Source organism: Tachypleus tridentatus, chromosome 6, assembly GCF_004210375.1.
Source record: "Tachypleus tridentatus isolate NWPU-2018 chromosome 6, ASM421037v1, whole genome shotgun sequence".
NCBI lineage: Eukaryota > Metazoa > Arthropoda > Merostomata > Xiphosura > Limulidae > Tachypleus > Tachypleus tridentatus.
In genome coordinates, this window is record NC_134830.1 from 15,663,906 (window position 1) to 15,734,512 (window position 70,607).

General features: G+C 31.9%; 1 protein-coding gene across 1 annotated transcript; it reads left to right on the forward strand.

Moving 5' to 3' along the window:
- Nucleotides 1–8,572: 8,572 nt before the first annotated feature.
- LOC143251980 (sodium- and chloride-dependent glycine transporter 1-like) lies at nt 8,573–57,948 on the forward strand. Its single transcript, XM_076503428.1, has 14 exons — nt 8,573–8,747; nt 17,429–17,732; nt 20,510–20,641; nt 24,729–24,993; nt 25,738–25,870; nt 30,557–30,691; nt 31,793–31,896; nt 32,948–33,072; nt 34,815–34,927; nt 51,833–51,964; nt 52,855–52,954; nt 54,084–54,184; nt 54,929–55,096; nt 56,208–57,948. Exons 1-14 carry the CDS (start codon nt 8,712–8,714, stop codon nt 56,436–56,438), a joined length of 2,079 nt encoding a protein of 692 aa, XP_076359543.1. The 5' UTR covers nt 8,573–8,711; the 3' UTR covers nt 56,439–57,948.
- The last annotated feature ends 12,659 nt before the right edge of the window (nt 57,949–70,607 follow it).

Below are 70,607 nucleotides of genomic sequence, written 5' to 3' on the forward strand. Positions count from 1 at the left end.
ATTTATAACGTTTTTTTTTAATTTAGTGCAAAGCTACTCAAGGGCTATCTGCGCTAGCCGTCTCTAATTTAGCAGTGTGAAACAGCTAGTCATCACCACCTCTTGGGCTACTCTTTTATCAACGAATAGAGGGATTAACCGTCACATTATAACGCCCCCATGGCTGAAAGTGCAAGCATTTTTGGTGCGACCGGGATTCGAACCTGTCACACTCCGATTATGACTCAAACGCCTTAACACGCTAGGCCATGCCGGACACAATTTGTAATGAATTTTTAATCTGTTTAAAGTTCTCACAAACGTTTTTTTTTTTTTTAACCATAATCACAATAACATCTTAAAAGCCCACCCCCACTAGTGGCACAATGGTATATCTGCGGACTTACAACGTTAGAAACCGTGTTTCGATACCCGTGGTGGGCAAAGTACAGATAGCCCATTGTGTAGCTTTGAGCTTAACTATAAGCAACCAAACAGTCACACAACAGGACGTTTAGGGTGCCCTTAAATTCATATACTAATCTATCAATACAAATTACTCGCAACTGGTGAGTTTATAGACGATTTCAATGAAAACTAATAAAATACAGCACTGGTGTGTATAAAATCATTTCTATACTGACAATCGAAAAACTTTATCGTAACATGCTAACATGCTGTTTGGACCACCAGTATCTAAGGAAAGATAATGTGTTGGGATCTCGCTATAAAATTTTGGTATGGTTTGAATTTCGCGAAAAGCTACACGAGGGTTATCTGCACTAGCCGTCCCTAATTTAGCAGTGTAAGACTAGAGAGAAAGCAACTAGTCATCACCACTTACCGCCAATTCTCGCTATAACAAGCAAGTCTCAAGGAATCCATATCTCGAAACTGCGTTACAACGAGGTCCCTTCAGCAGTGCACCCAGTGGCGCAGCGGCATGTCGATGAACTCATGCCGTGAGAGACCGGGTTTCAATGCCCGTGGTGAGCAGGGCACAGATAGCCCATTGTGTGGTTTTGTGCTTTATTCCATACAAACAAAAACAAAACAAACCTTTCAACAGCGATAAACCAATAGCCAGAATAATACAAAACTACAAATTACATGCACTTCCGCTTTTGAAGTTCATATATCATGCTATATTGTTGCTTTCAGAGTGCATAATTCTTCTCGTGATTCATGGCATGCACATGTCTTACTGACATTATAACAGTACAAATTGCAACTCTAAGTGTTTCTTATGTGACGCCATTTTAGTGCCTACTGACTGACTGTTGTCTACTGGCGAGTGTTTGAAACAAGTAACCTCTACAAGTGGCTCTCGGGAAATAAACTGTTAAAACCAGCCTCATAAACAAATAAATCATCCGATGTGATGTAAAGAAACAGAATTTCGATATCAAATTAGAGAAAATCAAATATAATAAATTAAATTTTATTTCTTCTGGAAACAAAAATGTGAACCCGTATTTATACTGAGAAAAACTACGTTCAATTATGATGGAGGAATTTCATTGGCTGAGCCTAACTAAGTGTTTCATTATTCAAATTTTATTATTAAAATAACAAAGAAGGCGTAATCGATAACCCAGCAATTAATAAAAGACGCAGTTTTGTCATTTGTGGATAACTTACATTTTAATAGTGTTAGACACATCGCGAAAGAGACTGGAAGTACGTTCTGAAAGTATAAATCATAGAGTTTGTAGACTCTGTATGTATAAATGGCCAAGGTATTCAATAAGCACAATAGAGATATGCACGTTAAGAATTAAATCAACACTGACAGAGTTTTACTTTAAAATGATGATCACTCACTTTCATTTGTTTCTCTACCTAACAATACAAGAAACCATCGCTAATACACTAACCCAGAAAGTGATTAAACCACCAGACTGTCCCGCTTTTCTTCTTGTTTCAGTCGAGTTAACTCTGCACCTATTTTATCATTAACGTCAATTTAAACCAAAATCCACTCTATGTGTTATGTTTCTTTGCATTGCACAATGTCATCGTCTAGCCGTAGTGACAAGTTGCAATTTCAGAAATAAAGTCATCATTCTAGTGTATTGTTTGTTTGTTTGTTTGTTTTGGGAATTTCGCACAAAGCTACTCGAGGGCTATCTGTGCTAGCCGTCCCTAATTTAGCAGTGTAAGACTAGAGGGAAGGCAGCTAGTCATCACCACCCACCGCCAACTCTTGGGCTGCTCTTTTACCAACGAATAGTGGGATTGACCGTCACATTATACGCCCCCACGGCTGGGAGGGCGAGCATATTTAGCGCGACGCGGGCCCGAACCCGCGACCCTCGGATTACGAGTCGCACGCCTTACGCGCTAGGCCATGCCGGGCCCGTTCTAGTGTAAACCAGCTTTCAGTCAAGTGAGAAAACGTCACAAAACAAGTAATAAAATATATTTTGTAAATGTAAAATGACGTAGGGATGGCAGTATCAAAAAGAATACAATAAGAATATTCATTTTTTTTACACTGTTACCCCTACATTATTCTACCTTAACGAAATGTTATTATTATTTGTTGGAATGAAAATTTGGGGTCCGTTACGGATAATTTTGAACTTCTGACCAGAGGGGCGTTAGCCAGTCAGAGTATCTACTGTCACAAGGGTATTTTTTTTTCCAGCTTTGAACCGAAGAAGTGAATTGATGGCCTGGCATGGCCAGGTGGTTAAGACACTCGACTTGTAATCTGAGGGTCGTGAGTTCGAATCTTGGTCACACCAAACATGCTCGCCCTTTCAGCCGTGGGGCCATTATAAAGTTACGGTCAATCCCACTATTCATTAGTAAAAGAGTAGCCCAAGAGTTGGCGGTGAGTGGTGATGACTAGCTGCCTTCCCTCTCGTCTTACAGTGCAAAATTAGGGACGGCTAGCGTAGATAGCCCTCATGTAGCTTTGCGCAAAATTAAAAAAACAAACAAACAAGTGAATTGATTGTCATCGCTGTAACTCACACCTACTGAAAATGCGACGCGTGTTCAACGGCTTCATGGCGCAAAGCTTGCGTATTTAGATATGCAGACGCAGACTGTAGGCCGAAATACTAGGCCACACCCGGCCATTAGAAGTAGAACATGAAATTCTTAAACATGTTTGTGTGTTTGTACCTGCACGTGTTTATGTTTACAAAGTTTGAATGTAGTCACAATCGTAACAATATATATATATATAGTTTTGTAGTCACTTAGAATATTGATACAGACCGTATATAATAATTAAAACATGACATATTTTAAAGGTATGGGCTCTGTTTCGTTTTACGGCAGATAGCAGCTCCGGCTCTTACTATCATGAAACCCCAATCCGACCGAACATCAATAATGAATGAAAAAATGTATTATCGAAATATTAACATAATCAAAGCAGGTATTTCAAATTAATTACTTTTATAAGTTTCGCAATCTCTTTTGTTGTTTTTTACTTCCAAGAATGATAATGAGCAATATTGTCTATTGCCAAATTTTGATTGCGAATGCTTGAACACGACACCATCCATATCTGCAGCGTTACTAATCTTGGAATCGAACAGTTCCACGCTGCAGTTTCAAAGCTGATCAGCAAGAAGCAGACATTTTGTGAGATACGTCGAGAGCGTGACGCAGTCTGATATCGACCGAACTCTGCATTGAGTCATGAAGCAATCAACAGCTTTCGAACAACGACTGTGATAAGAGCCCTGCTGTATGGCGCGTAGCATCTTACTCAGCCATATTGAAATACTTAGCTTCATCGCACTGTATACAAAAGAGTAAAGAACAAAGACATAAACTACGTCAAAGGTGTTTCTTAAATACGCATCTGAAATAATATTAGCCAGTTATGATCTCTGGATTATTTTCGTAGTTATTTCCAAAAGTGTAGACTTTCATTTAGAATATTATGCTTATAACATTATTAACGTAACTTGAAAAAATAAAAAATACAGGTTTTCATACGATGTTTAATAAACTATAATTTTTCTAACATTTTCAACCTATTTCGAATTAGGAGATATTTACTAAAATAATAATCTCTTTAACCCTTGATTCTTTATAAAATATAAATATCTTTATAAGAATACAGTTGTAACTATGTACTGTATTCGATTGTTTTTTAAAATCAACAAGAACTGCACAGAAACAGATAAAAGTTTTGAAACAGCATCGGTAAAACAACATCTGGCCCGGCATGGCCAGATGGTTAAGGCACACGACTCATAATCTGAGGGTCACGGGTTCGAATCCCCATTACACCAAAAATGCTTGGCCTTTCAGCCGTGGGGGCGTTATAAAGTTACGGTCGATCCCACTATTTGTTGGTAAAAGAGTAGCCTAAGAGTTGGCGGTGGGTGGTGATGACTAGCTGCCTTCCCCTCTAGTCTTACACTGCTAAATTAGAGTCGGCTAATGCAAATAGCCCTCGTGCAGCTATGAGCGAAATTCAAAACAACATCTACATTAGCAAGCATTCTGAAAATATAGTTTTATTAAACTGAAACTTTAAAAATCTACAAAGAAACAGTACCAAAATCACAACATTATTCTCGCGTACATGTATAAAAGCACACACTTTTATTGTTGCTGTACTTTCTCAAGTCTCTCAACTCTCCATCTAACCTACAACTGTGCGCGGAAAAAGTTGCTATAGAAACCGCCAGAATTATATAGGTCGAAAGTACAATTTTTCATTTTTCTTGCGTCTACTACGGAATTATTTTCACACCTACCTTAATTAAAGACCTGCTTCTAATATTTTGTACGTTTTATTAAATGTGGAAATCAAACATACAGCTAGAAAACAAAATAAATAAATACAAATTAATATCAAAGTAATATTTAAAAAGTTAAAACTACTATTTATTAATGAGTTGATTTCAAATGAATTACAAATTGTACGAAGAGTGTAAAAATATTACGAAAAACATGAGTTTAAAGTTTATAGTGAACTAGAGAGTTGTATTCATAGCTAGAAAATAAATAAATCCCCACTTAATACTCTAGAAAACATATTGTTTTTATTTAAGCCAAGATTTCAAAATAATTATTTTTATATCGTTCACTTTATTATTTTATAATCATTTGTATAAACCTGAAATCAATCAATAAGTGTCTTATTTGTCCCGATGAAATCAGAATGGAGAAAAGTTGGTTGAAACAAAATTATTTATGTTTTCCGCAGTAACAGAACGTGCTTCCTTTACACGTTTTATCACATAAATAAGATTTTTCGAATTTTGCTGCTTTATAATTATAGATAAATTTAAACTAACATGATTGGGAATTTCGCCAGAAACTACAAGAGACTGTTTTCGCTAACCGTCCATAATTTAGCAATGAAAGACTAGAGGGAAGACAGCTGGTCATCACTACCCACCGTCAACTCTCACGCTACTCTTTTGCAAAAGAATAGTGAAATTAATCGTAAAATTATAACGACCTCACCACTGAAAGGGTGAGCATGTTTTATGTGACGGAGATTAGAGCCCGCGACCCTCGGATTTCGAGTCAAGTGCCTTAACCACCTGGCCATGCCAGACCAGAAGGGTAATTACGTTCAATGATAAAAGTAAATTGTATGAAACTAAAACCTGACAATAAGACACGGGGGTAAAATTAAAATGAAGAATGGTTTACAGTATTTAGTAAATTTTTATTATATTAATTAGGTTGATTGATTGATCGTTTCAGAATGAAGCATGAAGCTACACAATGCTCTGCCCACCACGGGTGTTGAAACTCGGTTTTCTAGCGATGTGAGTCCGCAGACATACCGCTATGCCATTTGAAGCTCTTAATTAAAATAATTAAAATGTGACATTAAAACACTAGTAACCAACTACACCTATCCAGTCATTTATGTGGCAGAAGTAAGGTATATGTACCTACGGAACAGTAGTTTACAGACCTTTCACAAAAAACCGCTTTCAGTAACACGCCGTGACACTTCATTCTTTGTCCTAATATAACCAACAGCACGAGACGATTTCGGCAGTTAGGTGGAGTTACTATACTCATATATTAAACTGCGTGCGTGAATATATATTACTGAATTATATATATATATTATCATTAAGATACCTACTTGTAACTTATTTTATATAATTAAATATTTTAATATATTCTACCACTCGTCACGAACAACATAACGACAGCAACAACAAGAAACAATAGAAAACTTAGAAAAGTAAGTGTTGCACATCCTGAAGAGGACTGGTTGTAAATTTTATTTTGTTTCAATTAGAATTCATTCTAAAAAATTATAAGTTAGGTAAAGACCTGTGAGCTTGATAACATTCTCTTTTATTATCTGTTTTCTAGAAGGTGGAGGCTGTCAACAGTTGTTGCTACTCTACTAGAAGGTGGAGGCTGTCAACAGTTGTTGTTACTCTAGAGAATTCCAGATAGGATGCTTTGCGCCATAAACCTCAAATATATAAATTCTAAAGAAATAATTAAATCATTTCTGATATTCTAAGACCTTTCTGACCCATATGTACATGAATAATTTTATTTAGCAGTAGAAACGAACAAATACCCTTTTCATTTTGTTACTATCGCATTTCTTCGAACAAATAGAAGAAAACGAACTTTCTGGAAACAGGAAACATATTTCATTGGCCCGGCATGGCCAGGTGGTTAAGGATCTAGACTCATAATCGAAGGGTCGCGGGTTCGAATTCCCGTCATACCAAACATGCCCACCCTTTCAGCCGTGGGGGCATTATAATGTACGGTCAGTCCCACTATTCGTTGGTAAAAGAGTAGTTCAAGAGTTGGCGGTGGATGGTGATGACTAGCTGCCTTCCTTCTAGTCTTACGCTGTTAAATTAGGAACGGCCAGCGTGAAAAAAGCCCTCGGGTAGCTTTACAAGAAATTCAAAGCTACACGAGGGCTATTTGCGCTAGCCGTCCCTAATTTAGCAGTGTAAAACTAGAGGGAAGGCAGTTAGTCATCACCACCCACCGCTTACTCTTAGGTTAGTTTATTACTAACGAATAGTGGGATTGACCATCACATTATAACACTCCCAATCTTTAGAAATTTGTGTCCTTTAATTACTCTGTACATAACATAAAAAATTAACACAACCTTGGCTTATTTTAGAATTGAGTGATGTATTTTCATTTGTCTGAGAGGCATCGATATTCAGATCTTTTATATTGCAATAAAATTACAAATGTTTACAAATTGGTTCGCATTTTAATAAAGCGTAAACTAGTTAAACTAACGTAATTGTATTTACCATTTTACAATCTTTTCGAATTTCTTCAGTGGATTCAGTTATTGCTGTTGACCTGCATTCCTCCCACAGAGTAAAAGGTACGTTTTTTTTCTTTATAAATAAATTAATTAAAAATATGTACTTACTTTTTATATTGCTCCAGTGTGAAACCCGTGGACATTCTTTTCTCTTTCTCGGAATCTTCAAACAAAAACACAGTGTGCACATTGTTTCTTGCAAGAATGTACTATTAGTCGTGACGTGCTATTTTGCCACTCTAGTTGTATAACTTCGAAGTATCGTTAAGATTAATTACAGTTTTTGTGTTTTCAAAACGAAATATTTGAGATCGACCCTGGTCAAATAGTATCGAAATAATGTTGCCGTAAAACAAACCTATACTAAGCTTTCTTATACAATTGATAAATATTTTTTTACAGATATAACTCTTCAAATACACTTTTACTATTAATAATCAGCATAATTCTTACGCGCATTCTAAACTAAATTTCTTAAAGTTTAAATTCAATGAGTGCATTAAAGTAAAAAAGAACTCGAGGATTGACTCGTTCGGTATTTTGATGTAAAATAAAATTAGTTTTAGCTTCGCAATGTATTTCTTGTGGCCAATAAATAAAATATGAAAGTGGGCTTAATTGTACAAGAAATAATTAATTAATACTTAACTATATTTGTTTTTGTGTTAAATATTGCCTTATCTGAATTAAACGTTTGTTCCATCATGTTTTCTTTGTACCGATAGATATTCATATATAATCGAAAACAAATGCCGAAATGGTAAAAGAAAGAGAAAAGAAAATTTATAATTCTTAAAATGGAATTGTCTCTAAAATTGTTTCGTCTGCATTTAGCCACCGGCCATCAACTCAGCTGCCGAACAAGATTGAATCCTTGACCCAAATTGTTTCTAATGTGGATGAAAAGGTTGCCCTTTAAAATTGAGAGGATTAATGGTTAGAAGCCGGTATAACTGTACCACAAAAATGTTGATGTTATTATCTTATTTCTTTGTTGAATCAAGTGGTTACCCAGTTATGAAAAATTGCTGAATTTCCTCTCCCACCAAAACTTAATTCGTTCACTGAATTTAATACTGGAAAAAGCCAGACCAACGTTTTGCTTCAAGTTGCTTCACTAATAAAGTCCATCTTTCCATTGTTTAAAGATAGTTTGTTTTTTTCTTTTCTTTTTAATATGCTGATGGCCTAGTTGCTTTGCGCCATAAAACACCAAACCAACCTTAAGCACAGAATTCTAGGAAAAGCCAATGAGCAGTAAGGGTTAATTTTAGGCTTCATGTAAATGGGTGAGTGTGGTATACGTCATTTCAACCTCGTGGCAATATGCGCTGAATGCGCACAACGACGCGCAGCGTGAAAGAGTGATATTGCCAGTTTCCAGTAGTTAGAGTCAGTTCGTTACGTGACTGCTTGATCCTGCGATTCTCTGAAATCCAATTCCAAAGCACTGTACCATTAAACAATGGTGTTGAAAGAATCTTCCTGTACACCTTTTGTCGTAAGTATCTTTTGTTAGAATATCTCCATACCGAATAGTTGTTTGTAACTAATGTTAAGATAAGATATTATTAATATTCTTAGTTTCAAATAAACCTTTCTTTTCACATTAGTTCAATAGGTTATTTGAAAATTAAAGCGTACCTGCAGTTTTGTACTGAATAAACTGCATCACGAAGTGAGTCATTTGTTGGATTCGTGTTTTGTTATTGTTCGAGTTGGCTACCTTTTTGCGACTAAACCTCAAACGTAAATATTACACTATCTGATACATTTTTTACGCATAGCAGACATCTTAAAGTAATATATGAAATCAACCTCTACTAATACTGCAATACGGCACATGCGCAAATTCTTTTTTATCAAAATATACTCGAAATAAAGTGGGAGTGAAGAACGAAGCTGGTCGTACAGAAATGACTGGAGAACATGTAAAAGTTTTAAGGCAATAAAACCATCGCAGGATTATGTAATTAGTAATATTACATTAGTATTTGTTGCTGTGTAATAAAACCATCGCAGGATTATGTAATTAGTAATATTACATTAGTATTTGTTACTGTGTAAATTCTATTTCCAACAATTTTATTCGTAATGAAAATCGGTTGAGTTACGACAATAGAGATTATTGTAAATCACAGTAATGGTTCATAATTGGGATCGCCCATTTGTGTTTGTTATTGTTTAATATTTTTCCGCTACCTTGCATAAAACGTGACTAAGTATTGTACCTAAGCCTTGACAGTATTACTAAACGCATCATTGTTCATTGTGTAGATTAGTTTTAAGATTATTTGATTATCTAGCAAATAACAGTGACTCTATAACGTTCACATCCAACCGTTTAATATAGTCTGTGGTTTATATGGAGTCTCATAATCTAGAACATGCATACATATATCGCTGCGTGCAGCCGTGGATATAATTCAGTGTGTATGTGGCAGACATAACACATGTACTATAGTAATTATTAACTTATTATTGCAACGGTATCAGAGACCAGTTGTTTTTACAACTGCATGACTGATTTCGGCTATGTTACACTGTTTAGTATTTACACTGAATATATATGCATGCATCTATACAACTTGAAATTTTCATATTTGTATATCCATCCGTCTATAACTTATACTATAAAGTTTGTATGTGTGTGTTTGTGTATATATATATATATATATATATATGCTAGCCAAAATACATTGCACGTGCATACATATATAAAACTCGTGCAGTTAAGTAATCTAACCCAGGCACAATTCCAGTATAATCCAACACTCTCTACACTCCAGTGTTTACAGACTCCCTATACAGCTACAGGGTACGAATATATTAGCTGTATATGTTTTACAAGCATATAAATAATATATGGTACGTTGATCGCAATATATCATAATGATCATACATGTAGCACCACTGTCAATGATTATATTGTGGAAATGATATGGGAAACAACAGACATCCAATCTATATAATCGAAAGATTGTCATTGTTTCTCGGGTGAGCATCATAAAAATAAACTACTTCAAACAGGACAGTATTGCTATTGTACAGACTTATGTCCATCATGGACATAAGCTAAAGGAACAAAATTATTACAAACTGTTAATTTAAAAAGGGTGAATGGGGATCTTAAAAAATAAAGATAGGCAGTTTAGTGAAAATGAAATCGCAAAAGTAAAGCTTAAGATTTGGTGTTGAGATTATCTTCTTAAGTTATAAATACAATTAAGTCGAACAATCTTTGTTGGCCTGAGGTTTATAATACTAAACAACTACCCCCCCCCACAGTGGCTCAGCACTATGTCTGCGGACTTACAACGCTAAAAACTGGGTTTCGATACCCGTGGTGGGCAGAGCACAGATAGCCCATTGTGTAGCTTTGTGCTTAATTCAAAACAACAACTAAACAACTACCATTCCTGTTCACTCTTGAGTTACTTTCAGTTTAATTGAATGATTCAATAGTTAATTAAACATCGGCTCTGAACATCGCTTATCACTTGCATAGACTGTCTGTTTTGACTGGTGAAAAATCACGTACTCAGTGACATGTGTATCATATAATTTTGTTTCGTGCTAACTTGTGAGGAAGTACAATATGCTACGTTATATATATAATTTCCATACTTAGTTTCTAAAACAAAGTTCAGTAACAAAAAGTAAAACAAGAAACTTAGGTGTCCCAAAAAAGGGACATATAGTTAATTAAACATCGGCTGTAAACATCGCTTATCACTTGCATAGACTGTCTGTTTTGACTGGTGAAAAATCACGTACTCAGTGACATGTGTATCATATAATTTTGTTTCGTGCTAACTTGTGAGGAAGTACAATATGCTACGTTATATATATAATTTCTATACTTAGTTTCTAAAACAAAGTTCAGTAACAAAAAGTAAAACAAGGAACTTAGGTGTCCCAGAAAAGGATTTATCGGAGTCCGGAAACAGCATTCTAAAATTGGAATTATGAGAACCTCAAACCGTGACATCAGGTCGTCCTATGGCTAGAAACTAGGCGTATGCTATTATCGTGATAGATTCCCCTTACAAGTCGTCACACTTTTTAGTCACTTGAATTCTGATACTTATTATTATTATTTTGTTTATTTCTTATAGTATAATAACAGTGTAAAATGTATGTTTAAGTTTGCAGCATCTGGATGAATAATGCCGGTTTTATTTGGTATTACTGCATTACGAGGAAAGCGAAAACTTATGTATCTAAACAGTGGACATTTTTTAAAAAATACAAAAGTGTATTTGAAACAGCTTACGATTTCTTAGAAGACCGGAATCGGTAAGTTTGTTTACCTATGAAATACGCCTTACATCCAGGTGTCTTCGCGATGAAACTAGTGCAGTTTATCACAGAATGAGGTCAATCAACATGAATACATCGTTTATAAGACTATCGTTACGATTTTTTGTCATGCTTTCAAAATATTTGTGGATATAATCTGAGCTGAGGATTTACTTCATTTGTCTTCTATAATTCATATTTTATCCTTGACGTGTCTTGATTTGTTTATAAGTCTACAGGAAAATAAACGTAAGAGGAGTATGCTGATCGGAACCGATCCGATATTTCACTCCGGTCGAGGTTTTGGTATCTTAGTACTAACACTCGCTTAAATTGGTTGATATACCCATAAATAGTTCGCAAAAACTCCAAAATGTTTTTTCCTTGCTGAAAAATTGAGGAAAAGACAAATTCCAAAACTGTCTATATATATGTGTGTAATTAGGAACTCCTAAGAGTATTTTATACTAAATTTTACGTAAATTGGTCGAAATATGGCTAAGTAACTGACCCAAACCCTCTAAAATTATCAGTTTATTTAACTTTATCAATCCCCTCTAAAATGATCAAAAATAAGCATGTCCACTATTTTTTACCAAATATCATGAAAATTGATCATACGTTTGACTAATTGATCAAAAAATCCAAAATTAGGCATTTTTGCGAACTCTGACCCTCCTAAAAGAGACTCAAAAAAGGCGCATCCGCCTCTTTGCCCTTCAGTGAGTTGGACATGAAAATTTATATGTGTTCGCATTTTCATCTTGATTGGTTTAAATATGACAGCACATGAGCCCAAAATATACATTTTGGCGTTGATTGACTTTTGACCTTCCAAAATCCTTAAAAGAGAGTCTCGATGTATTCGCCCAAGACATAACTCTTCCAAGTTTCAAGTTAATTTTCCGAGAAATAAAGAAATGATGGTCGATTGAAAATGTGTTTAGAAGAAGAAGAAACAATAAAGTAGAACAACAGCGCCGTTCTGCGAAGACACATTAAATTAAAAATAGACAAGAATACTTCTTTAGCTAACCTGGATAATTTAAATACTTTTTTGTCGCATTTATCTCTAAAGCTTGGTGGTTTCAATGTGTTTTTTTTACGATGTTTTAGGTAATGAACGTTTCGAAAAAGTAATTTTTAAATTGCACTTTTAACGCGGAAAGCATCAAAATTGATCCGTTTCATCATGTGATTTCCACTGAACTTGATTTTAATGTTGTTTTTTTGTTGTTGTTAGAAAATTGAGGAGAAATACTACAATGGTTGGTCAGTCTCTAATAATTGCTGTATTGATAGGAACTTGCGGAAAATATCGCTCACCCAGAAAGAACAAATAGTGTTAATCTTTCCTCTTTTGAGATTTACTCGACTCGTTATCTGAGGGTCGCGGGTTCGAATCTCCGTCACACCAAACATGCTTGCCATTTCAGCCGTGTGGGCGTTATAATGTTACGGTCAATCCCACTATTCGTTGGTAAAAGAGTAACCCAAGAGTTGGCGGTGGATGGTGATCACTAGCTGCCTTCTCTCTAGTCTTACACCACTAAATTATGGACGGCTAGCGCAAATAGCCCTCGTGTAGTTTTGCGCGAAATTCAAAACAAACAATTCAAACAAAACTGTTGAGATTTAACAGATATTTTGAATATTATGGTGAATAAAACTTCTGTGAGCAATCTGTCTATCTGTATGTGAGAACAACGACTGATCAACAGATGTTTACATTCAACAACAAGTGCCCTTGTCAACATGAATACTAATCTTGAGAGTTTGTTTTAATGCAATTATAATAAAAACTGGCTGGAGTAACCGTCCTCTCAACTGAAGTTATGTAAATTCATGATTAATGAAAGGTTATCTCAGGACACGAAAAGTTGTTTCCCTTATATGTAATTGTAAAAAGAGCAAAAACGACTACAAAAAGTGCAAAACAAAATGTGAAACCGCAAGTTTGCATGTATCTCCGCATGCATCCAACAAACCTTATGACAAATTTGATGAAAATCCATCCACACGGGGAAAACTAACCGTAAAAAAAATACACCCATATAAAACGCAAATTTGTATGTACTCCCGCATAGACCTAATAAACCTCCATACCAATTTTGTTGAAGGTCTATCCACACCCTGTGAAGTAATTACATGGACATACAATAGGCTTTACTATTATATTTATGTAGATACAGTTTACAGTACTTCCCAGTGTTAATTTAACTCAAAATATATTTGATATTCAGAGTCACATTTTGAGAAAAACAGAACTGGCATATCAGTGTAACTATTTGTTTTATTTCTGTCTTTTTTATCTCTACTAAATGGTATAGTTCGTGCATTAGGCATACTTCTTCACGCAGTTTTAGGTTAAAAAACAAATAAAAACAAAGACGACAAAAATGATATTTAATGTTAAATGTAGTAAATCGAACAATCTTTTCAGCAAAGTGCCTGATATACAAAGTCTCATTTGGCACGCAACTGTCAGTGACCATTAAAGACAACGTTATTTGACTAATGATACTGGGAATGTTAAATGTAGTTTTATTATAATTGCGTGAATATATAAACCATCAAGATTATTACGTGTTGAGAAAACTACATGCTATATAAATACTTGTCGACCATTTATTGCGTTTTTTATGTCAGTAAGATTATTCATCAAAGTTGTAGATGTCGTATTCTATCGAAGAATTAAGTTTCTTAGCATAAGAAAGTAAACTGTAACTACTAGTAGATGTTGCTGGCTTTTAACTAAGAATCAGTGTCTTGGCAATGTAGAACTTGTGTAGGTTTTCTTACATTTATTTGTGTGGAATTATCGTGATTAAACGGAATAAGTATGTATGCATTCCGCTTAACACTTTAATTTTTAAAATACGTTTTATTCAGAAACACGGTGAAACCACTGTGCTTTAATGTAAAATACAACAAAAAGTATTAAAATATAAATGTATTCACGGATAAACGCTGCTCCACAACCAACAATGGCGTCATAATCTGCAGTGATAGAAAATTCCGCAGTGGAACCTGCAGAGGCGGCACCAACTGCAAAGCCACGTTCAGTTGCAGTATTTTGCTGCATCGTTTTGATTGATTTACAAAGAACGTCTGGTGCAGTGTTCGTCTGTAAGCATATTGAATACTGGTGTACAAAAAAGAAAAGTTATTAATTTCGACTCTTCTTACCCTGTTTTAATTTTATAAAATTATAATTAGTTGATTCTATGTGAAAGTTTTTGTTGTGTTCGAATTTTTTAGTGAAGTATTAAATATTTTTCTTGTTGAAACTCGACTAACCACCCTTGATACAGTTGCATATTTTAAATGTAGCAAAATAATACATATTATTTAAATTTTAAATTTGAAGCAGTTATTTGATATTTAAGCGTCTTTTTTTTAGAATATCAAAAGCTTGTAATATTAAATATATTATTTAAAATTCAAATGTATAACTATCATAATTACTATTAAATAATGTTTACAGACTAGAATCATACACGAGTAACTTTTTTGTTGTTATGCGCAGTGCTACACAATGGGCTATCTGAGCCGTGCCCATTGTAATTGTTTTTAGCATTACAAACTTTCTGATACCCTGAAAAATACAAATTTGGTTTTTAAGTATTTACAACTTTTCTCTGGTAATGTACATTCAAAAACCAGTTATTTAAACACAATATTACTTTTCCATGAAATAGAAATTGCTCAATTTACTTTTGTATGAAATATTTGCTTCCACATTGTATATTAAATGCAAGTCTGTTATTACACAATTTACTATGAGCATATAATGAGGTAATATTAACTATCAGAAAAAATCGAATGAACCTTTGAATGAAATTATTGTGGAGATATCCCTTCTATGTACATAGTAACAGAGTTTTGCTTGTTTGGTTAAAATTCAACACAAAACTACATAATGGGCTGTCTGTGTTTTGCCCACCATAGGTATCGAAACCCGGTTTTTAGCGGTGCAAGTCCGCAGACGTTTCGCTGTGCCACTGGAGGGCAGTAATGGAGTACCTATATACCAACCGAGGCATATTTCTGTATCTATAACCACAAACCTTGGTTAAACTGTAACTATAAATAAAATGAAACAGTGACCTTTCTCTTTAAAATAGCAAATGAATCATATAAATGATTTAAGTTTTATTACCATCTAGCTGCACATCGTAATTTTAGGTTTGCTTATTTCAAACTCAGAACTTAATTATGTCAGGAAAATTACTTCAAAAGAGTGTTTGTTTCAAAGTGAGAACTTAATTATGTAGGTAATTTGGTAATTATATCTCGTATTTTTCAAGGTGAGAAATTACATATTGTTGCAAAAAAATTCGACACTTACATAAAATTGGCGTCTCGTTAGAAAGAAATGGTTCTATTTCAATAAAACAATGGCCCGGCATGGCCAAGCGCGTAAGGCGTGCGACTCGTAATCCGAGGGTCGCGGGATCGCGCCCGCGTCGCGCTAAACATGCTCGCCCTCCCAGCCGTGGGGGCGTATAATGTGACGGTCAATCCCACTATTCGTTGGTCAAAGAGTAGCCCAAGAGTTGGCGGTGGGTGGTGATGACTAGCTGCCTTCCCTCTAGTCTTACACTGCAAAATTAGGGACGGCTAGCACAGATAGCCCTCGAGTAGCTTTGTGCGAAATTCCAAAACAAACAAACAAATCAATAAAACAATTGTAAAGCACATTTTTCAGTCGAATGTAAAACACGAAGTTATAAGAAAAAAAAATTTCTGAGTACAAAACAAAAACTATGAAGATCGAATTCACGTAAAGAAAAGTTAAAGCAACTCCCAAACATTGAACCATAGTTTAAAAAAACTTCCTTAATATTTATAAAACTTAGAAAATTTTGGTGGTTGACCACATTTCATTACCGCATTCAAGTCTTATTTTTCGCAAGTAGGCATCTGATGCTTTATCAGAGTAACACCAAATTTTTACAAAACTTTTTATTTGTGAATAGGAATGCGACATCAAAAGTTAATTTGTTTTTATTTCTGTAATTTTTATCTCCGGTGAGACATTGTTATAAATCAATATCAATAATAAGTTACTGGATCTCGAATATTTCTTAAATATTACTTCTTTGACTTGTAAAGTAGAAATCCGTTAATTCTCATTTGGAATAGTGTGTGTGTGTGTGTGTGTTTTCTTATAGCATAACCACTTCGGGCTATCTGCCGAGTCCACATTTTGAATAGAAGTACCATCGCAAGTTTGGAATATAGATATTTTGTGGGAGTGAATTAAAATTTTTCTGAATAAATTCATACCAGATGTCGTTCAATCCTATATATATATATATGTGTGTGTGTGTGTGTGTGTGTGTGTGTGTGTGTGTGTGTGTGTGTGTGTGTGTGTGTGTGAAGGTGTATATAGTATGTTGCTAGTTATTCTTCTTGTAGAATTGTAACTGTAAATCTGGGTGAAAACATATTCTCAAGAGAGCTTCAACACATCAGTATACAATTAAACTTATATTAACTAGATGAATTGAATCATTGCTAAATAAAGTCTTCCTTATTTTAGGGGTAAATTATTGTAGTTTTGACAAACTTGAACTAGTTTAGGATGTTTAAGTCCACGTTTTAATTTTGCTAGCAATAAAACGGTCTGTAAGAACTATTTTCTTCCACGATATGATATAAGAGCCGGTAGTGGTATGTCTTTTCTTATATTTAATATTATTTGTCACTTTCTACAATAATCAGGCATTTGGTGTTACATGAAACTACTTTTCCATGATAGAACAATATGATGTGTTTTTACTTGTAGTGATGAGGTTCTATGTACCAGAGTAGCTAGCTCTTGGTAATTTGTATTGCCAATATTTTTAATTTAATTGTATTTTGATGTTTTAGAGCCATCATCACCACCACCTCCACCATCATAACAAAGATGATGAGTTTGACGAGGAAAGTTTACTCTCTAAGTCTGGTAACTGTGAAAAAAAGGGACACGGTAACATGGTGGACGACAAACTGGCTCTACCATCGTGCCAGGAAGACATGGAGTCCACGGTCACCGAGAACAGCGACGACAGCTACGAGACTGATCGTGGCAATTGGAGTAATAAACTGGACTACATTCTCGCCAGTGTAGGATACGCTGTGGGGCTAGGGAACGTTTGGCGGTTTCCTTACCTGTGTTATCGAAGCGGAGGAGGTAAAGTAAATTAATATTACGTAAGTCACTGGCGGGTCCAAGACTTCCAGAAGGGTTAAGAGGTCGGTGGTCAAAGGGTACACTTTCAATGAAAAGAGGCTACTGAAAGTGGCTTCAGATACTTCAACGTGATTTTTATTTGGCTTGCAAACTCAATTTACACTGTAAGCTGGACCCGTCAGTAATTTAAAACAGATTTTTCCAGCTATTGCTTTAAGAGAGCCAATTGTTTTGTTGTTGTTTTTCTGTCTGTTAAGAACAAGGCTATATAATAACCTATTTGTGCTGTGCCCACTGCAAGTATTGAAACATGATTTATAATGTCATAAGCCTCCAGACTTAGTGTTGAGATAGTAGGGCCATATTGGTTACCCAGAAGTATGTTATTGTGCATAATTAACACAAATATTGTATAATGTTAGTATATTGAATAAATGGCACCATATGAATAGTACTTTAACAGTATAATAGTGTAACATGTAACGGAGTATCATTACAAATATTTTAACATCTCTCTGATAGCGCACGTCATACAAAGTATTTTTCAAAATTAAATTACATTTTAATATCATTAAGTATATGATGTATGTTAGCCCCGTATGTTGATATAATTAATGACCGTACAAATCATATAAATATTTTGCACATTTTAATCGTAGATTGATTTACAATGTTATTGTTTCTTCTTTACTTTGTTTTAAATTTAGTTGTTATTTATAACATTTGGCTGACTGTTATCACATAACGAGACTCGCAAATTGTTAGTTAAAAGTCCCGGCATAAGATATGAAAGAGGTTTACCTGTTTTATTATTGTTCTTTTTTCAAACGGCCCGGCATGGCCAAGCGCGTTAAGGCGTGCGACTCGTAATCTGAGAGTCGCGGGTTCGCATCCGCGTTGCGCCAAACATGCTCGCCCTCCCAGCCGTAGGGGCGTTATAATGTTATGATCAATCTCACTATTCGTTGGTAAAAGAGTAGCTCAAGAGTTGGTGGTGGGCGGTGATGACTAGCTACCTTCCCTCTAGTCTTACACTGCTAAATTAGGGACGGCTAGCACAGATAGCCCTCGAGTAGCTTTGTGCGAAATTCAAAAAAAAACAAAACAAAATTTTTTAAACTGTTGATCGTTTCTTGAAACTATAACCAAGTAAAATATATATTTCCAAGAGTAACAGTGAATAAAATATTAAAACCTTTTTCAAATAGATACCATATTTTTAACGTCACTAATTTTTTAAACATTTTTAATTTGTAGTGGGTCCCAGCATGGCCAGGTGGGTTAAGGCATTCGACTCGTAATCCGAGGGTCGCGGGTTCAAATCTATGTCACACTAAATATGCTCGACCTTTCAGCCGTGGTGGTGTTATACTGTTACGATCAATCCCACTATTCGTTGGTAAAAGAGTAGCCCAAGAGCTGGCGGTGTGTAGTGATGACTAGCTGCCTTCCCCTCTAGTCTTACACTGCTAAATTAGAGTCGGCTAATGCAAATAGCCCTCGTGTAGCTTTGCGCGAAATTCCAAACAAGCAAAAGCCTACGTACTATTGTAATGTTGTTCTTTTGTTTGGGTGCTGCTTTTAAATTATTTGGAGAAAATAATCGTAGTATGGCCCACTTAAAGATAACATCCTGCTTTATTTCCTTGGCATTTATACAAATTATAATTTGTAGGCCTTTTGTTTACAAATGACATTCAAAAGGAATTATCACTCTAACTGTATATCTTTAAAGTAAAAATAAACTTACTTGTACAATTTCACAACTGATTCAGCAAGTAAATGAATATGCGCAATGATGACATTGATCCAAATAGTTCACTAAAAATGACTTTACCAACAGAGAGTAAAACGGGCTGATTTACTGCTTGCGAAAAAGAGTAGCCCAAGAGTTGGCGGTGGGTGGTGATGACTAGCTGCCTTCCCTCTAGTCTTACACTGCTAAATTAGGGACGGCTAGCGCAGATAGCCCTCGAGTAACTTTGCGCGAAATAAAAAAAAAACAACAACAAAAATACTGCTTGCGTAACGCAACACTTATTTCAACCGCCTCAATGCTTCATCAATTCTCTTATTTATAATCTACTTTTGTCTTTCGATAATCGTAAAACTAACTATATTTTAATGGAGTCAAATAAGAACATTTTGAGCCTACTCATACAAACTTGTTTGCTCTTAACGTCATGTGAATTAAAACATTGACAATATATGTACATACACACACACACACACACACACACACACACATGCAAGCTTGTTGAAATACTTTCAACATTAAAGGTGTTGTATTATCATACTGAATGGGTTTGAACAGCGTTGTGAAAATGACGTTTTTTATATATTGTAAACATTAAAACCGTGACTTTTATTCATTTGGCATAGTATTTGTACATGTTAACAACAATAAACTTTACTACTGTTGTGCCTACTTTACAAATGCCTTAGTTGACAATATATGGCATATGCAAATGAACGTTCAAAAATAAAACATGTAGTGTGTGTCTTTTTAACTTTGAAAACTAAAATTATTTATGTAAATCATGAAAATCACTTTGAAAAATACAAAAGTTGAATTGTATGAATTATGTTGTTCTTTTTTATTTTCCATTCATAACCAATTCCTTAATCGCACGAAGTAATATTAAATATACTAAATAAACGAAATTCAAGGAATAACAATTTTTATACATGTCCCCAAAACATATAATTGTGTAGAATTATAAATACGCAGTGACTTAATATAACGGTATGTGCATTACCTTTTTTTTTTTTTCCAGGAGCTTTTTTAATTCCCTACATCTTATTTTTGGTGATTTGTGGAATGCCTCTTTTCATTCTGGAGAACTGTTTTGGCCAGTTTGCAAGTCTCGGACCTGTCTCAATTTGGAAGATTTCTCCAATGTTCAAAGGTGAGAGTTGCTTTGAATTAATATTTTCTAATTACTTTTATGTAGAATGATAACGTTATAACTTTGTTCTTTTAAATAATTTGGAGAATATATGGCCAAGCCCAGTTCACCTAACTATAGCAAATTAGTTTATTTCCTCTTTGACCTACTTGTTACTATACTCGTATACAGTTGAAGGCATAAGTTTACAAATAACATATTTTACTGTAAAATTCAGCAGAGACTTTACTCATTAATTGTACTAGGATTTATACATTTTCAGAGCTAATCGATCGAATAACTCAATACACGCAATAACTAACTTATGCAAAGATACCTCGTTGAATGACTGGCACATTACCAACTAAAAAAATCTACCACACACACGTATTTTTAACGTAGCCTTGTTTCTATAAAAATCGTTGGATTGTAAATATTTTGGGTATCCCGGGACTACTTTTATAAACTTAATATCCTACACCTTCCAGTAAACATCGAAATTGTATATTACAGTAAAATAATATGTTTTAAGTTTTCACGTGTTTAGTGATGTTATGAAGATTGAAAATTGAAGAAGTGAGTAAGTTTATTATAAGCTGCGTAAATATTATTCACACTTCTTGAAATCCCAAGACTGAAAAAGTAAAAACTACTATTCACACCTCATGTTGTATAGAGAACCTCAACACAGCGAAATTCTTCCAACGTTTTTCGTGATGGAACTATATGGATATTTGTTTTTGGCATCAATCCCTTTTGCTTCATTGATCCAGCTTTCATTATTAGATCAAGTCAAGTGATGGTATCTGTTGGATATCGAAGATTATTTAGTTTAAGAGTTTTTATTTATTTTATTTAGTTATCTCAAAATTAATGATTATTTACTTTTCGTAACAATTGAATTAAAAATAATTATTTTAAAGGCGATAGTTATGACAAGTCTAGTTACATAACTCAATATGTGTGGTTCGATTGTCTTATTATTTTTGATGCCAAGTTATTTGAATTGTCGAAATTTTTCTCGTTACCATAAGTGAGTGTTGTTGCATTATTATGTCGTCAATATTGTCGCTGACGTATATCCAACATATATCCTTTAGTCATAGATCATATAACAGATGTAGTCCAGATGGGTTCTAGCACTTCCTGCATATACAAAGTTTGAATAGCGTTTTAGGTTGAAAACCTTGAGCAAATACGGAGAAGGAAGTGTAAAAATTCATTTTTTAGATCAAGACATGATAGTGTCTTGTGCAGTCAAAACAACCTACAGGATACAGTGTATTATTAACAGGGGGTGATAATTCTTACACTTTCGGTACCTTGGACTATAGTAATCCAAACTATCGTATATTTTCAGTGTATGTGCTCAACTGGTTCCTTACTTCACGTTTTTTTTTTCGTTGCGCCAAATGTATGGAAACTTTATTTGATAGAAAAACATCTTTAACTTCTTTGGTTGTTTTTTTTTTTGAATTTTGTATACTAATAGAGATTTATAAGTTGCTATTAGATGTAAAATTTGTCACATGTGACTGTTTTTAGTTTTTTGTCATTTGGATTAAATTCGGCTGATTTAAAGCAGCAAACCATAGAGTGAAAGCACGTGCAGATACGAAAGTGTTGGATTAGGCCGAGCAAACTAGATAAGCAGTTCAAGTTCTCAAAACAATATTATAAGTGAATAGTTATTATTCACTGCCAACCTTTAAATAGAGATTTGCTAAATCTTATCATATCTAATTAAAAAGCATTTAGTATTATGTAATGTTAGCTTAAGCAATTAGCATAAATAAAAATATGGTAGTACCAAGTGCATGTGGGTGATGATAAGGAACTGTTAATTTATATTCTATGGTGCTACTGTAAAGGAAGTTATTAACACTATTTTAAAGAGGAAAATTATCATCGTATATTTTAAAGAATCTGGTTGGTTTTGTAAAGTGTAGGTTTGTTCCAAATAATAAGGTTACAATCCTAAAGCTAATATTGGCTACTATCAAGTGCCACTTTCTTACTTGCTTTGGTTTTTTGATGTGCATTGACAAAAAGTCATGATATTTAATCAGAAACATTTTATGTGTGAAGGAAAAAGGTATGGCCACAAAAAGGATTGAGCACGAGAGTTAAAGGTATAAGATCAAACTTGGTGGCCAAACTTGTATCTACACATAGCATTTATAATAATTTTACAGCAAATATTCATTTATTATTTAATCAGGTCACATATTTTGTTTTACTCACTGTCATGCCCCACATTGAATAAAAAACACAGCCTGTGAAAATCCTACCAATACTATAAGTGTAGTTACCAATTTGGCCAACAATTTTGAATTCATTCCTGTAAGTTACACTCTGAGCCCTTTTCTTGGCTGCTTATTTTTTGTTCCAAAGAAATTTTTGATTAGATATCTTAAACCAGAATGGATAACCTGTCTTACATTTTCTGTGGCTTCTTCAACTTGGTATAATTTTTCAGTACATTATTAATCTTTGGTATTTCTTATATTTTGTTGTTGTAATTCTTTATATATTTCACTGATGTCCTTTTGTACATTTTGTATTCTGTTATAATTTTTTTTCCTACTTCTTATGGCTTTCTCTGTTTTGTTTTCAATTATAGTTTTTTTTCATAATTGTTCTGTAAACCACGTGTCTTGAACTTGTAATTCTTTTTTTATATTCCTGTTTCTTCCTTCTAACTTTCTGAATTTTTTGTTCTTGATGTTATTTTAATTTTGTATCTGTTTATTCTTGATGTCCTCCCCTCTGCTAGGTCAAAAGTAAATTTACAAACCAATGTTAAAATTCTGAGTTTAATTTTCCACACTGGAAAAAGCACAGGTAGTCAGCCCATTGTATAACTTTGTACTAATACATAAACCAAACAATTTCTTTTTGACATAATTTAAATTCACAGTATCATTCCTCATCTTATAATGCTATGTAACATTTTACTCTTGTTCAATTCTACTGTTTTTTTTTTCTGTTAAAATTTCAATCTCATATTATCTACTTGTATGAGTTTGGATTCTATTTTATCTATATCAAAATAATCTCTCTTCTGACACCAACATTGTGGTGGATTTTATTGTTGGCTGGGTTATTTTGGAATATCTGTCAAAAAGAATAATGCAAAATACAATTCACTTAATGTAAACAAAAACGTTTTATTTCTTCAAGTTAACATTACAAGTAAGCTACTTACAAAGAAAAGAGCTGCTTCTAACCTGTCTCATTTGATGTCTACATGTTAGTGAAAACAAACTTGCTAACTGTAGGCTTCATGCTAACAAATTCATCAGATAAGTGTAGCTAGATTAATTTCTTTTTCATATATGGCTGATGTTATTTCCTAAACTTTGGAAATAGTTTATGACTACATCAAACTTGCACTTGACAAAACAACAATAAAATGTATAGAAATGCACAGATTTAAAATCTTTCTACAAATACCCATCTTATAAGTCATACACCTAATTCATTCCTGGATTAACTTGTATGTTCCAACATAACTTTGAGTCTTTTGAATATGTTTTGGTGCATAATGATGTACATTAATTTTTAATATATTTCATTTTAAGGGAAGCTAGTTCCCTTTTCATGATGAATGAAGATTGGTTAGAACTTTGGTGCCAAAAACTAGTAGTCTGTGGTGACAAGAGACATGTATAACCTTAACATCAGTGTATTATAAATCAATCTTTGTACATTACACTAGTATAAATTTTAACATAATGTTTAATTTTAATTACATGAATTAAAGTCTTATTCAGAAAATATTAACCATTATATCATAATTTCACAACAATATAGCTTTGAATATGGAGAAAAACTAGATCTCAACTAAAATATTTAAGGTTTTCTATACCCTCTATTGCAGTGTATTATGAGAGAAGATAAGTTATTTGAAACTAGAAGGATGCCATGTCTACTCTTTTTATGTGATACTAACTAATTATGGTATATTTTAAATTTAATGTGAATAGTTTCTACAGTGAGTATCTTGTGATACCTGGTTTTTAGACATTCAGGTTTTTAATGGTATCTTTAGGTATTTATCTCAGAGTTATTTATTTTTGTATATGTATGTATTTTTCTTACACAGGTGTGGGATATGCAATGGTATTGGTTTCTGGCATAGTCTGTATCTACTACAATGTAATCATTGCATGGACTCTATATTACCTGTATAAGTCTGTGGGTACAGTAGTACCATGGGCAACATGTGGTAATTGGTGGAACACTATTCGTTGTGTGGATCATCATGAACAGATTAGGAACATATCGCTGGGACTCAATGACACTGTTGATCAAAATATAACAACTATAGATTTGTCTAACAGAATGACATCTAGTGAAGAATACTGGCTGTAAGCATAGTTTTTGTAAAAATCTAAGTAATTTTATTCATATTACCTATATGGATGGATTGATGTTTCTTAATTAAAACAAGTACTGATATATATCTAGTACAGAAATGGAAAAGATTAATGTTACAGTTAATATGTTATAAAAACAATTTTAACTTTTATTTACATTTGATTTGTACTTTTTGCTCTGTTATAGATTTAATGGAATGTCCTTTGTTCAAAATTATAGCAAAAGTAGCTGATCATATTGATTTCCTTTCTAAAGTATGACTAGAGTTCCTTTGTTTAACAATCTGTAAAAGTATGGAGAGATTGTAGTTTAGAAATGTAATGGACAAGAAGAGTATTAATATGCTCTTATAAATACCTTCACTACCTCTGTAGTTTAAATAATTGTTTAAATGCATAGAGGTGTTCTGTGATTTAAATTTCAAGATTTTTTCTCATTTACTCATTCATTTTGGTTTGTGATCAACTTACAGTTGGCATATTGTAGATGTTTTTTGCCCATTTCAGGTATAGGAATATAAATAATAAGAGGAAAAATTAAAATATGTTAATCAGTATTAGGGATATGTCTACATGAAGAAATGACAGTGAATTCATATATGTTGATTTTTCTCACACTGCTTAAAGATTGTTTAATAAATCAAGTGGAATTCAGTGTTGAGAGGTCCTTAGAATAAGCAGATTATTGACCTCAACTAACTTTCTTTTTAAGTCTTTTTTTTTTTTTTTTGACAGATTTTATGTACTACGTCTCAGTGACGGAATTGAAGAGTTTGGGGAACCAAGATGGCCACTTGTTTTATCATTGTTTGTTGCTTGGATGATTGTATTTTTATGCTTAATCAAAGGTGTTCAGTCTTCTGGTAAGGTAAGATGAAAGCTCTTCTGCCATTTAATGAATTTTTGTCTTGAGCAATTAAAATTATTCTTCAACATTTATTATAACAAAACTGAGATTTACCTGTGCAATATGAGAGGTGATTAGGATAATTCCCAAATTGTTTAAAAAAACAGTGATGTTTTGAAATACTTCATTTGCATTTGTATGATCAAAGGTTTTATTAAAGCTCTCTTAAAAACATGAATTTAATCTTATTATGACTTTATCAGCTAAAACAATTTCAAAGTTTAATGGTGCAATCATGCAAAAGTCTTATGTCCATCATTTGTAACTGTTAGTGCTTGTTTATTTATATCACTTGTCTGCAACTGACAGTGGTTGAAATACTGAGATGACTCCCTTGAGGTGCAATTTTGGGATGTGACATTGACAATACATAATAAGTAGTGTGTTGCACAGATAACTCCTTCAAGCCCATTGAAGATGTGCTATCAACAGTTTCAGATGATGTTGCTGATAATATGTAATTGATATGGATGTGTTGGAAAGAACTTCTTACACAAGCAAATGTATCTCATAGGCTGATATCTCTTGAATAACCTCACTAAGCAGCCATCTTGGTTCTGCAAAGAAGTTGCAGAGGGACACAGTATCACCATCTCTTAGCTTGAATGTCCTCATTCTGCACTGATTGCAATTGTACTTCACATTCTCTTGCTCGTTACCAATTGCTGTAATCAAGTCAGGTTTAAGAACACTTGTCCACATTCTAAGCTGATGTTTGAGGAATATCTCAGATGAACTTTACCTTCTGAATGAGTGCAGGGTTGTTCTCATATTGAGAAGTACATGTGCTAATCTTTGTCTTGGTGATAACCTCTTTTTTTATTGTTCTAAATCATTTCTTCATGGTTTGTACAAATCTTTGTGCAGCCTTTTTTAAATTTGGATGTTATGGAGAAATTGTGGTATGTCTTATATCATTAATTCTCTTGAAATATTCAAGTTATCACTTATGAATTGAGCCCCATTATCTGATTTTTTTTTTTTTTTGAGAATTTCATGAGATAAAAACATTGCTTTCATAATGTATGTTGGCTTCCCTCTTTTTGTTGTTCACATTGTGGCTATTTTGGGCCATGTTTAAGAAAAACATTTGTTTATCAGACTTCACAACTGATGTAAACTTTTTGCCATAGTTATATTTGTTGACTTTTGCATATTATTTTTGTTAAAATAAGTATTGTACTCTGTTATTTGTAAACATGTTTTTACTGTAGTGCTTATGCATTGTATAAAAATATGCATATGAGATCAAGTCATCTCATTCCTTTTATTTATTGTTTTTCAAATTAAGCTGGTTTATATTTAATTTAATTTAAGACATTACAAATCAGTGATGAGGTTCACACTTAGATTTCGTTTATTTGTTATGATTATTAAATGCAATCAAAGTAGGCTAACCTAAAATAGTAACATAATTTATTGTTGGTATTGTGGTGTAATACCAAAGAAAACTTCTTATCGTGGATGAAACATTTAGAGAAACAGATAATTGATATTCCAGAGGAAAAAAGTTAGTTTGTTATAGATAGTTTGTAAATCTTACTGGCTCTTATTGAATCTTCTCACACTGGTTGCTCAATCAATTTATCAAAGTGTGATAGACATCTTGTCTGCCAGGAATTATAAGCCAGAATCTTTGGTCATTGAAGTAAGTTTTAAGTTGTGGTATGACTGAGCTTATGTTGCATCATATAGCTATCAAGAAGACACTACAAACTATGAATATGGTGGGTTTTTTTACAAAACAATTCATAAACAATTTTTTGTCATTTATGTAATGAAGCTATATAATACAGATTATTATCAGAAAAGAATCTCGCTTCTAAATCTCCAATCAAGATAGCACTGGCTGTTTATAACACTTTTGAATTTACTAGTATATATTATATTACCAATAATTGCAAATTCACATATACAGTGCATGAAGTTGTATCTTATATTAATGACAGGCCTTAATCTGTGTCTAATCATGGTCCTATAACAGGAAAACATGGTATGGATGGAGGATAATCAAGTGTCTGTTCAAGGTATAGCACACATACAAAAGCAGTATGTGAAGAAAAGTCTGTTTTTACAGGAATGTTGTTGCTTAAATATTGTTGAACATCTTGACTCCTCTTTAGAGTCAACTTACTACATTTGTCCTGTAGTGTGTTCCTAAAATTATATTTCCCATAGAACCTGAATTGGTTTTTATTCATCTTGATTGGAGCATCATAAATGTCAACCTAAACTTGTATGCCTTTTTACTACCTTTACTCATTCTCTGAAACACAGTAATGACAAATTTTTTCTCAGTTTGACTTGTTTAATTTAGCTGTTCTATAGACTGTTTATTTTTTGATATACCCACTGCTACAAGTGTATTGTTTTACTAGAGTTATTGAATATGTTTGTTCATATCATTAGTGATGTGATTTTTCTCTCTCAATTTTTCTCTGAAATTTCAACTTTTTTACTTTCCTTTCTTAATGGGCTACATTGTAATTCTTCAAAATTTCTCTGCTACTTGAATAGCATGCATAATTTGTATTGCTTTCCTAAATGTTAAGTTTTCTATCTGTAACAATATTGTAGCAACATGCTTAAGGCCACATATACATTTGTATTTCAAAGATTCGTTTAGATAATTTCTAAATTTATATATGCTTTTCAGATTATTAATTGCTGTATGGTACACAGAAATAGATTCATCAGCCTTCTGAGTTATCTTACAGAATATAAAATGTTTGAACTGTGCTAAAAGCTTGGGTTTATAATGTCCATCTAAAACTTGTTTTCAGTTCATCACAACTGGAGGCACTTGTTTTAATGAGTGCAACTAGTGATTTTTATGGTCATTTTACCCTTTTAATACCAGAAAACAATTTTTGATTTTTCCCCTTCTTTAGTTATGCCACTTGCCAGAAAGAACTGCATCAGTCTTTCAAAATACAATTCACAATCACACTTAGTACTGTTAAATTTTTGATTTTACTAAAACCTATTGTTTGTTTTCATTGTGATAGACAAATCTTTTATACATATTACTTTGGAATTCATGGCAACCATTTGTTTAATTCCTCTTGCTCAGGAAAGCAACATTTTTATGACTACATGCTCAGTAATCAAGGAAAGTAAGAATTCAGCTCATAGAGACTGTATCTAGAACTTTTGTGTGTAGATCTACACTGATAATAAAATTGCCATAATTCTCTGATTCAGTAAAGTTTGTTTTTTTGAATTATGTACAGAACTATGTGAGGGCTATTTGTGTTAGCCATTTCTAATTTAGAAATGACAAATTAAAAGGAAGGCAACTAGTTAACACCAACCACTGCCAGCTTTTGGGCTACTTTTTTACCATTGAAAAATAGGATAGACAGCCATAATACCCCCATGGCTGAAAGAATGAGCATATTTGGTGACAGGACTCAAACTTGAGATTTACATATTTTGAGTTGATTCCCCTAACTACTGGGTCATGCCATTCCAGTTCAGGAAAGAGTAAAAATTGGCTTATTAATTAGCACAATGATATTGTGTCAGTAAGCCTATAATATTGGATAGCAATTATTCTGTAGTTTAGTTCTTCAGTCTTGATCTACAGTAGCTTAACATTCTCCTAGAACTGGGTACATTATACAGGCTGTGTAATAAGTTAAAACTATGAACAAGTTACACAACACCTAGTAGCTTTATAAACTTAAACATTATCATCATTTAAATTGTTTGTTTTTTTAATTTAATTTGATGGTGCAAAAAGAGATTGGATTTTTATTTTAATAACTTATTTCAAACACACATGTCAAAACAGTGACAAAACAAATGCTCTTTAAAAGACACACATAACAAATACTGATTGAAATAATTATTACAAGATCCAGAGTTATTAATATAACATTTCATAGTTTGAATTATAAAGGATTTAATTTTCTTTAGCTTAAGAGGTAAAATTGGGAAATTTTCAAGGAATCATATTAGCTTAATGCTGTGGATTGGGAAGTAATATAAAGTTGAAAATGTTTTAATAAGGGGTTTTTAAAATTTAAAACTCGATTTCTTAATCTCTTACAGCTGAAAGTATTTAAATTTTATATATTAAATATTATTGAAGTTTGCAGATGTAGAATAGATTTTACATTTTGCCATATATATATTTAATACTTTTATTACATATGTGTGTGTATTTATATAATGTAATCAAAACATGAAATCAAATTGAAATACTAATAACTACATATAATAGACCAACAAAAACTTAGTATAAATCTTGGAGCCCTTGCTAATCCTATTGATAATTAAAATAAAATATTTTAAAAATATGTACTTTTATATTTATTTATTGTTACAATTCTATAAAGACTGATATTTCATGTAACTCTTCTCTTGAACTAACTTCAGAAATCGAGAACTGTTTACTGGTAATGTTCAGCAGTTGAAATTCATATTCCATTTTACAACTTACACCTCTCCCATTCTGGTAATTATTTTCCAAACATTTTAATGCAGTTGTATATCATGAAAAAATAGATCATGGAGGGTACACCAAATATATTTACTATGTAAATTAATTTGATAATATAAGAAATACAAAGTGTGTACACATTTTAGTGATTAATCTTTTCTTTGAATTTTATGTTAACTTGTGCATTTTTTTATGTTTAGGTTGTTTATATATCGGCCACTTTTCCCTACATCATCTTGATTGTCCTCTTTATTCGAGGCGTAACGTTACCAGGTTCTCTCAAAGGTATCATGTTTTACTTGACTCCTCGCTGGGAACTTCTGAAATCTTTTGAGGTCAGTTTGTGTAGTTTATTTATTTTTTATTGTATGAAAATTTCAACTGAGAGATTTTGATAAAAGAAATAATAAGTACTTATACTGGTCACAACAATTTTAATACTGTTACTTTGGTAAAAACAAAAAGATTTGGAAATTTTATGTTTTGATAAATGAGGAGTTATATTCAGCCCATTGTGTAGCTTTGTGCTTAACTTCAAACAAACAAACGTATTCTAAATGTATTATTTCCTGCCTTTAACATTGTATTGGGTATAAAATTAAATACATTTGTAAATTTAGTGTGAAGTTGTTGTATTTGATCTGAGGGTGTTACTGTATGCAATGGAAAAACATTGTTTTAATTAATAAAGGGAAGAGAATCACTTTAAAAATATATTTGTATGTAAACCATACTGTAAAAGGAATTTAGTTATTGTACAAGACTCTTTGATATATTTGTTATTGAGTCCTTACAATATATATATAAATATATTATTATTAAAGTTAGCTTGAAATCACCAATTACTTTAAAAGTTTTAAATGAACAAGCCACAAAATAGATTTGGAGGTGTCTGCAGGTTGGAAATTTTCACTCATGTATTTTTGTTTTTTAAATATTGTCATGCTCTTCTACTATTTACTCGTGGTATGCCAGTCACCTATAATTTCAAAATAATTTTTCAAAGACTATCATTGTGAATTTGTATGCATCTAAAATCACTTTAATTAAGAACTTTTAAATGCTGAGCATATGGTTAAATAAATAATTTTAAAACTTTCTTTAACAGATTACAGTGAACAGAGGTATATCTGTTAAACAAATTCAAAATATGTGAAATTCCACAAAAATAAATATTTTGTAAAACAGTGTAATGTGTTTGTTAAATGTAATTGTTAAGTATACAATAATGACGATGTAATCTACATGTTCATTCATAAAAACTATATCTGATCATTGACTTAAATATTTAAAATATTTTGTTCAGTCTGTAGAATTTCATTTACCATTTACTTTTATATTGTCTTGTTGTTTAACTTTGACAAGATTAATTTTTTGTGGTTATATTTGCATAGTAATATACTGCATACTGTTAATTGGTTTAATATATACAATAGGTGTGGGCAGATGCTGCTACCCAGATTTTTTATTCGGTTGGTACATCGTGGGGAGCAGTTTTGACTATGGCAAGTTACAATCGTTTCAATAACAACTGCTATAGGTAGGAAAAATATTATTCAAAGTGTGATATAGCAATATTATTTCCAGTTCATATATTCTTATTTAGTGTAGATTGAATACAAATAAATTCCACAGTATGACATAATATATGCAAATAAAAGAGACATGTAAAATAAACTTACTCTTTATTTTGTAAGAAGAAAGTAGGTGACTGGAAAATGTTGTTGTGCTTCATAAAGTTAAATCACAAAGAATTATGTAAATTACATTTTCAGAATAAATATATGTTATTAGTAGAATATAGAAAGGTTGTGTACCTAATAAAAGACCATATTAATTATATAATGTAGAATTTACTTGGATCTATAATTTTATGTAAAGCCTATAAAGTTTCACTTCAACGGCTCAGCACTGAGTTATTCAGGTACCAATAAAAGTATTATGAAATTGTTCCTAGACATGAAACGTACCATTCACATCTATGTAGAATTAAGTATAGTGTCCTTATTAGTTTCCCCCATACTTAGTTGAGTGACATTAACCTGATTATTATGACAATAATCACTTATACTTTAATTACCAAAACAACGAGGTCCAAAGAATACACTGCATATTTCAGCAATTAAAAAATAACTAAACATAACAAAAACCAGTTTTTTTTTAATGACTGAAAACTAAAAATGAAAAATTAAAACAAGTTAATGAAATAAAAAACTAATACTAAACAATTTCTTTTTGATAACTGGTGAAAAACTATGGTTTCTCTTTGGAAAACATTTTTCAGTGTTTTATCCATTGATACTTTGTTAAAACTAATCTGAAATGTGTGCTACATGGTCATAAATAATAAACTTATAGCACATCACATGTAACAGAATATAAAGAAGGAAACTGCAATTATAAAAGTTGTATATTTAGTTTAGATTGAAAGAGATTTACCTACATAAAATGGGTGACATATAAAAATATTGTCATTTTAACTTTCTTTAAGGTAGATATATTAGTGACTAACTGCATAGCATAAGGCAAAAAAATAAAAGATTCATGTTTACAGTTTAAAAATATTTTGAGAAAGTATTGCTTTATCTTAGGGATGCCATCCTGATTCCTGTTGTCAACTGCTGCACAAGCATCTTTGCTGGTTTTGTTGTTTTCTCCATTATTGGATTCATGTCTTACGAAACTGGAAAATCCATAGAGGATGTTGTTTCTCAGGGTGTGTACTGAAATGCTATCATATCAATTTTAATATTATTTAAACTGTTATATCAAAATGTAATTTTTGAATTGAAAATAAAATAGTTTTACTTTATATTATTATTTAGAATTTAACTGTTCTTTTTTGAAGCAAAATAATTGTCAGCAGATTTTGGAAACTTAAAACTATATACAATTCATATAAATGCTTGTTATAAACTTGGTGAATGTTATTCAGATGTGATGTCACTCAACAAACTGTGCACTTTCAGCATGTAAAATTGATGGTCGATCACATTATTTGATTCAAAATTAAAGGGCCATCTATTTTTGTTTCTAGTAGTTTTTATGACCTGACCATTTACTCTAATATTCAATGCATCTTTCAAGTTAAAAATACCAATTCTGAACTAGTATTTTCTTCCTTAAGGTAAATTTAAATTACATGACACCATCAGAGTATTGAAGAAATTTGTATTTAAATGGAAGGAATGATACTGGTTGTGCAGTTGCAATGTTTTCAATTCCTTAAAACCTATCCATAACTCAGATTGTTTGTATATTTTTAACCCTTGAAAACAAACTAATCATGAGTGGCTGAAGAGTATAGAACTTAAATCAGTACCATCCTGAATTTAAAAAATTGAACATTTAATGTGAAAAGATAAAACCTGAACTATTTTGCATTTTTTGATATCAAGCACATAAAGCACAATTATTTGGTTTGACTGGGTGTATATAGATTTATTTTTATTTCTACTTAAAAATTATGAGTTAGGCATTACAGGGTGTCAAACTTGGCTTACTGTAATGCAGGTCAAGTTTTATGAATAGAAAATGTAAAATATAATTTATGTTTTTATGTCAGTATGTTGATAGATAGATATATGTATTCATCTGTACATAAGACATCTCATGAACTGAGTAAGTAACAAACAAAAAAAAATTGTCAATATTAAAACCAAATGAACTTGAAAACTAAAATAAAGGCCCAAATATGTAGTTTGTTTGGGTATTACGTCAAATGGATTTATAGGAACATTTATTGATGTTTACATTTTATTTAAAGATTTAACTTGTAAGTTGTAAATAATAAAAACAGAAGTTATTACTTAAGTTGAACATTGTTTATTAACAGAGACTTAGGAAGCAAATAAGATACATTGTTTTTCTCTTGACTTGAGATGAAGTCTTAATAATGTTTAAGAGTAGCCCAGAAACTAACCTGTTTTTTTAGGTTGTTAAAGTACAATGTAGTTTATTATTCATATAAACAAAATTAAGATTAAATAAACAGAAAATGAGTCTGAACAGAACTCATACAATAAAAATAAAAGTTTCTTGGTGTAATAATCCTATATAGTGATGTTTGTTTAACATGAAGATCTCATCAGACACCAATAGTGTGTGTGACACTTTTCATTATGATAAAAGTCTAGCTTATCTCTCTTTGGTTAACTTGTGTTTAGGATTACTTATAAGGAGTGGAATTCTCTAAAACTAGTATTACTCAGTAACACATTGATTAGTGTGTAGATTAAATTGGACCTCTCTTGGACTTGGATTTCAAAGTTAATTTTTTGGAATACTAAGTTTATTTATTATGAAGATCTCTTGTGTTGGGCTGTAATAGTGAAGTAAAAATGCCATAAAGTGATCAGAACGTAATGAAAGAAAGACAGCTGATGTTTGCTGATTGCTGTACTAATTATGCTGTTAAGAAAGAATGTATTATTTATTCAGAATTGTTTATTTTCTCAGGTCCAGGCTTGGCATTTGTTGTCTACCCTGAAGCTGTTGCCAGACTACCAATTTCCCCTCTCTGGGGGCTGCTCTTTTTCACCATGCTGTTTACAATTGGTCTTGATACTCAGGTAACACTTAAATATATGGTGCACCTTTTCCTCCCAAATAGTGATGGTGTTTGTTGTGAGGGAAGGATATGGGTCTTTCAAGTGACACACACCTGTAATTTCAAATTTAATATTGTGATGTGAATTTTTTTTAATTTATTTTTAAAATTATTCATATATGAAACTGATAAAATAGAAATCTGGCTCTCACTGTCTGAAGTTTTAAGTGTGGCAAAACTAGAGGAAGAGGTCTCCTGCACGTATGCTTCACAATGTTTGACTGCATTTTTCCTGAGGTTGGCTTTTTGTGAATCTTGATGGTTCTATTAATTTAATTAAAGAATTGAAGAAATTTTAAATTGTACTGGCATTTAAAATAGAGCTAAATTTCTTTTGAAAATCCATGGAAGTCGAACAGTGAATATCCATCATGATGGTTTGAGCTTAGTGAAAAAAAATAAACTGTTATATGTAATCTAATTGACTTTTCCATTAATTCAATGTAATAAAGATTGATGTTTAAATTTCCATATTTGAAGGGGAGGGAACTGATTTAGCTTTTGACAATTCCATGGGTTCTCATAAGAGATGGTGTAATATTGAATAAGAAGTTTTTAGTGAAAGTATTAAGAAGTTACTTGTTGCTCAGGTTTCTGTTGAAGAAAAAATTACTTGTATTTGATGGTAATGTTGCACCTACACATCCAGTGATTTCATGTACCTAACCACATACAGTAAGGTACATTTGACCTCTTAATCCTGTGTTGCTTAATACCAAATATAATCTGAGCAATAAACATATGTTTTATACTTGTTAAATTGAATATTATATAAAAACAATTTCTGCCCTTTGATAATGTATTCTATCTATTATATTATTGGTTGGGTATGGTGCATATTCAGATGGATGTTTTAATGCAATCATCAAATCTGTCTTCTTAAGATAGGCCAAAAAAGTAAATTATTATATCACTTCATTTCTTTTATTTGTTTCACAATGTAACTTTTGTAAAAGAAGGTTTTGGTGACAATGTAAGAAAAATAAAGTATGGGTGGAGTATTGTAAGGATGGGGGGTGATGCTAGATGGATGTGCTAGAAGAAAATGTCCTATATAAAAAATACTGAATGAATTGGAACATTAATAAGTTTAGTGAAGCCAACATACCGTTATTAAATAAAAGCAGTTGTTAACATTTCATGTCAAATTTTAAGGTTAAGCTCATTTTAATAGAACTGATTATTTTAGTAATTATTGAAGTTGCCATTCATTAGCATCACCTGTGAATCCAAACTCTAGTGTTATGTGTAAAAAAAAAGGTTTCATGACTGTTAGTCATGTTAAAGAAGAAATTTAGCACCTATTCTGCTGTATTTTTCTTGTTTGTTACTGTATTTTTGACTTGTATTTAAACACACAACTGATGTGCCACATGCAATGCTGGGATTTGTGTACATGCAACTGTTTTTTTTTTCTTTTTTTAATTTGAAGCATTTGGCTGACTTAGTTATAAACTAAAGTTTTTTGCTTATGATATCAACTGTATATTGCTGTATGTAACAACTTGGACATCACTCACTCTGCTTTTAGAATAAAAAGGGGTAAAAAATAATGCAAACTATTTTGCAATGAAAAAATATATATATTTTACTAAGGGAAAATATATATATCTTATTGAGGGAAAAATTACATAGGTTTAGTAGTATCTTGAAACAGAAAAAGAAATAAAAATGTTGATTCATACAGTGGATATACAGTAAGAGAAGAGAGCATCAAGTAATGGGTTTCTTGATGTATGAGGGAACAGGTTTCACCTATGTATATGTCGAAGGTTATGACATATTTTAATTACCCTCATTAAATTAATAAGTTTTATGAATTAAAAATGTTTATACAATGGTTGTAATGATTCCATCTCAGGAAAATTGTAGCTGTTTGTTTGTTGTACGTGTGATTGTGCATGGTTGAACAGTAGCTGTTTGTGTGGATGTAGGAGCCCTCCTACTCTTAATTTGTTACCTTTCTTGAAAAGAATTTGTCTAAGGTAGTGTGTCAGGACAGACCTTTATTCAGTTGATGTCCAGAAAATTGCATGTGCAAACACATTCCAAATGGTAAACTAATAAACATATTAAAGTCACAACCAAAAAATAACTGAAAAAAGAAAATTGGCAAAAACGTTTTTCAGTTGATGTTCATTTCACTTGCTTTGTCCAACAAGTATTTACAAGAAAAACAGAGGAAAAATGATCATGTTTGATTACTACAGTATGTTTCATAAATTCATTATTACTTCCAGTTTATACTTACTTATATCATATATTTATAATTTTTGGATTTACAACAATGATTCTAAATTCCTTCTTAGAACTGATGCCTTTTGTTATATTTTCCATAAAGAATTCTTGGTGAAATTTCAGGTTAATCTTGATACAAGATCTATGTACACATATACAAGCCTTCAGAAGAACCTTATATTAAAATTCAGATAAGTTTTACTACTTTTACACTGAATTGTAAAATTATATTAACAGGAAACACCAGTGTTCTCCTTCATTTTTTTACATAGATGTAATGCTTAAAGAAACTTTTGACCTGTACAAACATGAAATGCGTGTTAAACATATAAGCTTTATCAATTCACAAACTCAATTTCAGTTGTCCTGTAGAATAACATGGAGAACAGAAGTTACTCAATGACATTTTATATCACACACTGCATTGTAAACATTCTACATTTATTTGCTTATTAAAAAATAAAGTGTGAAATCATATTTCTTGAAAAGATGTCGGATACATGTAATTTGCTTAAAAGTAAATTTATCAAGTGTATTGTCCGTAAGCAACACTAGACACATAAAGAACTTAGTTTTAATTATTGGAATGTGTTTGCAAAATGTGATCTAAGAATGTGGCCACACATGGCTCAATCTGTATCTTTTGAAAAAAAACTACTTTTTTTTTTTAAGAATCTTATTGGGAAAGTATTAAATTGTTCTGGCCAAAGTTATGCCAGTAAACCAACTAATTTCAAATTACACTACTATATGAAATAGCCAGTGAGGCTGTTCTGTGTGGGTGTACTTGATTCTAAGGTATAATGTTTTGTCTGTTTTTGCTTTTAGCAGAATTTATTGCATAATTTGTAGCAGTGGTAAGGACAGTTTCTAGTCAGAATGTAATAAATACAAAAGTTATATGTGGCATTTATGGATTTCTTATTTATAAAAATTAAAAGTTGGTAAAGTTTTGAGCTGTGCCTCAGTAGTTGACATTTTCATCTTGCCATTTCCATAAATTGTCTGTGCCATAAATACTAATGCTAAATGCTTACAACCTTTGACCATAGGCGTACTTTCAGTGATACTTAATCGACTAATATAATACTGTATATCAGCAGCTTATTTTAGTGAAAATACATTAACAGTTCAATAAATGTTTATAGATCTGTTTGTTAAAGGATAAATCATATTGAATCTATCTAATGCATTTCTTGAGTACATTTTCATGGAAACATAGTGCATTACTCATGAATGCTAATTAGTGAGGTACAGAAATATAGTTTTCTGATCAGCTTTAAAGATGCATCTTGATCTAAGAGATTTCTTGTGTGCCAGCAGATAAGCACATTATGTTCAACAGACATGCAATATTTTTTAAGGCTACTGGGTATTCTGTATTAAGGATCCAGCATTTATATGTGTAATATTGATTTTGAGAAAAAGTTTTACAAATGCAAGTATGGGGCTTAAATCTTGTGCAAAGTTAATGGCGTCTTTATATGTCTTCTAGTGTGTGATAAATTGAGCACACTTATAACAAGTCTTTATGTAAACTTCATTGTGACAAACATAGAGACATTACAAAGATAACTTTTGCAAACTGCCGAGGTATTTTTAGCGTGAAATTTCTTGAGAATGGTAATGAGCCTAGAGTTGTCATTTTAAAGTATAACATCTTTATACCTTAGAATCAAGGAAACACACTTACATGATCACGTTAGCTTTTAATTATTTCTGAAGGACACCAGTAATCAAAAGATTCTGTATATTTCAGGTGTGGCCTATTGGTTGATGCATTTGTTCCAGTAACAAAAGATGAAGAAAAGGTTCTTGTCACATAATTTGGTAATTATACACGATTTGAACCCTTAACTTGTTCAACTCTGCAACATAAAAAAAACAAAAAAACATTTTGTTCAAAAAAAAAAAAACCTTTTACAATGTGTTCCACTCTCTAAATTATACCTTGAAAACAGATTACAAGTGCATCAACAGTTTCAGGTGTGTATGTTTGAATGAATGTGTGTATCTGAATGAGTTGTTACTGGTGGCTGAAAGTTATAAACAAAAACAAACTAATACTTAGAATAATTCTTTTCTATCAATTTTAAATGTAATTTTAAGACTGAAATGAACTTTTTTGGCTTTTGGGAGAAAAAAATCACTTTTAGCCACCTGTGGAATATATAAGCCAAAAAACTTGGCAAAACATTTGTTGTATGTGAGGAAATGGAATGTTGCATTAATTTTGAGTTCAAAGAATAGTGAACTAATTCCAAGAAAGATCTGATTTGGCAATTTCAGTAATTAGTAAAACTGTTTCTTGGAGTCAGTTACTTTCTTCTTCAGAACTATGAATTTATTCTGACATTATTGCCTCAAAATTTACCATAAGAAGAAATTGTTGAAAGTGGTTTGATAATTTAATTATGTTCTGAGTGATGATACTCATAGAATTATGGAAATTATTTGTTTATTAGTTTGTGCTTAATAACTCAGGTTTGATCAAAGGATACGTCATTATTCATGAACAAGTGGATTCAAATAATGTCTACATTATTTCATAAAAATGCATACTTGTTAATTTCATGCAGAACTTAAATACATCAAGAATCAAGGTAATATGCAGCACCTTGTTAAAGCAAGCATGTCAGATAATGAACATTTTTACTAGAGAGGAAAAACATATCTGTGGAAATAGAAACAACATGATATATGTTTAACCAAATGTTGCACAATGATTAGAACTTAAATTTGTCACAGGGTATGTGATATCTTGACAAAAAAAATCAAATATGAAGCTCGCTTGTAGAATTAATTAAACACCTATGATTGAAATATAATTAACGCATACTAGCTCTTGTAGAATAGGTAATCTTAGAGCAATTTAACAAGATACTGGCTTCACCATTTATCTCTTAACTTATCTTGAATAGTTAGCTTGAACTGTTGATCAAAGTAAAATACATAAATTTAAATTTAGGACTTTCTGTAAAGGTTGAGATACATGTAAGTTTTGTATGCAAGGGACAACACACAGATTTTTTGCTGCAAATATATTTTTGAAGCTAATGTATAAAACGTTTCACATAAATGACTCATGATCAGTTATTAATTAACTGTTAATGACTGGTGACTTGCTTCCTACAGATGAATTTTTATATTGTAATAATGGTTCTAAATCACTCACTTTAATATGGTTCTAGATAAATAGGTTTATTCTAGATATCGTTCTTTTTAATTATAAAGCATTTGGTTTTGTTAGCTTTTGAAACAGAGTAAACAAAGGAGGGATGCTTGTGATGAAATACACCATTTTAAGAAGATATAACCTGCACTATTTTCTAAAAGTAAAGCATTTCTTATCTTTCTGTTTATTATAAATCTTGAATATAAGACTTGCATGCTCACGGTGCATGAATAAAGTATCATTCTAAACCTATCCTTGAAGAAATCCTGATAAGAAATTTCTGTACTCTTCATCAGGTTCTCTGGAGTCATTATTTTTCTGTTGAATTAGAGTCATGGCATGTGGAAAATGTGGTTAATTCCTCCTTGCAAATTTACTGTAATATCTTTCTTCATAATTTCCTGAAAATTACGTTTGTTGGAAATCTGGATTATGAAGAGAATTTTATTGTCTTTATCGGAGTTTAGTCTTTTAGATGCTTACTCAACTGAGATCCAATCTATTTGTTTTGGTAAAAAAAAAATGTAAATAAATGTATGTGAAATAATGTAACTAATTTCACATACAACTGCATTCAGGGTGGCCCAGAAAAAGCTATATGAAATGGCATTTTCATATGCAAGTTGTAATGCTGATTAATATTTAATTCACATGCAAACTTCTGTTCATTTCAGTTATTAATGTTTGTTAATCTGGATGGTGTAGAAATATTTAGAAGAGACTAAAGAGATTGTTGATTGATTACTGAGTATTACAGTAATTGATTGGTTACTGAATTTCTTAGTTTGTAACTTCAGTTTTGTGAATGTTGATTTTGTGTTTTGACAAAAAAAAATACATGGGTCGATAGTAAGTTTATGGACTTTCAGTGCTAAAGTCTGAGGTTCAGAGTTCTGTAGTAGACACAACACAAAGACTAATGTGACTTTGTTCTAAAACAAACAAACAAACAGATAGGTGGACTACTTTAAATACAAGGAAATTGACAAATGACTGTTTAGCATTATTTGTTAGGTTAGATTTACTGCTAGTTTTTAAAACTTGTATTTAAACAAACAAATGTTTTCACTATAATTAAGTAGACTGGACTTTAAATTATGTTTTACTAAATAATCCAAAGCAACCCACTCAACAAAAACTTTTGCATAATTGGTTTCAAAGTGATGAATACTGAAGCAAAATAAAAAATTTGCTGGAAATGATGAGTGGAAAGAAATAAGATCAAGAAGAAAAAGTAAAAGTAAAACCAAAGCTACACAGTATCATGTGTGCTGTACCAACCATGGGCATTGAAACCCACTCTTTAGTCTTATAATCCTTTAAACTTACCCCTATGCCACTGAGAAGCTCAAGAAGAAATTAAGAAATCTTTAAGAGAAATTTCAACAATGAGACATGAAATTTAAAGAAGAATTATGAAACCACAGAAAATGTATGGGAATGTCATAAAAAATAATTAAAGAAGTGAAAATTACAACAAAAAGGATTAAAAGAAGACATCATTGATGCATAGATAGACTTTAACAAGAAAACTGAACACAAAAGAACATCAAAAAGTGCAAGAGTGCATTAATGTTGTAAGAAAACAGTACAAAATTGAAGCATATTCGGTGCAGTTTGAAATAACTTCAAATAGGTGGAGTTGTGTTCAATAAGCTGTTGATCTCAATACAAATTTAAATAATTTTAATCAACCATCCCACAGAGAATATAACAACTGCTAGGTATTACTTATACATTATCAAACATATTGGAAGGAAGTTTTTAACCCTAAGTTTAGGACCAGAAAGGAAGACGTATGGGACGTTTGCTGAACTTGCTGAATATTTAGAAAAAACTTGTTTTTAATTATATTAACCTGATGTTCTATGTGAAATTGCACATTCATTAACTGATTCATAAATGCCAATGAATAAGTATTGCCAGGAATTATGAGATCATCAAGTCAATTAGTGCATAATCATCAACTCTCTTTGAAGAAAGTTTGTGAAAACTGAAATTATTAATCAGGCAATTGGTTACTCAGGATGGAATTAGTAAACCATAGGACAGAAATTTCAGTTTGACTGGAAAGAAAATATTGCAAGAAACTGCAGAGAAAAGTCTTTAAGAACTAGAAACTGCTCCTGAACGATGAGAGTTAAAGGGTACAAGTTTGAACAATATTCAAGACTACTGTAATTCAACTACTGATAATAAATCAAGGAGATGATGTCCTAAGATAAAAAAATATTATATCTACCCCAGTTAAGACAAAGATAGCATTACTTAAACCATCAAGAAACACAGGATTCATTGATCATGGAGCTTGTTGGTGGATACTGATTCTACAGGTACCACTGTACAACCTGACCTGCAAATGCAACCTTGAAAGTTGACCACAAAGAATACAAGAGGATGGGGACGGGTTTATGCAAACAGTAAACGGTCATAAAATTCCAGCAACAGGAAGATTGAAAGTATGTCACCTTTATCTAGATTGCATGATGTGTGGTTAATTGACATTACAATGCATATATAATCCAAAATAATGCTTATTGGAAATAACTTCATGTAAAGACCTGAATGTATGATTTTGCTTGCTTCAAAGATTTACAAACGTTCTAAAAAATATACACATAATGATTATAGTTTCAATTTTTAAAATACTTTGGCTAAAACCTGGAATAGTTAAAACAATTTTCATCAGGTGAACACTGGTAAAATGTTATTTTCGATTATTCTTAATTCTAGTTTTTAGCAAAATACTTTTAAGTTTCACAATGTATGACCAGGAAATACTTGTACACTGCATTCCAGCTGCAGTACCAGTGGTTGAACATCCAGTGATGACAAGGATTGAAGCACAAGATATTGAAGATATCTAATATAAGAGTAGAATCCAAAAGAAAAAAAAATCCAAACTAAAGATCATCTATGATGGTCTTTAGAGGTATGTCAGTGGGAAAAGCATTAACTGGTTAGCTTCAGAAAAGGCTAACCAGAAGTAAGCCAAACTTGTTGAAAAGCTCAATTCTCTTCGTAAGACTCCCGTCAGATTATAATGAATGCTAGAGCTATTGGTGGATTCCTTTGAGAATTCCTACTGTGACATGACAACAGCAAGTGACAGTAGAATTCAATAGGTCTTCTCGTAACATGGCACCAGCAAGTGAGAATAAAGCCCAATAGGTTACCCTGTCCTCATATCATAAGCCACAGAGAAGAAAACCATCAAAAGTATTTGGTAACTGGAGAACTTAGGTGTAGTAGATGAGTAAAGATATGTATGTGTTGTGGAACTGTGCAATGGATTTCACAATCCAAGAAGTTGGAAGTGTTTTAGGCCTTTTTGTTTATAGTTTTGACTTTGATATTTTTTGATTGTCGATGTAGTTTACACTGTCCTGTGATGTACACATGGCTTTTAGTACATGAAAGTTTCTTAAGTTTAAGAAATTATTTGAATGGTATAAAAACAATGAGTTAGACAAGATTAGTAAAAGAGATTGTTGATTTATTGTTGTCTGTTAGTGTTTGAGTTAGCAAGTTTGTTGGTTTGTCTACTATTTCAGTTTAGTGAATGAGCTTTAGTTTCAATGAAGAAACAGAGATACAAGAAGTGACATTATTTTTGAACATACACCTATTTTTCGTATGTTAAACTGGGTTAAAACTAAGAAAAAATAAAATCATTTTATTATTTTAAATGAATGATGAAAAAAACCCACAGAATGAGAAACTGAGACATTGTTTTGTGGCTACCTTGTGTAGCTATAAAGTGTAAATTCCTTTTGTAATTGTTTTTCAAAAATACAAAAAAATATTAATTCAAGAATTTTCAGAAAACTAAAAACTTAGTTATAAATGCAGTAAGTACAGATAGGGTATGAATAACTGAAATTACTATCAGCTTAAAGCAGTGGAGTTTAGGATTTATAGAGTTTACCTTAGATGCATTGATTCACAGTGCAGAGTTTTTCAGTTGCTAAATGGCAAGTCTGAAGGATTATTACACTAAAATTCGAGTTTTGATACCAGCTGTATGCACACCAGTGATAGTTCATTGTAGAACTTTGCTTTTAACAGCAATCATAATGCAAAATTACAAATGTTTTTCATGGATAAATTGCTTGTTTCCTGCAATTAGGTGAGCATGAAAAATATTTTCCAAATAACTTTTCTTTCTATTTTATTTGAATTTTTCCTTATTTTAAATTTTTCTGCTTTATTAAAAGTACAAGGTAATGGAAAATGACAAACTCTTAAATTATGTGTATAAAATTTCAACTATAAAGTATTTTATTTTATACTGTCTTCTCTGTTAAAAAAATTGCTTTCCTTTTCAGTATTTTTGGATTATTAATAAACAAATTATTTCCATAATTCTAAGAATAGTATCAGAGAACCTTATACTGTTCCAAATTCTATTATGTTTAAATATTTTGGCATACATGGTAATTTTGTCTTTTACAGTTTCAATCCACCTCCCTTTTTCCACCAAGGTCTTTGAATCGTTCAAGTCTCATTTTTCAGATTTTCTTTTTACTTTTCAGCAAGATTCATGGTGTCTGCACATGAAGATCCTACCATGCATCCATGTTTATTGAAACTGCAAATTGAAAGTTTAATTTCTGTGATACAGTATTTTATATAAATTGATTATCAAAGAGAAATAGTTTCACTAAACATGAAGGCATGGTGCTGTTGGTGATTCAGATCATTCATCTGTGCTGCTGACTTGATCCTCCAGGAGATGACATATTGCTGGCAGATAACATGAGGGTTGAATGGAGAAGTCACATGTCAGTATATCCACCTATTCTTCATGCTCTTCTGATGCACATCATTCAGCCTTGTTTTATTTAAGTTTGGATTTCTTGCTGCCATGGATAAATCTTGATACTACTGGATGATGTATCTTGTTTTTAGGTTTTTGTTACTTTAATGAGCCAGTAGTTTTTTGTTTGTTTCTTTTAAGGTAAAGAAAAAGGAAACTCTTTATTTTAAGAAAAAGCACACATTTTTGTTGAATAAATACAAGCAAATGTACCAGTTGCATCTGTTGAGTTTTTGGCATATTTGAAAATGTACTATCAGTTTGTATTATGTAGCAATGTTGGTATCACAAACATAATCAAATTCTTCAGATGTTGGTATTCCCCATTCTTCTTAAAATTTTAAGTAACATACAGCAAATGATAGTGAATATTGATATAAAAAAACAACTAAATAGCTTAGCAATCTATTAGGTAAATATCAACAATAAGGGAACTTGTTTCTATAATCTGCGAGGGTTTTCCTTTTCAACTCCAGTTAGTATTTAAAAGAAAAGTTCTAAAAACTGGAAAATCAAATCACCAGTGAGTTGACTGGTTTATTTTCATAATATCAGGTCATCCCTTAAGTAATGTCCAATTTTAGTTTCAAAAAAAGAGAAAGGATTTCAAACACTTTTAATGTTATTTAATCAATAATGTATGTTCCATTATTATTAATTACTTCCTGCCAACGATTCACAAGCTTCTGAATGCCACTTCTATAAAATTCTTGGGGTTTAGAGGAAAAGAATGAAGAGAGGGTAGTTTTGACATCTTCATGTGTTCCAAGCTTTTTTTCATCAAGATAGTTCTACAAACTTTGGAATACATGATAATCAGATAGGGCAAAGTCACAAAAATAAGGAGGATGTAGAAGTTTTTCCCGATCTAGTTCTTCAGTCTTTGCAGATGTAATCCTTGTTGTATGTGGCCGTGCATTATCTGGTGTAACACAACACCTTTATGATTGATCAAAGCAGGCCTCTTTTCTTTCAGTGCAACATTCAAGTACTCTAACTGTTGACAATAGAAGTCTGATCTAATCACTACATTGAGTGGCAACAACTCAAAGTGGATCACACCAACAATATCTCACCAAATGCTTAACAAGACTTTCCTAAGGTGGAGGTCCATTTTGAGCTGTGCTTTAGCCAATTTACCTGCACTGAGCCATTGTCTGTGGTGCTTAACATTTGTATAATATATCCATTTTTCATCTCCAGTCACTAACGTGTCCAAAAAAGGTGTTACATTCATGAGAGTTGCTCTGAGGTTGGCTTCTGTCAAATCATGGAGGACCCATTTAAAACATTTTGACACCTTTCCAAGCTGTTGTAGATGATGGTGAACTGTTGAATGGGTTGAATTAAGCTTCTGTGTTAGTTCTTCAACTGTTACAACACAACCTTCATCAAGTGCAGCTAGTAACAAGTTATCATTAAACTAACAGGACAACCTAAATGTGGCACATCACTTAAGCTGTAGTTACCTGATCTGAACTTCTGAAACCACCTTCAACATTTTCTTTCATTGAGAGACTCTGCACCATAAACACCTTGAATGTTTCATGTAGTTTCTGCTGCACTATTGCCTTTTTTAAACTCAAAGCATTATATGCCTAATGTACTCCTCGGACATCCATCTTCATAAGGGTTTATTTGATTAGTGATCTAAAAAAGTGGAGTTGGGTTACTTTCTTTTATTCATCTGAGATTTTTATGCATGTCCTACTACATGTTCTAGTTATTAAAGCCTACAAAGACAGAAATGATGATGCACTTTCTATATTAAATTTGTGGACATTACTTATGGGATGACCTGATACATGAAAATGTGCAAGTTTACAATTACGACTAATGTGTACGTATATGTATATATGTGACACATTTCAGTGAAGTTATTAAGAATAATTGGTCAAAAAATAGTAGACAATGTTACTGTATTCAATATACTGAATAAGACAATTGTTTATTGTTGTAATACAGTTTTATAAAGTGATAAATTTTGCTGGTTTTTTGTGGTGTATTACAGTTATTATGACACTTTTTCTTGATTAGAGTATTTTCTGTGAAATATTAACACAAGTTTATGATCCGCTGTTATTTATTGCAAACTTATTAATATTTAAACTGTTTCTTACAAAAATGAAAAGTAAATGATTTTATAATAAACATACTTCTGAGTTTAAAAGAAAAATGTTTGAAAAGTAACAGTTAATTATGTTTACAAGAAAAAGGCTTATCTATTTTAAGTGTATTTGTTTTGAATGTTCAATGCATTTGAGAAACCTAAAATAATAAGTATCTACGTACGGTCTTACCTATCATGTAGGGAGTCCTTGTAATAGCCAGGTTGACAAAATGATGTAGGGAGTCCTTGTTTAGCCTGGTTGACAATATGGAGTAATTTGCCTTTATCAACAAGTCAGTACTCCTTCAGAAGCAAAAGTACATCTTCAGTGACACACAGGTAATGAATACATAACAGACTTGATGAGTGTCTGTAACTTTCACAGCAACATCTGTATGACAGAATGGAGAGCAACATCTTGTGGCTGGGCATCAATGCAAGATGCGCAAGTTTTATGAAGCTATTCTGTGTTATTAATTTTGGTAGGAAGTGTAAAAAAGTTTTTAAGCATAAGACAGTATGATGCACAAAATTCAAGAATAAAAGAATTTTCTAATGCTTTAAGCTGATAAGTACAAGCTTCAAGCTATCGTGTATGGTACTGTAAGGTACTAGTTGTTTTAAATGTTATGACATTGTCAAGGGCAGATTTGGATGGGCACTCCAAGTGCACTCCTTATTTGTTTTGGTGGTTATTCTGATCTATGAACTACTGAGATTCAAATCAAGCATCTAAACTCACACACACATCTTTGCATGATTTTTTTTTTCCTAATGAGTTCATTATAACTTGCAACTTACTCAATCACTGTCATTGGCAATTAATTGTGACCACAGCATAATCATTATACTTGAATCACTCATTTGTGTTGTAATTATTATAGGATGCTTTAACATATTTTTAGTGCATATAACTTGCATGTATGATTTTGTGATTCTTACATGCCTTTCATTCCAACTAATATGAAAGTGGATCTTTAAGTTGAAAGCCTGTTGGCATATTGTTTGACATTAATTTTTCACATATAAAACCACTTGTTACCACTTTTGGAGGATGGTATTTTCTCTGGCCACTGCTACACTTTGTGTTTAAAGTGTTTTAAAATTCTTGCTTTCCAGAAATTTTCATTCTTCAGTAACATACAACCCCTTCCAAAAAAGCTGCCCTTGACTGTATATAATATATATCATTTATTAACAAAGAAATATTTGTTACTGTACTAGGACTAACAGTCCATTATCTATAGTCTCCAGGTTTATGACATGTAGAAAGATATTTTAACAATGTCAGAGGTCGAAATTCCTGAATTTGATCACATTTGAAATGTATACTCTGGAAAAGGAGCTGAATATTAAAAGGAAAAAACTGATGGTCATTAATAATTTACAGTTTAAGCTAAAAATATAAGACAAAAGCTGCAACATTAATTTAAAATACTATCCATCAAAGGTTGTAGTATTGTAAGAAGTCATACAAATATTGCAAGCATAAAAGTACAGATTAAAATTCACCAAATTATCTATAAAAAAACAAAAACAACAAAAACTAAGTAAGATATGGTCCTGAAAAGCAACTTGTATCTAACTTTTACTCTAGCATATGTACAGGATCCATTTGCTGATTATAATGTAGTCATGTTTCTCCAAGCTAAGTATCAACCAGGTTCTATAATTGATTGTATTTAAAACTGTATTAGGTGTTACAACTATTATCATATTAGTCCTCCAATTCAAGTTAGAAATAATTTTTGTATACTGTAATGTTTTAACATCCAGGTACAAAATGAGTAGAAAACTTTTTCCTTTTAAAAAGACATTGGCAGAATGTGTTTGGATAATGTCTCTCATATAAATTAAAAGGTATAAAGATTGGTTTAAAAATAAAATGTTATTAAGTTGATTGCATTACTGTAGCTTTTAATTCACATAATATCCCCCTAAGATAAACTAAATGTGAATGATCAAAATGGCCCCATCCCTTAAAGGAGACTTTCAGTTTAAAGTTATACATTACTCTCAATCAGGAAATTAGCTGTGAATGCATTTGGCAGTGATAAAGTTAGAATTAGAGGAATTCTATTATGTATAGATTTTAATGCTCAAGATTATTCACTTTATATATTTCACTCTTCACAAAGATAAATTGTGAATAACTCAAACATATTTTCCTTTTATCTAATATGTGTAAGTCTTTAAGATTTATGTTTATCAGGTTGCAAAATATCGTATTTATAGAGACTAGCTAACTTTGAGTTATTTTAATAGATACAAATTCTGCCAAATGTTACTCTTAAGAGCTTAGAAAGGCATTTCTAGTAAAAATGTTTCTGAAGAAAACTTGTAATAAGTATATGTACATTTACAGTTTTTTTCTGATTAAAAAAATTGTTCTGTTACACTCAGCAAAAGGAAAATGCACTCATTAACATATATTACTATTATTGCACATGTTTTGCTTTGCAACCATCATAATGCTTTCTTGTTATTTATATTGCTATTAATTTATAATATGTAATTTTCACTTCATTTGTATTGCTCTCAACAGTTAACAATAATTCATACTTTTCAATTTATTTTTCAAGCTTGTTGAGTCCTGGCCTGTAAATAACATTGTTTAAAGATTTGTATACAAGTACTTCTCAACTGGCATTAACTGACTGCTATGACTAATCATACAACTTTATATCAAAATTAAAGAAATGAAACTAATATCAGAAGCTAGTACATGGGCTGCTGTTTTTATTACTTTCAGTATATCTTCAGTAACACTTCTAAATATAAAAGTTCTGATCTAGTTTGAAATCTTTTAAAGAACACTCTGAATCTTAATTAAACTATTAATATAGAAATTCATTGCCTTGAATTAACAAATTAAAATTTAATTTCTTCTTGCCCCAGGTTTTTTAAAACTGTAAGCTGAGTAATGTTATTTTTAAAAATTTGAGCTTGATAAATTTAATTTTCTTAAATAAATAAATGCATACCAGTAGTACTTGCATCTTGAATCATTAACATTATTTGTTTCTTGGAAAATATAAAAATGTGTCAGGTCACTTGAGACATTACGTGGCGTAATAATGTTTTCTTCCTATAGGAAACCCTAGAATAAACTATTGAGAGTAAAATGTTCAGACCTACTATGTATTATAAAACTTTCATTTCCAACAACTGTAACTATGCATAACTTTAGTTTTGAGAGCAGATCTGAATATTTGTGTGCCATTTATACATATGTATACATGAACAGCATATTCAAGATGTATAGTGGCAGCTTGATGTGTAGGAAGCTGAAAAGTATGTATTTATGGAAACATTAATTTATTAAGTCTGTGAAATAGGCATCCTGATATAAAACTGATTTACAATGTTTGTTTTTCTGGTTAGTTTTTTAACTGTGTTCCATAAATTTCATTAACATGTGTATCAAAGGTTTTTTTTTTATATTTAGTAAAAGATACTTTATTCTGTTCCAGAATATAAACAAACTACAAATATGTAACTGAAGGAAGTTTATTTTTTATAAATAAATACGTATGTGGTTTTGAGAAGATAACTTGTATACGGTTGAGATATATCTAAATCTTTTTGTAGTTTGTAATATCTTTATAAATGAGGAAAATATTCTAACAGATTTTGTTTAATGTGTCTTCCTCTGAATATCACAATAGCTCTGCTATATATAGGTATTGTAACTATAATATATGTTTCAAGTAAAAAAGATGATTGTGGGTATCAAATATTTCTTAAATAGAAAATTTGTAGAATCAAACTCTGAGACCAGATAACATGGTCTATTTAAACATTATGGACACACTAATCTAAAAAGTGGGTCAAAAACAATTTAAGAACTAAAAGCAAAATGTTTTGGTGGTAGAACTTGTTATTTTTTACTGTCAGTGAAAACAGATGCATGTTGTATGAAAATATGTGCATAATTTTCAATACAGTAAAAGGTATTTTGTTTTTAAATTATTTTTATAGTATGTAAGAACAAACTGATCAAAAACTATGATTATAGTTGTTGCAGTTTTATTCTAACTTAAGGGTGTTTAAGAACATGGTATGCATAATTAAAAATATGAAGAGATCAGCTAACTTTTTCCAGAAAAGTTTTAGAATACTTGGAAATTTTCGACCCCTGTTTATAAGTTGTTGTAACTACCTCACTGAAAAGTTGAAGTGTTATGGATATTCTGCGTATCAAATATGAAGGTTCTGTACAAAAACAAAAATGTAATCAGTGTTTGTGTACTTATTGTGGTAAAATTTATGTTTGTTTCTACTATTCTTGAAAATAAAACTGTCCAATGCAATTTCTTCTAGACAACTTGGAGACTATAGCTTTCTCTTCCAGTTTGGGGACTTTGTGATTTTCTTCATTCCAAGAGAATACAACAACAGTAAATGGCCATTTACTTGTTTGCTTGCTCATTGGATGTGGTTTAATTACATATTACTTTCAGGAAAGCTACACTTCAAAAATAAGCACAATTTTTACTCTTGTTTTTCATATGTTCCTATCTAGTTTGGAATGTTTGAAGCACTTGTCAGCTCGTTTGTGGATGAATTTCCAACTATTTTCAAAAATAAGAAAATGGCCCTGACAGGTTTCATGAGCTTTGTCTTGTTTCTCTTAGGAATTTTCTGCGTTACAAGGGTAAGGGTTTGTTGTTGTTTTGACACTTTTAACTTACTTTTCTAGAGCAGTTCCTTTTAAAGCAGACTCTTTATCTTTGTACATGGAAAATATTTATTGTGCTGTAGGAATAAATTCAAATAAATAATTAATTTGGTGTTGATTAAAATCAAATGATTATTGCTTGGAAGTCGAAGTTCAGACATTAAAAAAAAAAGTCATTTTCTTGTAGTGGTAAGAAAGAAGACAGTATCCTATGCAAAAGTTCAATGCACAGAATAAGATACTTAATTCACAGTGTAAGCATCAGTTTGCCTGAAACAGTAATCAACAACACATGACGTCAATGAGAGAATAAGTACGAGGTCAAAGGTACTAGAAATACAATACCAAATAAGTGCAAGTTTTATGTTACTGACTATCATTCCAAACTAATTTTGTTATGACATATATTTTAATCATGCTATTGGCATTGAACATGCAGATTACATTGAAATTTCAAACTATAATATCAGGATGTATAATTCTTTGAATTAACTGAATTAACCCTTAAGCTTGAGAGTTAACATAATTCTGAGTTTTTTTAAATATATCTTTACACAGTATATGAATGAAGTGAGAATCAATGCTTTAAAAGAAAGTTAAGAAGCTAGATATTAAGACTTATGTAAAAGTAGATGGTGTAGATAATTTATATACTTTGAATAAGACAATAAGCATATTATGAATGAATAAGAGTGCTGTTAAAGATCTGTGTCTCCTATTAACATTTAATACACTTTGAAAATTTTAGAAAAGTATAAACATTTAACAATGGAGCACCAAGATTAAAATTTCAAATCTATCAAATTTGTCAAAAATTAGAAACAACTGAAGAGTGTAATAAGAAGGTTTTTTTTTTTTTATTTTAGGGAGGAATGTATTTTCTACAACTCATGGACTGGTACAGTGCAACGTTTTCACTAATGATCATTGCTTTGTTTGAAACTATTGTAATCTCTTGGGTTTATGGTAAGAATGTTTTATGTATATACGTGTGTGACTGGAATGTATTTTTATATAAAAACAAGGGTAGATTCAACATAAATAATTATTTAACTTACTTATGCTCTGCAAGTTAGTGCCATGGAGCTTTTATTGGGATGTGTTATGTGGTTTGGTTTTCAACAAAGCCTGAGAATAAATGAAATAACTATTTACATAGAGAAATTTCTAAGCTTTCATAAATTTCTGTTCATTTTAAAAGTATTTTTATGCAAAAGGGTATTTAACTTATCAGGTGGCCTGTGGAATTAAACACAACCATACTTATTATTGTTAACAAAAGATTAACTAAACAAAAACCACAAAGTTAGTATTCTGTTTCTTCAATTATCTGCTATTCTTTGTGGCCTTTTTCTCTTTCAAGAGAAAAAAAAAGTCAAAAGCTAATAGCAATGAATTCTACTTCAGTGTGCACATTTTTTTGTAATTTCTTAATGTTTATTTGATAAAAAAATGTTCTGGATTACTTGTATTTATGTTAAATTATTATTGCCTTTGGCTAGCAAGATTTTTGGGTTTTTTCACTGCCACACTATATCTCTTCATGTAACCTAGTAATTTTAATTTTCTTTGTGTGTAATACTTTTCAATATTGCAATATATAAATTGTGAATACATGTACCAATAACAAATTTTGCTGATAATTCCATTCACCTATACTCTTAAAAAAGCATTGTTCCTACAAAACCGAGTTGTTGAATTAATTTTTAACTGTTAATTAGTTGAACAGTATTTTAGATCTACATATTGTAAAAAACATTTTTATTAGTATTTATTTGAAAATTGTGTAAAATTTCTCTGAATTTTGATATATTTTTGTTAGTCAGATAAAGATGGGAAATGTTAGTGATGAAACACATCAGGAAATATTCTGTTTTTCATGGTTTTTATTCATGTGTTCCTAAACATTCAATTTCTTGATTGTCAAACATTTAAAATTAGTGTACACTTCATCTTTAAGTACTTGTATTCTGTCATTTTCTTCATAATTATTTATTCATTATAAAATGAAATTACTATATCTAAGTGTTTTGTAAGGTCATGCCATATATGAATCATATACTTTATCCCTAAAATAATAATTTCTTTATTTAAGGTATAGATCGTTTCATGTTGGACATCAACCTAATGCTGAATCGTACTCTTTCATTATGGTGGAAACTATGTTGGTGTTACATCACTCCAATTACTATTTTTGTAAGTAGAAGTTAGGAGGATATATATTGTGTGGTGTAGTTCATTCATTTGGTGACACCAAAATGCTTTCTTGTTGTTTTTACTGCTTCATTGGTTAAAACATTTGTAGCTTGAAATCTTTCCTTTCAAAAACAAGTGATATTTAATAGTTTTCAAATTTTCAAAATAGTGTTTTACTAATATAATGATTTTGATTTTTTTTAACACAACCTATTAGATTTGTGTGGACTGTTCTTTTTCTTCCTGATGTGTGGATTCTGTCTATAGACAGATTACTTCCTCAACCCAAAACTGTTTACAGCAACAGTTTATAAGAACTACAGCTGTGTAGTGGTGTCTTAACTATGTATACATAATAATAATAGTTACAATCCAAAAGTCAGTTGGTTAAAATTTTAAGATTACAGCTAAATTGTCAATTTAAAGTAGGCATAAAAATCAGAACTAAAACATTAATAATGAACGTTATTGCCACCTGGTATCCATTTATTCATTTACAAGAGCTTGCTGGTACTAGCTATTTCACATTTAATCTACATGGATATTAATATGAATTTAAATGAATCATATTAGTTGGTCTGTAGGCACTATGAAATGATTGAGTAAGCACACACTAAAATAATTTTGTAAAACAAGTCATTATATATTTTTTTTCTAATTAAGAATGAAAATATTGTAATAGTGAATTGAATGTGTAGTTTATAGTTACAATATATCATATTTACAAATGTTTGTCTATTTCAGTGTCTCCTGTTGTTTATCATGATCAATCATACAACAATTACTTATAACAAGTATGTCTATCCCTCTTGGTCTGTGGGTTTAGGATGGTGTATAGCAATGTCATCATTGGTTCCTATTCCTGGTTATGCAGTATTTCATATATACAAAGCTAAAGGTACTTTTAAACAGGTGGGTTTCCATAGATGCATAGGTTATACTTGTAGTTTATTTACCTACCCTACATAAGATTTGTACAAATTATTTATATAGTATTATAAACAAAATCTTTGAAAATAGTTGAAGAGACCATTTGTTGCTGAAGAGGATGTGGGTACATGGCTTGTGCTGATCCCTTGTTTACTATAAAAAACTTGTACAAGCAGTTTGACACACCAAAAGTTGTGATAAATGGTTGTAATTTAAAACTTTACAGTACTTGCCCATAGTTCATGCATAAACATTTAAGGAAATTAACTAACCATAATTTATTAAACATACTGCAAAAGAAATTGACATTTGAGTATTAAATGCTAAAGCAAATTTTACATCTCTTTTATTTTAAAAAAATCCACTTGGTTTGAGATATTTTTTCCAGAATATGTTTTATTGGTGTTAAACAGACTATACATCTTGGAATTTTATTGTTGTTGTGTTTTTTTTTTTTTTTTATCAACTGCAAGAATCTTTGTTCTGTATAACCTTTGATAAGTTAACTTATTTGTACTTGACTAATTAACTTAAAAACATTAAGTGGAAAATGAAGATTGCACCAGAAACTTTTCTCTGCTGGTTATGAATTTTAACTTTGGTTTGTTAAGTGTTTCTGTTTCTCATAATAACCTATGTACAAACTATACAATTAGCACTAGTTTTAAGTTTCTTTTGGTTAAATGTCTATTGATAATTTTTACTTTGTTGTTTCTGTTTAAAACTGTCATCTAATCTCTGTTTATTTTGATTCATATACATTTTCTGCCTTGTTCCCCCCTCATCCTGACACATGGTGCACATTTCCTTGTATTACATATGTTATCCATTTTTCTCCCATTCCATTTCCCTTCTGATAAAGCTTATTCTTCTAAAATAGCTTCGATTATCAAGTTTTTATTTACCATTTTTCTTAATACAGATATTTGTCATTTAATTTTCTTTAACCTATGACCATTTTACTTTATCCTTTTCTCTGCTGGAGCTTTTTAATGTTTTTTAACTTTTAACTAGGGTTGAGATTTAATTTATTGTTGTACATTTTTTATTGCAACTGTTTGATAATGTACTTTTATACCATATTTTATTTTAGAGGTTGCTTGAGTGTTTGCGACCAGCTCCTGAATGGGGTCCAGCCCTCTCCAAACATCGCTTGCTGTATAAAGAAAGCCTTAGCCTCATGACCAGCCGATTTAACCAGATCCAAGTTGCTAACTTACCTAATAGTGCTAGTTCAACTTCCTGCAGAAAAATGTCATTAAATAAAGAACCCACAGAAGAAATAATTAAAGAACTTCCTCCACAATATGAAAGTATGGTTTAGCAAAGTTAATTGGTGTAATGGATAGCTAGAAAAAACTTTAGCTCAAAACAGCACACACCCATTTAGTCTCCTCCAAGACTGATATGCCTTTTTCTGGAATGACTAGTGAAGCATATATAGGTTTTTTATGAGGAAAAAATTTTTCTATGATATTATGAAGGGCATTAACATTCTTTCAAAAGCTTTGTTTTTCTGTATGTTTTATTTAGAATCTAAGTATAGGTTTTTTTCAAAATAAGTTATTTATTTACAAAACTTTTTAAATCATATTTTTCCATTTAAGAAGAATTCAAATGTGTTTATGCATTGATTCTGTTTTCCTTTTAAAGTACACTGTGATAGTGTACATTGGTGATTTCATTTATGTTTTGGTATTATTTTTTTCCTCTAATAATAATTCCTAGTTGAAGTATTTATTCAAGACACACATCTGTTTAAGCTATTTGTTATACATTATATACTTGGACCGATAGGTAACATTACTCTTGTACACTGTACATGGATGTTGTGAACTGATGATAGTAAGCCAGTGTAGTTGTTGAAAAACAAGGGAAAAATATTTGTGCATTTATAATAAATGCATTTTCAATCTTCCATACTGTAGCTGTAGCAGATGAGATTGAAATAATTGAAATTTTGTCAGCAGTAATGAATTATATTGTATACATTAGGTAAGGTCAAATCTACAACTAATATAGCAATGTGTAAGAACTCAAAATGTACTTCACTAGTGTATATAATTTCATTATCTAACCTAAACTTTATGATAGAAATAAATTACGGTAATATAATTCTGGTAAACAAGTGTTTTCCAAAGTCAGTTCTTTGATTAATTGTTAGGCCTTGTAATTGACATTTCTTTTTAAACACTTTGACAAATCACTTTCAGTATGTGTAATACATAATAAAGTTTGTATCTTTATGTAAACAATGCCATTAAAAGACCAAAACCAAACAAACAAGTTTGAAACTATCTTACTTCATTAGCACTGTATATTGGCAGAGTACATTTCTTTTAAAAAATAACATGAATCATGCATTTTCATGTCACATTAACCATATATTTTCACTGATCAAATTATGATCTTTACTTAATTTTGTTTTTCCTACATTTTTTATTATGTTTGTTGGTTTTTTAAAGAGTATTTAAGTTATCACTGATTTAGTAATTCCATTAACATGTGTTATTTCAGTTTGTTACCTTTAAAACTGTTGCACAGTGTTGTCTCAGTACATAGTTTGTTTAAATATTGACTGTTCTTAGTAATGTAGAAATATAGCAGAGATGTCATACAGCTCATTTCCATGCTTTTATAGTTTGAAGCTAGAAGAAAAAACTGAAATCATAACATTCCATACAGAGTACATCATAAGAATTTAGCTAAAGATCCTGAGAATTTTAGGTCATATGTTCAGCTACAAGAAGGATAATAGTTATGAAGCATTTTATTATGTATTAAGATATGAATGATGCATTAATACAAATAAAAATATCAGTTATCAAGTTTAATCTGGCATGGTATGTATTTTACAAAAATAAAGCATAGATGTCAGAAAGAAAGTGAGTGTGGGAGTGACAAAATTCAGTACAGATCAAAGCTTAATCAGAATACATCAGCTGAAGGCAGATAGTAGTAAGAGGTTTTAGGGAAAATATTAGTGAAACTGATGTTAAAATAAGAATTGAGATGCAATATCATTTATTTCTCTAGCTACCAAATTCATATTGAAATCTTTATCTGTATATAAGTGAATCATTATTTTAAATTAAAAACTTGTCAAGACTTCAAAATGGGAACTTCTGACATCAATGTATTGTACAAAAAATACTCATAATTTTTCTAATGTTAGGAAACATTATAGCACTGTTTTGGTATTTGCATAATATGTATCATTCCTTTACAAAACTTTGATGTTGAAGAAATTAGCACAGAGATTAAACAAAAATGTTGTGTAGTAAAAATTGACAGTATTTAATATGTATGTGCCCAAAACTTTACACCAGACCATAGTTTTTTTTATTGAAGACAAATTTTCCTTCTTGTGGAATACATCTGAAGTAACATATATTCTTGCAAGTTCATCACTTGCAAAAAAAAAATCAGACAATTAAATAATAATGTAAGAGGAAAATATCCTAAAATTCATGAAGACAATGCTGTATTAAATATTAAATACAAATTTTGTTATTATGATAATGAATATTATGAGACCTACTCATGCCACTAATAGATTCATTTTCTAATGTTTAAAGACAACAAAAGTGTCTGGTCTACAGTAAAAATGTATTCTTTCAATTTAAGTTAATAGGTTTAATTAATTAATATTTTCACATTTTATTTACACCAACAGAATAGGATATAATTAGGCCTAGTGGTTAGGGTACACTCTGAGGGTTGAGAGTTCACATTCCTGTCATTAAACATGCTCATCCTATATGGCTGCTGTCCTGATTGGCCACCCAAGATTAAAAATTCTTGACTTAAAAAAATACCAGCAAACCACAAACTAGTTAGGATTAAGGTTATTACAGCTAAAAACTATTGCATATAATTATAGAAACATAGGTACTTCATACAGCAATAACAAATAATAAGAAACTGGAACTAAAAGGTCTAAATTACAAGAGAAACTATAATATTGAATAAGTTGTACTGTACAGTAGTATTTTATACTTGATTTAAGCAGATCAGTATATCGTGATAAATTTTAATTTAGGGTTGCAAAATGTTGTTTCAAATATTCTGCATTACTCCCCATATTTCAGTGTTGTTTTTTACAGTTTGACCTTTGACTTTCTTAGTTATCATTTAGGCCAATACAGCTTTAATGTATTGACATTTGGACTTTATGCAAGCTAAACCATGGTTGTAAATGTTCTGTTGGGTTCCTTTTTTTTTTTCTTTGTCTGTTCAAGGCATCATTTCACAATGTTTGTTGCATGCTTGTGGTCATTGTTTTTTTTGTAATTTGGATTTATGGTCAACAGGTCTTGCTCCTAAAGGAGCAACATGATGGATAAGAAACTTACTTGTACTCATCAGCAGTGAGGGTGCCATTTATTTTCTGTAGAACTGTAACCCCACTGACTGGGATGCAGCTTACATTCATATAGTTTTAATTGTAGATGATTAGGACTGACTGTGATACTGTTCTCTGGTATGAATCTAATGTAGATTTCTATCAAACAGCTTTACTCATCCAACTGTTTGAAAGTGATGTCTATTTCAGTCTTTTAGTTTGGTTAGCTCTCCTAACCAGTGGGTTTTGAGCAGCTACATATCCATGAACTTTAGTGTGTATGTTATATTTCTGGAGGTAACATCCACAATTGTATTTACAAACAGGTTATTGGCAAGATCTATATTGGCTTGTCAGTATCACATAAAGGACATGTTTTGAGTTATGTAACATCATTTTGAAAAAGTTTGTGCTGTTTTTTTACTTTGATCATTTATACTGTCAACAGTACAAGTTCCGTGTACCTTCTTCATATTTCTTTCACACATAACTTGTACTGAAACAAGAAATTTAGCCTTTGATTTCTGTGGCATTTCTGTTGAAGGAATTGTAAGCTTATACTCCATGTTACTGTAGTAATGGTATGGTTACCTGTACTTTTATAAGCATTATACCTGTGTGGCAATGTCTGATTGGTTGTATGACAGCCACTTACAGTATAAGGTATCAACATATGACTTACTGTGTAATTCATTTTTATACAGAGAGAAGAGCAGTTTCCTAATATTTGCCATATTATGCTCATTTAATTCACTTACTTTTTTCATAATAATTTTGAATAATGTACATGAGCATTCAGCACACAATGTATTAATCATGCAGTTAAACTGGCTTTTGTCAGTACCATATTGTTGTAGGCCATTTACTTGTTGTGTTTCTAAAATCTTCCACTGAAGATTTTATTGGAAATCTGTCTTGGTTTTATATTAGTTCATTTTCTATTTGAACTAAGCCACATGAGTGGCATGTGTAATTTGAAAAATTGACCCTTTTATAAGTAATCCACATACCTAGAATGAAATGCAAATATCTTCCATCTCATAAGCTTGTTTGAACTGTATGTTTTTCCTGTGTCTTAAAGAGTTTTATATATATATATAAAACTTGTCCAGTCTCTTCAAATTAGTGTTAGAACACAAAGATTTACTTCTCCAATGTGTTTTTCTGCCTGTCTTCAGTTACTACTATTACATGGGAAAATGATACAAGTCCTCACATGTATCCCAGTTGTTTCCATATAACATCCAAGTAACACAAACTACACAAAACTGTATGAGTGGTATGTAGCTTTGGAAAAAACAGAAGTATGGGGTGACACATGACAAAGCATGTGAGTACTTTGATAACTGTAAGAAGTCTCATGCCACTTTATGACTTTTAGTCAATGTGAGACAGAAAATTTTAAAATAGTGGTATATAACTTGTCATGAAACTTTTTGAAGTGATTCTTGACTATTAATTATTATTACACCAAAAACAAGTTAGGAGACAGAAGGGTAGATATGAAGGTCAAGGAGAATTCTGCTTACAATCAGAACAATGATCTGGACCCTTTGGACCACACAGAATTACCAGTTGCATACAGAAACAAGGCCAACAGGGTATGGGTTCACCACGTTAAGGTTTTTAGTAATATCTCTCATTCAACCATCACATACCTCGAGAGGCTTGAGAATAAAATGTGTATCCACCAGTGAAGTTGCAGCAGGCAGCACCTATGAATTTCTGTGTGATTGGACTGTTGAAACAGGTGTTGGGAAAATTGTCATTCTTGTATATTAGAGGGATTATGGAAAGCAAGCAAGAAGGGGGAGTGGTATGCTTTGGACATAACAGCTTTTTACAACAGACTTGTAGAGGAAACCATAACACACAACTATTGACAAGATGGAGTTATTAGAAAGATCATAACCAGTCATGAAATGTAATGATGTGATAAGACTCCAAAATCATTTTAATATATCATACTCAACTTTTTATAGTATATCTAATAATGCCACAGGTATTAAAGTTATAACTTGATAAGTAAATAAATTTATTGATCTCAGTATGCTACCCTACAATGTAATAAAACCCACTGTCTTACAAAAACATGTTTGCAATTTATTATCTAAAGATGAGTAACTTTCCTCCAATATTGTTTACCAGCTTACATGTAACAACTGTCATTACATGTACACAGAATAAACCTATACAAGGATAGGAGAACATACAGACTCTTTATTTAACAACATTGTTAAAAAAGGTGTAATGGCAAATCATTTTTAACTAACCATGGACAAGTAACACTTGACTTGAAAACACCATTCTCCATACAAATCCTCACCAGGTACACTAACAGAAAATTCAAAGCTCTTATCATTGAACAATTATGGCCATTAATGAATGGGAGCAGAGGATGACACCTACAGTTTTTGTTATATTTTTCATATTTCATTCTGTAACTTCGATAGAACTTTTTCCTAAAGGTAACATTTAATTATTTGAAAAAATACTTTTTTTTTCAGTAATAAGCTTTACCAGTTTACATGTAAAATTCACGCTAAAGATTCGATTACAATTTATCATTTAAACTATATGAAGCTTTGTACAGCAAATTACTGTTTGTACTTTGGTGGAACACTCCTGAAGAAACTATAAAGCCAAAATCTGAGAGTCAAGTGATAAGGTCCATTTATTTATAGTGTACGAAACTGTTTCAATTCATAAGAAAATTTAAGCAAATAAGGCTCTTTACAGTACGCTTGTACTTATAGTCAAAACAACATTTTACTCGTTTGCGTAAACATTTAAAATCTTCATGTTTTTGAACGTTTAGTAGCAATCATTCTTTAGAAGATTCTCAATTAAAATTCCTCAGCAGAGAAGACAGTATTAATAGACAAAAAATAAAAACGTAACCCTATTCTTAACAAATAAAAAGGTGTTCATTTATATCAATTTTAATTTCTCAATTTTTCTCTTGTATGCAAAATGAATTTCATTATTTAGTTTTAAACATTAAAGGTCTATTTATTTTACCTGATTCTGACAGTTTATTAATAAAGTGATTTATTGTTTGCAGTTGCTTAGTCGCTTGGTTGTAAGTTACTATCATTATACGAGGGCTGTTCAAAAAATATATTCGAACTGTTTGAATTGCGCGGCTCCAGTTGGTTCCAGGGGAATCCGCTTGGTGTCGCTAGGTTCGCACAGATCAGCTGATTACGACGCCATTTTGCAATTGCAGATACCTTCATTTGTGTATTAGCTACGCGGTTTTAAGTGAAGTGCGATTTTTTTCGTTTGGTGGATTTCAGAATGAATGACCTGAAGGAGCAACGACTTGCTGTGAAATTTTGTGTTAAACTTGGAAAATCTGCGACTGAAACTTTTGCTATGCTTAACACGGCTTACGGTGATGTTGCTATGAAGCGTACGGCATGTTTCAAGTGGCATGAACGATTTAAGGATGGTCGACAGTTCATTGAAGATGATTAGCGTCCTGGGCGTACTTCCACGTCAACTGACGACCCACACGTCGACAAAATCAATACCCTGGTGCGGGCAAATCGACGTCTGACTGTCAGGGAGCTTGCTGAAGAGTGTGGGATATCAGTTGGATCTTGTTACGAGATTTTGACCGAAAAATTGAAGATGCACCGCGTTGCTGCGAAATTCAGCCCTCAGAACTCGTGAGTTTTTGGCCAAACACTCGATCACTGTTCTTCTCCAACCCCCCTACTTACCTGACCTTGCTCCTTGCGATTTTTTTTGTTCCCCAAACTCAAAAGACCCTTGAAAGGAAGAAGGTTTGAGACGATTCCCGAGATTAAGGCAAATGCCACGAAGGAGCTAGAGGACATTACAAAAGAAGCGTACCAGGACTGTTTCAACAAGTGGAAACACCGTTGGGATAAGTGTGTGCGTTAGGGAGGAGAGTACTTTGAAGGGGTTCCAGACCTGTAACTTCTAAATAAAGTACATTTTGTTTTATGACGTCAGTCCGCGTATTTTTTGAGCAGGCCTCGTAAGTTATCACACGATCACTTTTCAACTTAAATCCTGTTAGCCTCAGTTTTTGCATTTCAACTGATTATGTGAAGTAAAGCTGGTAAAACGTTGTAAATAAAATAAACAATAGTTTTACTATGTATAACCTATGAAAACTTGTGTGAGTTTTCGAAACAAAAAGAAACCCTGGCAGGGGTTTAGTATAAAGAGAGAGAAGTCTGAGGAATTCTCTCCCCAACAGGGGTAATCAGGAACGTTGTAGTATATCTTCGTCCCCGCTCGTGGAAGTTTTTCTGTATTTTAAATTGGCATTGTTTGAGGCAAGGGAGTGAGGTGGGGCAGTAGGAAAATGAGGGATGAGAAAGAAGAGCGAGACAAAGACCCCAAAAAGGAAGTGGACAAGTTTCAAGTTCGCCGGCAGAGAAGAAGCAAGCCGAAGACCAACTCCACATCAATCAGTGAAACGTTCCATAACCCTGGAGTGGCTGGGATCGATAAATACAAGTGTCTCAGAATTTGTTGTGAGGGAAACGGGAGTGCCCTGAGAAAAACCCACTTTCACAGAACAGGCGCCGAATGTTCTACCTGTCTTGTGCCAGAATCTGAAAAGAAAAGAAAGAGAGATAGAGAAAGAAAACAACAAAAACATATATACACATAAACATATATGCATCTTCTTTATATTTACGTGTTTTATTGAGTGGTTTGTGATTGTTGAAATATGTTATATGGTGAGATGTATTTTGTAGAAGCGCTGGTTAATTTACACAATGACGCAGATCATTTGTTTCTATGTTCTGCTTTTAAATAATATTTGTATGCTATTTCTGTGAACTTATTTCTAAGGGTGGGGAGATAACAGATTTTGTGTACATATTGACCAGTGTGTATGTTGGTAGCCGGTTTGCTGCTCCTTGTATTTTATTTTGTTGTATTTGGGTCTTCTGTAATGTGTTGTTAGGCGTGTTGTATGTGACTTGACATCTGGATTCTATTATAGGGCGGGTGTAAGCCTTGTACGAGTTTATTTGAATAATGGTTTCTGGTGAGCAGTTTGAGTGCTTGCTAGTTATGGTCAACAAATGTGAAATGCGGTTTTTGATGTATAAATGTGTGTTGTTGATGTGTTTTTTCCACGTCAATCTGGAGTCGAAAGTGACGCCAAGGAATGTGATGTGCTTGCTCATGTTAATAGACAAGTTGCCGAGTGAGATGTTTACTTTTCTAGAGTTTTTCTGTGCCTTTTTAATTTCCTGTAAAAAGTAATTGCTTGTGTTTTTGGGGGGTATAAAACCACTCTGCACTTGTTTCTCCAGCTCACAACAGTGTTTAGTGTTTCCTGAACTTGAGATATGGCCATTAACGGGTTTCTAGAAATTCTCCAGATAGCAATGTCGTCAGCGTATTGTGAATTGTAAGTGTAAGTTAGACTAGGGAAAGGTATGTCACTAACAAAATAATGTAAAGGAGTGGCGAGAGGACAGATCCTTGGGGCACTCTTGTAATTATTTTGAAAGATTTTGATAAAGTTTTGTTGACTCTTACTTGAGCTGTTCTATCTGTAAGGAAGTTTTATATCCATCTTATAATAGTTTGATTAACTTTCAAGTTAGTTAATTTATACTTAATTGTGTTATGCCAAACACTGTCAAATGCTTTTTTAACAAGTAAAAATACGCCTATGGTTACCTCATTGTTATTGAATGCTTTGTAAACTGATTCAGTGAGCCGCGTGAGGTGATCTATTGTTTATCTGTTTTTCCTTGAAGCGTTTTGAGATTTGGGGAGGATGTTTTTTTATTTCGCAGAAATGAAAGGCGGCGATTTGATATTATTTTCTCCATCAGTGTACCAAAACAACTTAACAAATTGATGGGACGGACGTTGTCAGGATTAGTCCTGTTTGTTTAGAGGAAATCGTGGTGATAATGGCTTTTTTCCAAGTGTCGGGATAATAACCTATTGTTGAGGCCCGGCATGGCCAAGCATGTTAAGGCGTGCGACTCGTAATCTGAGGGTCGTGGGTTTGTATCACCATCGCGTCAAACCTGCTCGCCCTTTCAGCCATGGGGGCGTTATAATGTGACGTTTAATCCCGCTATTCGTTGGTAAAAGAGTAGCCCAAGAGTTGGCGGTGGGTGGTGATGACTATCTGACTTCTCTCTAGTCTTACACTGCTAAATTAGGGACGGCTAGCACAGATAGCCCTCGAATAGCTTTGTGCGAAATTCAAAAACAAACAATAACCTGTTGTTACTGAGAGATTCATGATGCTTGTGAGATGTTGTAATAGGAGATTGGAGCCATTTTTTAAGAATAATATTTGGTATTTGATCATGTCCGGTGGAAGTGTTTTTCAATTTGTTAATGTTAATTTTGAGTTCAGTGATGGTAATTTTTCTAGTAATTGAATTTGAATGGCTGTTTTGTGTGTAACCAGAGAATTGTGGTGTATAGGAAGGTTTGATTTATGTGTATGTAGTCGTTAACGTTTCGTTGGCGTTGTGTGTCAAAGTTAGCAGTGTTTAGGACGCTAAATAAATGAGTTTTCGAAAATGTTAAAAAGTCCTTATAAGCCAATAATCATAATTATACAAAGATACACAGTGTATGCTAATGGAGATTCTCATTCACGATTTCCAATCACTAATATTTATCACCCAAGCTAAACATATTTACGACACATATAATCCCATTCCAAAACACACACGCACATAAAAAAAACGCAGTTATGTGCAAAATGCACGTGTTTAAGAGGTACTGAATCGTAAACTCTTAGAATGGCTACTGTATTTTAAGAATATCATTATACATAATCACGGAATTCTGTGAAATAATGTAAAGAACTCATATATACAGATAATAATATCTCTATTTATAATTGGGAGTCATACAAAATATATAAAAACTGAAAATGTGTTTCCATCTCCCCATAATAAACCTCCATACCAGTTTTGGTGAAAGTCAATCCATATCCTGCGAAGTAGTTACATAGACATAGAACAAACAATATGATTGTATTTGTATTGATTTACATGCAGTATCTATGGAAGCGAAGAAATAAGATTAAAAACTGTTATCGTTTAAAGGCGTATATAAATATTCTATTTATAAAGTTGTTTATTTGAAATTCATTTTATAATAAAAGTTGCTTTAAAATAAATTGTATGTGTAGAAAGATTGTTATATTAAAAACAGGGAACATTTGTGTTACGAATATACTTTTGCGCGAAATTCAAAAACAACAAAGAACTTTTCTCATTAATAGTTCGAAGTCGGAATGATTATTGCAAAGTATAGTGAATTGGTTATCATACATCAAGTTTTACGTCTGTGATCTCAGGATTGCCAAACTGGGTGGACTTAAAAGGATGTGTACCTGACCTCAGTGGTATTCCCACGTGCTCACAGATGCGAAGTAAAATGTGGCTTGGTTTCACCGATTTAGGCGGCCTTGCAGTAAACACTACTTGTGTATATGCATAATTCAGAAGCAAAGTAGACCATTCTTTGTGCTAGAGATGTTTAACAGAAAATATGGTTTTAGAATGGCGTACAGTTTAACGTGTGGGTTGAACATGTTATTAAAACTTTAAGTAACAATTACCTAGAAAAAGACATTTTATTGTTCTGAGTAGAAACGATCGATAAAACTATGTTGTTGTTGTTTTGAATTAAACACAAAGCTAACAATGGGCTATCTGTGCCTTGCCCACCACGGGTATCGAAACCCGATTTTTAGCGTTGGAAGTCCGGAGACATACTGCTGAGCCACTAGGGGGGGGAAGCAAAACTGTGAAGATTTTTATTGGAGTTCTGATTTTTTTTTTGTTTAGAAATATTCTGATTAGGCTTTCAATCATTTTCTAAGGGTATCCATTATTCAACAATGTCTCACGAATAAAAATAATCTCAGGGTGTAAAATGAAATAAGTTAAACAGATTTAAAGGTTGGAGTCAATAAGTCCAACAGGAATGAAACTACCAAACTGGGTAAGCTGTCCTGTGTACATTTTCTTTCAACATACTAACGTAAAAAAACAAACAAAAAACGATGAGCATGTCGAGTACTCAGCACATCTGCAAATGGAAAAGTATTCCATTTTTCAATTTCATAGGTAAGTTGTATAGACGAGTGTTGCGCGTTTAAATACTTAATAGATTTTTAAGTTTCATTACTTGATCCAAAATTTCCAAAATGTCTTTCACATAGTGCTTGTAAAACATTGGTTTGAATTTCAAGAGGCCGGGCATGGTCAAGCGTGTTAAGGCGTGCGACTCGTAATCTGAGGGTCGTTCCCGTCCCACCAAACTTGCTCGCCCTTTCAGCCGTGGGGGCGTTATAATGTGACGGTCATTCCCAATATTCGTTGGTAAAAGAGTAGCCAAAGAGTTGGCGGTGGGTGGTGATGACTAGCTGCCTTCCCTCTAGTCTTACACTGTTAAATTAGGGACGGCTAGCGCAGATATATCCATCGAGTAGCTTTGCGCGAAATTCAAAACAAAACTTGAAGATTGTGGTGGCTCAGAAACATGTTAACTCCATCAATTTAGTCGTATAGTTTTCAATTAGATATAAAAGGGCTGTTCCTTACAGAGTGGTTAATTAACGATCTAAGTTGTTTTAAGATAGTAAATTCATTAAATTTAACGATTTAAGAACAGATAAAAGGAATTTAGCTGTTTTATAACCATGCATTCTAATTATTGAAAGTATTGTTTGTTTGCAATTAAGCGCAAAGCCACACAATGTGCCCTCTATGCTCAGCCCGCCAAAAGTATCGAAAAACCTAGTTTGTAGCAGCGTAAATCCATAGACATACCATTGTGCCAGTAGGGGGCAATTCTATATATGAATCTTAGGAAGGCAATACATAATAACAGCTCGCAGTCCACAAGAGGATTATTGGTTGAACACATTGCCAATAACAATTTTATTGCTTTTATGTCCCTCAAGAAGCTTCGTAATTTTTCTTCCATTTTGAATGAGTATAGTAAACATATCTGACGTACAGGGTTTGAACTTTTTAATGCCACTCAGAATGACGTTCATTTTTTCACAGTAGCCTGGTTTATCTAATCTAATAGCACAACTTTTCTTTGTCTGAGCATGTTGTAATTATATGTTCTACAGTTCTTTTAGAACTGAAAATTCTTCCTTTTAAGGGAGGGAGAATGATGAGAAAAATTATGACTGGAAAATGTTGAAAATACAATGGTTTTGAATTTAGTCTTACGTTAGAGTAAGAATATTATGAGTATAACTAGGCATGTTTGTTATGTTCTTGAATGCAATTTTAAAATGACAAATGTCACCAGTATAATGTACTAAGACCTTTTCCACGGGCAGGTTTGTTTAATTCAGTTAAAGTAACATTACTAAAGTTATGGATTAAATTGTCAACATCAACAGATTTCTTGTTGCTAATAACTTTACAAAGCTTCATAATTTGTAAGTGCTCATAATATATTTATATATATATATGCGTATTTCTTTGTAATAAATATTCCACAAGTTTAAAACAATAAGGTAGTTGGTTTTAGTGATTACCATTACCCTTCATTTTTTTAACTGTTAGAAAATCTGTGGCTGATATATTAATTCAATGATACAGTTGAAATACATTATTATAATTCTGTAAACTGCTTAGTTTATTGTACATACATTTGATTTTTGTTTACCAATTGCATTCTCACCTTTACCAGTTTGCTCCCCTGTATTTATTAATGTATTGTATTCAAAATGAATTGTTCAACTCTCCATGTGTCTCAGTAATACAGAAGAAATAATTCATTAAAAATATATTCAGATTAACAAGGTTTCATATTAATTAAATAAATTTAAAAATTACATCTTGCAGTATTCTCTTTTAGAATTAAAACAATAAAGGAGTAAAATTTTATGATTTTATTAAGAAATATGCATGAGGCCTAAATTAAAGGACAAGGAACTAACGTTTAAACGTTTGTAGTTAATTTCACTATTTAATTTGACACTTCAGTTCTTGCTCACAAACTTTTGTTTAACATTTTGGTGTAAGTAAAATACAAACAGTTTTTACTCAGTACACTTTTTGTGTATGATGATTCTTGGAGGTGTATAATTGTTTTCTGTTCTTCAGTAATATAAATCATATGTTGTGAAAACACTTTCATAAACTTCCACTAATGTATCTTACATGGATCAAACAGGTTAGAAAACGAGTTACTTTCATGTTTTTAAAAACACAAATCTTCATCTATAGAGGCTGGCAATCTGTGGCATTAAGGTATATAGATTTCCAAAAGTTATCAATATATATAACACTTCTCATATATGTTAAACAGAAAATACACTAAATACAGACAGCAAAGGAAAAGAAGTAAACATAAGTGAATACATAAAAACAAGTTAGTTATACACAAAAATCATTCTGTTGGGAGATTTCTTTAACGACTTGTTTGATATACATGACTCTTTCATTGCATTTTCAAGTTATGATTTAAGTTGTTTATACAGTATGAGTGTTTAAGAAACTAAGTTCTTTTAGGAAGCAATAGTTTTGGCAAGTTTGCTTACTAATTGTTAACATATCATTGGTTGTGTAGTTCAATTGTTATAAACTGATATTATGTTATTTGAACCTTCTGAATATTTCTCATTGCTTTAAGTGAGTAGTTACATCATTGTATCTCAAAGTCTGTAGAAAGTTCTAGGCCCAATTCATGCAATGTACATACATAGGTGACCAAGTTAGTGAAAGGAAGTAATTAGATTAGTAAAAGTAAAAGTGAAGTTAGACCACATGATAATGAGTTAAGCCAAAAAGAATATATAGTGGGAATTTCTAAAGTAAGTTTCACAGCTTAAATTGTAGTAGCAGAAACAGTGGAAGATAATTTGTCTTGTTCTAATGATGTTGTTCATCCTCTTGTTCAGAGGATGTTCTAATGTAACTGAATTGGACAGTGTTGACTTTGCCAAAGAAGTAGACGTTTATAACTGGATACAGGTATGGTAACAACAGTTGTGGTGGTGATTTTAGAGTGAATATTACAGCCTTGTGTTATTATAACTGAGTAGAAGAGTATGTGTCTTGTCAAAGGGAATTATAAATCTCTCTGTGGATATGTTGACACACACACACAAAGTATTTAAAATTCGGGATACAACTG

Coding starts and splice junctions, on each gene's coding strand:
- LOC143251980 (XM_076503428.1), top strand. CDS start 8,712: ATGGTGTTGAAAGAATCTTCCTGTACACCTTTTGTC. Junction 52,955..54,083: donor TGTAATCTCTTGGGTTTATG/GTAAGAATGTTT, acceptor TCTTTATTTAAG/GTATAGATCGTTTCATGTTG. Junction 54,185..54,928: donor TCACTCCAATTACTATTTTT/GTAAGTAGAAGT, acceptor TGTCTATTTCAG/TGTCTCCTGTTGTTTATCAT.